The sequence below is a fragment of the Odocoileus virginianus genome, chromosome 10, assembly GCF_023699985.2.
Source record: "Odocoileus virginianus isolate 20LAN1187 ecotype Illinois chromosome 10, Ovbor_1.2, whole genome shotgun sequence".
Lineage (NCBI taxonomy): Eukaryota > Metazoa > Chordata > Mammalia > Artiodactyla > Cervidae > Odocoileus > Odocoileus virginianus.
In genome coordinates this window covers 38712589-38784677 of record NC_069683.1, presented here as the reverse complement: position 1 = coordinate 38784677, position 72089 = coordinate 38712589, and the positions used below count along the sequence as shown (strand labels likewise).

Here is a 72089-nt window from a genome sequence, read left to right as displayed (position 1 = left end):
ATCCTTTAAATGCACTCTTAAGGATGGTTTGTTAGTATTTTGCATTGAGGATTTTTGCATCTATGTTTATCAGGGATAAGTTCAGTTCAGTTCAGTTGCTCAGTCATGTCCGACTCTGCGACCCCATGAACAGCAGTACACCAGGCCTCCCTGTCCATCACCAACTCCCGGAGTCCACCCAAACCCATGTCCATCGAGTCAGTGATGCCATCCAACCATCTCATCCTCTGTCATTCCCTTCTCCTCCTGCCCCCAATCCCTCCCAGCATCAGGGTCTTTTCAAATGAGTCAGCTCTTTGCATCAGGTGACCAAAGTATTGGAGTTTCAGCTTCAACATCAGTCCTTCCAGTGAACACCCAGGACTGATCTCCTTTAGGATGGACTGGTTGGATCTCCTTCCAGTCCAAGGGACTCTCAAGAGTCTTCTCCAACACCACAGTTCAAAAGCATCAATTCTTCGGCGCTCAGCCTTCTTTATAGTCCAACTCTCACATCCATACCATGACCACTGGAAAAACCATAGCCTTGACTAGACGGACCTTTGTGGGCAAAGTGATGTCTCTGCTATATAATATGCTGTCTAGGTTGGTCAAAACTTTCCTTCCAAGGAGTAAGTGTCTTTTAATTTCATGGCTGCAATCACCATCTGCAGTGATTTTGGAGCCCAGAAAAATAAAGTCAGTCATTGTTTCCACTGTTTCCCCATGAAGTGGGGGCCATGAAGTGATGGGACCAGATGCCAAGATGTTAGTTTTCTGAATGTTGAGCTTTAAGACAACTTTTTCACTCTCCTCTTCCACTTTCATCAAGATACTGACCTGCAATTTTCTTTTTCTTGAAGTGTACTTACATGGCTGTGATTTTAGGGTAATGCTAGCCTCATAAAATAAGTTTGAAAGTGTTCCCTCTTTAATGTTTTTTGGAAGAATTTGAGAAAGGTTGATTCTAATTCTTCTTTAAGTGTTTGGTAGAAATACCCCTATCTGGTCTTGGACTTCTCTTTATTAGGAGGTTTTTGATTAGTGATTCACTTTCTTTATTCATTATCCAGTTTGTTCAAATTTTTAATTTCTTCATGATTTAAGCTTGGCAAGTTGTATGTTTCTAGGAATTTACCCACTTCTCCCAGGTGATCCAATTTGCTGGCATATTACTGTTCACAGGAGTACTGTGTAGTCTCATTAGCTTTTTACCTAAAAACTTTCAGAATTTAGTAGATTTATATTTAATGTACTGGCTTTTTCATTAACTCTTTGTTCTTTTTTTCCTCTCTTGCTGTCTTCCTCTGTGATATGATAATTTTCTGCTTTGATTCCTTTCTCTTATCTTTTGTGTACCTACTACAATCTTTTGAACTATAGTTTCCAAGACACTTGCATAGAACATCCTACAACAATGTATTCTGAGTTGATAACAACTTAATTTGATGTCATATAAAAGCTATACACTTTTTTTGTCATAAACTGATTTTTATTTTTCCATTTATTTTTATTAGTTGGAGGCTAATTACTTTACAATATTGTAGTGGTTTTTGCCATACATTGACATGAATCAGCCATGGATTTACATGTGTTCCCCTTCCCAATCCCCCCTCCCGCACCCCTCCCCATCCCATCCCTCTGGGTCCTCCCACTGCACCAGCCCTGAGCACCTGTCTCATGCATCCAACCTGGGCTGGTGATCCATTTCATCCTTGATAGTATACTTGTTTCAATGTTATTCTCTCAGAATATCCCACCCTCGCCTTCTCCCACAGAGTCCAAAAGTCTGTTCTGTCCATCTGTGTCTCTTTTTCTGTTTTGCATATAGGGTTATCATTACCATCTTTCTAAATTCCATATATATGCATTAGTATACTGTATTGGTCTTTATCTTTCTGGCTTACTTCACTCTGTATAATGGGCTCCAGTTTCATCCATCTCATTAGAACTGATTCAAATGAATTCTTTTTAATGGCTGAGTAATAGTCCATGGTGTATATGTACCACAGCTTCCTTATTCATTCATCTGCCGATGGGCATCTAGGTTGCTTCCATGTCCTGGCTATTATAAACAGTGCTGCGATGAACATTGGGGTGCACGTGTCTCTTTCAGATCTGGTTTCCTCGTGTGTATGCCCAGGAGTGGGATTGCTTGGTCATATGGCAGTTCTATTTCCAGTTTTTTAAGGAATCTCCACACTATTCTCCATAGCGGCTGTACTAGTTTGCATTCCCACCAACAGTGTAAGAGGGTTCCCTTTTCTCCACACCCTCTCCAGCATTTATTGCTTGTAGACTTTTGGATAGCAGCCATCCTGACTGGCATGTAATGGTACCTCATTGAGGTTTTAATTTGCATTTCTCTGATAATGAGTGATGTTGAGCATCTTTTTATGTGTCTGTTAGCCATCTGTATGTCTTCTTTGGAGAAATGGCTGTTTAGATCTTTGACCCATTCTTTGATTGGGTCATTTATTTTTCTGGAATTGAGTTGCAGGAGTTGCTTGTATATTTTTGAGATTAATCCTTTGTCTTTTTCTTCATTTGCTATTATTTTCTCCCATTCTGAAGGCTTTCTTTTACCTTGCTAATAGTTTCCTTTGTTGTGCAAAAGCTTTTAAGTTTAATTAGGTCCCATTTGTTTATTTTTGCTTTTATTTCCAATATTCTGGGAGGTGGGTCATAGAGGATCTTGCTGTGATTTATGTTGGAGAGTATTTTTGCCTATGTTCTCCTCTAGGAGTTTTATAGTTTCTGGTCTTACACTTAGATCTTTAATCCATTTTGAGTTTATTTTTGTGTATGGTGTTAGAAAGTGTTCTAGTTTCATTCTTTTACAAGTGGTTGACCAGTTTTCCCAGCACCACTTGTTAAAGAGGTTGTCTTTTTTCCATTGCATATCTTTGCCTCCTTTGTCGAAGATAAGGTGTCCACAGGTACTTGGATTTATCTCTGGGCTTTCTATTCTGTTCCATTGATCTATATTTCTGTCTTTGTGTCAGTACCATACTGTCTTGATGACTGTGGCTTTGTAGTAAAGCCTGAAGTCAGGCAGGTTCATTCCTCCAGTTCCATTCTTCTTTCTCAAGATTGCTTTGGCTATTTGAGTTTTTTTTTTTTTTTTTGTATTTCCATACAAACTGTGAAATTGTTTGTTCTAGTTCTGTGAAGAATACCGTTGGTAACTTGATAGGGCTTGCATTGAACCTATAGATTGCTTTGGATAGTATACTCATTTTCACAATACTGATTCTTCCAATCCATGAACACCGTATATTTCTCCATCTATTTGTGTCCTCTTTGATTTCTTTCATCAGTGTTTTATAGTTTTCTATGTATAGGTCTTTTGTTTCTTTAGGTAGATATACTCCTAAGTATTTTATCCTTTTTGTTGCAATGGTGAATGGTATTGTTTCCTTAATTTCTCTGTTTTCTCATTGTTAGTGTATAGGAATGCAAGGGATTTCTGTGTGTTAACTTTATATCCTGCAACTTTACTATATTCATTGATTAGCTCTAGTAATTTTCTGGTAGTCTTTAGGGTTTTCTATGTAGAGGATCATGTCATTTGCAAACAGTGAGAGTTTCACTTCTACTTTTCCTATCTGAATTCCTTTTATTTCTTTTTCTGCTCTGATTGCTGTGGCCAAAACTTCCAAAACTATGTTGAATAGTAGTGGTGAGAGAGGGCACCCTTGTCTTGTTCCTGATTTTAGGGGAAATGCAAAAGCTATACACTTTTAATCTCCCTCCATATTTTATGTTTTTGATGTTACAATGTTCATCTTTTCCTATTGCATATCAATTAATAAATTATTGTGTGCTGTGTGTTTAGTTACTGAGTTGTGTCCTACTCTTTGTGACCCCAAGGACTGTAGCCCACCAGGCTTCTCTGTCCATGGGATTCTCCAAGCAAGAATACTGGAGTGGTTTGCCATGCCCTTGTCCAGGTGATCTTCCCAACCCAGGAATTGAATCCAAGTCTCCCGCATTGCAGGTGGATTCTTTACCATTTGAGCCACCAGGGAAGGCCAACAAATTATTGTAGCTATATTTATTTTTAATAATTTTGTCTTTTAATCTTTATCCTAGAGTTAATAAGTAATTTATACACCATCATTACAGTATGAAAGTATTCTGAATGTAACCACATATTTACCTATACCAGTGAATTTTATACTTCATATGTCTTCATGTTACTAATGAGTGTCCTTTCATTTCAGCTGAAAGAACTCCCTTTAGCATTTCTTACAAAGCCAATCTAGTGGTGGGGAATTTCTTCAGCTTTGTTGGTCTGGGAATATCTTTATCTCCTCTTCAATTCTGAAGGACGACTTTGCCAGGAAAACTATTCTTCATTGGCAGGCTTTTTTCTCTCAGCACTTTAAATATCATCCCACTCCTTTCTGGTCTGTAATGTTTTGGCTGAAAAATCTACCTATAGTCTTTTGGGTGTTCCCTTATATGTAACATATCACTCTTTGCTTGCTGCTTTCAAGATTCTCCCTTTCAGCTTTTTACAGTTTGAATATAATTTGTCTCAGTGTGGCTGGGGAAGTGCCCACAAGCTTTTTTAGGCTTCAGCAAGGATCCCAGTCGGCTCCCACATGCAGGCAATTTAGAAGCCCAACTCTCAGGCAGTAGGTAGGATAGTATGTAGTCTAATTTCTTCTGGGGAGAAACAGAGTTCTTGAGTTTTTCCCTGTTCCCTCTGTGAGGAACCTCATGGGAAAGTCTTTGAAAGTGCTCACACACTCATTTAAAAACTACCTGTTTGTTGAATGTGGTCCCGAGGGAGTGGCAAATGCTGAGTCTCATTGGCTATCAGATGTAAAAATCAGGGCAGTAGATACATGATCCAAAATCTTCACTCCTTAGAGAGAAGCTGGAATTTATTTGGTGGTTCCTTCCCAATCGTAAAGTGCTGTGCCAGGGTACTTGATGAACTTGTAGTTTCCTGGAACTTATCCATCAAATATTCTCCCTTTGCTTGGCCTAGAAATCTGCATTGTTTTTCAGATGCACCTGCAGATTATTCTCAACCAGGACAATGCTTAGAAAAACTATTGCTTTCTCCTTTCTAATCCCATTGCCACTACTTTAAATGGAGTCCTTATCATTTTTTGCCTGACTTATATACAAGTCTCTAAATTAAATGTTCCAGCCCTTTCTATTTCCAAGCCCTGATCACACATAGTCAGAGGTGGTCACTATGTAGCCTAAAACACTCCATTGCTCCCCTGTTGCACTGGATAAGGTCCAAACTCTTCACATGGCACTAAGGCTCTCAAACACCTAATCTCTGTTTTCTTCCACCTGAAAACCTTTCTTCCCCTCACCCCTTCTTCCCCACTTCTCACTACTACCTTAGTCTGTAGTGTGCTTCTCATCCTTCAAGGGTAGCATTGCTGGATTGTGTTGAGACTTTCTCTTCTGTCATCTCACTCTTCCTATAGTTAGCCTTGTCAGAGAATCTACTACAGTGTACTGTGATACTTTCCTAGTTCATCAAGTCTCCATAAGAATGGCACTTTGGATCAAAGACCCTGACTTAAGGGAAAGGTTTCCTCTCATAGCATGCTGCTCACAGAGCCCAGGATGGATCTCCTAGGGTATAAGGAAACTGGCCAGTAGCTATGTGAGCCTGACCCAAGATAGTGACTGCCGTTCCTGCCTGGAAATGACAAGAGGTGAAGGTGGGGGCTCAGTAGCCATTCTCTGAGCCTGGGGTCCAATTCTAGAATCCAGCTCTGAGTCAGACCTAAAGTTCGATCTGAAACATGGGTCTTGGGGAGTCATGCTGTGCCCTGGCACAGGGCTTTTAAGGCCTCTGTCCCAAAAGGACCATTTCTAGAATCTAGACACCAATCTCATGGTCTTCTCTGGGTGTGACCTTCTGAGGAAGGAGTTTGTAGAATACAAACTAAGAACACTCTTTTCAATGCAAGCAAGATTATGTTTGGGGACAAACTTATCTGAGGTGGGATTTGATTCCTATCTCAGAAATATACTAACTGCCTCATCTCAGACAAATTAACATCAGATAGACTTTGCTTCCTTATCTGATAAATGGAGATAAATTTTTAAAAATAAAGTCCACATAGACTTTCATAGGATTAAATTAAATAATGATTGAAACGGGTTTAACACACAGTACCGGACATATAGCAAGTGCTCCATACACAGAAGAGGGGGAAAGTTGCTTGATCTCCTGTTCTGTTCCTGACACTAACTTTGGTACCTAAATAAGTCCCTTTGTCTAAGATTTTACCTGGACCCTCTTTCCCTTACCCAGGGATGTCAATACAAGGTGCTACCTCCACATCTCTCTCACTGGAACTGGAGCTAGCTTCACACCATTTTTCTTGGGCAAGTTTCATTTTCGTTTCTTCACTTGAAAAATGAGAAGACCAGAATTAACATTCATTGAGAGCTTATTTCATGCTAAAACCTTGGCATTTATTATTTTATTTAACAGAAGTACCCTGTCAATTTGGTATAATTATGCCTACTTTTTCAGATTAGAAAATTTAAACTAAGTGACATTATTACCAGTCCACATAGCTTGGTACAGTAATTTTAAATGATTTGCTCACTATCCTCTTTTAGATGATATCTAAAATGTTTCTCTTAAGTTTGAAGAGTAGTAAAATAACGTACTTTCCAGGACATTGCAAATATCGACATTTTAAACTATTATATTGTTCTTTTAAATATATTCATTGGAATCTAAATGCTATAGCAATGTATAACAACCTCATCAATCCAAAAAATAAAGAACAGGCTCTTCTTTAACTGTCAGAAATTTTACATTGTTCTTCTCCCCTTGAATTTTATCATAATGCATTACATTTTATGTCTGAGAGTCTTTTATTTGTCCCATTGCATTCTGCTCTGAAAAAAGAGATGGATATATTTTTTATTTCTAGTTATCTATAATACTCCAAGTATAAAATTATGGTTATAAGTATTATTGATAATATAATCAATTATACATTATAAATTCATTATCTATTTTGTTAAATAATTGTTAAATATATAAAGTAAAATTTTACTGGAAATGCATCTCTTAACAAGATGGATATGATATTTTTTAATCAATTCCAGTATCTGTGGACAATCCTACTTATTTGAAAAAAATGCTCAGGTACAATTCTGTTCCTATTTTTATACTTCCTATTTACTAGATGTAAGAACTATGATACCTCATTCATGTAAATAGAATGGGCGTAGAAGAAACTTTTTCATAACAATATCATAATTCGTTGAACTACTTCTGAGTTAAAAGCCAGAAAGCACCTAGTGCTCTAAGTTTCAAAAATAATTTTTAATAACCTGTAAGCAAGTATCTTGATGAGGTCCTTTGTTAGATTTGTTGAAAACAAAAATTGGAAACCATTTGACTTGCCAAGATTTTAATCTAATCCTCAGAGATTTACTTTCTCAATCCCAGTATCAAAAATTTCAGATGTTTTTGTCATACCGGAAGTTTTTACACTCTAAGAAAAATGAACCACAGCAAATAAAAGATATTCTTTGTTTCCAAAATGACTCTGTTTTTCCTCTGATATGCTGGGATCTCTTATATGGGTTAATTTGGGTAGATGGTATTTTGAAACTCTTTATCCCGATTTGGAGTCAACTAATCACTTTTCTGTCTGATTGAATCTTGCATTTATTTTTCAAATTCTTTTCAGTTGACTCTATATATATCTCTAAATACATTTTAATGTCTTTTCCTCAAGTATGTAAATCCCTCTCATTCTTTATCTGGCCATACTTTTAAGTTGTGGTAATGACAATAAGCACAAAATAAGTAGTTGTATAGCCACATATAGATGTTTGTGTGTTTGTGTGTGTGTGTGTATGTGTAAGCATGAAAAAGACAAATAGTAATTTGCAGAATTTCGTGAGTTTACATTTACATTCTTTATTTAAGTGGTATTGAGGTGATCATTTAGCACTTGATAGGAGCTTTAGTAAAAAGGGTCAAAGTACTCATGAAATCAATATCTTTCTAATGACCTTTAAGACATTTAGTGATGCCCTAAGCAATCTATCTCATCTGTGTGGTTTGTAAAGCAGGTATTTTTTCTTTAAGATTATTTGAAAGTTTTACTGTAATTATTTTTTATTCCCCAGGTAATAAAATATTTACAAGGTTGAAACTCCTAATGCTTTAAAAAAAACAGACCAAAAAAAGAGCTTGATGGTACTAATAGACTTTATAGTGAAGGGGAGAAATTACTTCAAAACTGTAGGAAGCTTATTTTTTTCAAATTGTGGTCAAAATCACACATTTCAATAAATGCTATAAGGGGAAAGACCAGAGTTCTGGGAGAAAAATAACAGTGGAGTCCTAGTTCAGACTGGGGAATAAGAGAAGACCTCCCTAAGTAATAACACTAAGTCAAGAACAGAGGGATAAATAGGCTTCAGAAAAGTGATGGAAGGAAATATCTAAATCTCAAACAGTGGCAGGGGAAAAAAGCCAATTCCCAAATAAAGTAAGAAAAACACCAAGGAGAATTTACTCAAAACAAACAAACAAACAAAAAAACAATCCAGAAAGCAAGCAAGAACTGTCAAAGAATGCAGTCTGAAAAATAACATAGCATGAGATGCAGAAACAAATTACCTACAAGTGCTGAGCTTTATAGAACTACTTGGTAAACATGAATTCAGTAAAATGAGAGCTTAAAGACTAAATGGAAAATGAAGTATCAGAAAGGAAAGAAAAACAGAAATTTTAAAGCTAAGGAAATAAAACAAGATCTAAACAACATTATCTATAAACTAGAAATTGCATGGATAGGACAAATATAGCTAAAACTCAAATGAAGGCAGAAGAAAAAATATAACAATGCTGAATGAATAGTGAAAAAAAAAAGAGACTAAAACAAATGATGTAAAAAAATAGACAGGAATCAGAGAAAGACAATCTCATATTGGAATATTAAGTTATTCAGATGTCTCTAAAAGACTGAACCCAACAAAAATTTAAAAATAAGCCTGCAATTAAAAAATATATGTGCAAATCAAAAATCTGTGGATTAAAACTGTATATACCACATACCATCCCCCTCAGAATTATATAGGGCATTAATGACAGATCTTGATTATTGAACTCTAAGGATGAAAACAGAAGTCTTCAGACATATGAGCAAAAAATGAAAATACAATGATTTAAAAGTGAGCTGGATATCGTACTGGCTTCTCACAGTAACATTCAGTGGCAGAAGACATTGGAAAAATGTCTATAAATTATAAGGGAAAATAGGTGTGACTCACAAATATTAAACCCACACAAGTTGTTTTTCAAGTAAAAAATGTTAAGTGATGTTTTCTGAAACTCTCTAGACACATAGAACCCATAAGCCTCTCAACAAAAAGCACTTCAGACTGATAAAATGAGCTAAGCAAAAGCTGATTTAAAGTTAAGAACCCAAAGAGGTAAAATGACAAGTAATGACCACCATATGAACAAAGAACTGAAACAAAGCTACTTGGAAAAAAATATTTCAACAAAAATATTATGGTTTGTGCTTATAACTGTGAGGGAGTAAATGGGTTGGGACTCACACTTCAATCATAAACAATTAGAAAACTGGCCAAATATACATACATACACACACACACACACATATGTGTGTGTATATATATATATATATAAAATAAATGATTCTGGACATTGGACAACAACCACTGAAGGGTTATGATCCCTGAAAGAAAGGAAATAAATGATATAGGTCATACAATAGCTCCAGCTTTTAGAAACAAGACAATTTGAGGCCCAGGTAGGAGATCTCAAAGTCTTAATAGTCTTCTCTGAGTTGAGGAGTCAGATATTAAGAGTTTAGGGCAGCTCAGATCATTAGAATTTTCAGAGTAGAATATTGGTTATACAGAAGAAGTCTAAGATATCTGAATGTGGATCTCTGTCAGCCTTTGACTGAATACTAATCTGTCCATGCACAACATAAAATTCAACAAGACTGCATGAAGGACAACGTGTGGAGAAAAAAACAATTAGCACAGCGTGGAAACCAAACATCCACGGTATATACAGGGCCAGGACTTTCAAATTCCTTCCCATCAGAGCAGAAAGACTTTGTTAAATATACATGACATTTACTAGTGACTCTAGAAGAGTCACATCTCAGGCTAAACTGGTATTAGAGGAAAACATCTGGTCACATCCTTAGAAAGCTTTAAAATAAGTCTAGAAAATATCAAAATGAATCATGAGTAATTTAACTGCTTACCAGAACCAAATCCACACCCTTTAAAGAAATGCAATAAATCCAGCACTTAACAATGAAGTATTTCTAATGTCCAGTATCTAACTAAAAATGGCTAGATGTGCAAAGATAGGGGAAAATGTGACCAAAAGAAAAAAAGACTTTATAGAAACAGATGCATAAAATATAAAACTGATGGAGTTAGCAATATGAATGATAAAATAACTTTTATAAATATATTCACTATGCTTAAGAACTTAAATTAAAGCATGAACATAATGAGGCAGGAATAGAAGAATTAAAAAATAAAACCAAACTGAACTGCTAGGGAAGAAAAATAAAATACATGAAGTAAAAATTATTCTGAATGAAATTAACCACAAATTAGATACAGGGGATGACAGAGGGTGAGATGGTTGGATGGCATCACTGACTTGATGGACATGGGTTTGGGTTGACTCTGGGAGTTGGTGATGGACAGGGAGGCCTGGCGTGCTGCGGTTCATGGGGTTGCAAAGAGTCGGACATGACTGAGTGACTGAACTGAACTGAGATATAAAAGATAAAGAAAGTTAGTGAACTAGGGGACAAAGCAATAGAAAATATCCAAAATGAAGCACTTAGGGGAAAAAAATAAAAATAAATAGGAGGGCCTAACTAATCTGTGAAGCAGTATCAAGCAGCCTAGCATAAATGCAATTTGGGTCTCAGAAAGAGAGAAGAAAAGAAGAGAAAAAATTCTCAAAGGGATAACAGTAGAGGTTTACATACACAAAACTAAAACTTGATTATATTTAAACAAAAAAAATGAATAAGTATAAAATTATAGTTGTATGTCCCAAAACTCTTCTCTCAGTACTTAATATAAAAAGTGCAGAAATAAGTAGGAATATAGACCTGAATGACACTATCAAAGAACTTGAACTAATGGACATTTCTAGAAAACTACCCTTCAGCCACAGACTATATATCCTTTCAAGTACACATGGGCCATTTATCAAGATAGAACAGATGCTAGGTCATTAACTAAGTCACAGTACATTAAAAGACTGAAATCAAAAGGGAATTAAATTAGAAATTACTAACTAAAACAAAATCTTAAAATACTCAAATATTAAGAGATTAAATTTCATAATTCATGTGAACTCATAGCTCAAAAAAAATCATAGGGAAAATAAAATATTCTGAAGTAAATCATAATTAAAATGTAGCCCATAAAAGTTAAAGGATTCATGTAAAGCATTCAGAGAGATAAACAATTTGTTTCTATATTCAAATAATTAACAACTAGGAATAATATCAACAAATGTAAAACACTTCCAGAAAAGCTTACAGTGAAAACTATAAAACACTCCTGACAGGACTAAAGAAACCCCAAGTAAATAGATATATTCAAGTTCATGGATTGGAATAGTCAGTATTGCTAAGATTCAATTCTCTGCAAGTTGACTTATAAATGCAATGCTATGCCAATCAAACTACCCATAGAATTTTTTTTTCAAAATTGACAATTTAAATGTATAGGAGCTAGAATAGCCAAAGACATTTTGAAGAAGACTTAGTTGGGAAGACTCACATTACCTGATTTCAAGACTTAATATGAAGCTATAGGAATCGTAACTGTGATAATTGAATGAAGATAAACATGTAAATCAAAACAATAAAATAGATAATCCAGAAATAGATATACATATGTGGTCAACTGATTTTTAATACAAGTTCCAGGCAATTCAATGGGAAAGTGGTAATATTTTCAACAAATGGTGCTGGAACAACTGGCCAACCATATAGTAAAAAAGAAATTTTGATCTCATCGATACCCAAATATTAACTTGAAATGGATCATAGACCTAAATATAAAAATTAAAACTACAAAGTTTAAAGAAAACATAGGAAAATATCTTGCAAGTTTGGAGTAATTGATAATTTATTGAGGTAAGTTATAAAAAGCATGAAACATTGGACTTTATAAAAACTAAAATTTCCTGCTTCTTTAAAGGCAGCATTTTAAAAAAGCCATAGGCTGGAAGAAAATATTCATGATACATATATTTAACACAGGACTAGTATCCAACATATCAGTTCAGTTAGTCACTCAGTTGTGTCTGACTCTTTGAGACCCCATGAACCACAACAGGCCAGGCCTCCCTGTCCATCACCAACTCCCAGAGTCCACCCAAACTGATGTCCATTGAGTCGGTGATGCCATCCAACCATCTCATCCTCTGCCATCCCCTTCTCCTCCTGCTCTCAATCTTTCCCAGCATCAGGGTCTTTTCAAATGAGTCAGCTCTTCGCATCAGGTGGCCAAAGTATTGGAGTTTTAGCTTCAACATCAGTCCTTCCAATGAACACCAGGACTGATCTCCTTTAGGATGGACTGGTTGGATCTCCTTGTAGTCCAAGGGACTCTCAAGAGTCTTCTCCAACACCATAGTTCAAAAGCATCGATTCTTTGGTGCTCAGCTTTCTTTATAGTCCAACTCTCACATCCATACATGACTACTGGAAAAACCATAACCTTGACTAGACAGGAATGTTTACAGGATTTCTTTTTTAATAATAGACCAAAAATGCAAACAGCTCATTATCAATAAGTAAATTCCAGTTGAGCTATTTCAAATCCTCAAAGATGATGCTGTGAAAGTTATGTATTCAATATGCCAGCAATTTTGGAAAATTCAGTAGTGGCCACAGGACTGGAAAAGGTCAGTTTTCATTCCAATCCCAAAGAAAGGCAATGCTAAAGAATGCTCAAACTACCACACAATTGCACTCATCTCACATGCTAGTAAAGTAATGCTCAAAATTCTCCAAGCCAGACTTCAGCAATACGTGAACTGTGAGCTTCCAGATGTTCAAGCTGGTTTTAGAAAAGGCAGAGGAATCAGAGATCAAGTTGCCAACATCTGCTGGATCATCGAAAAAGCAAGAGAGTTCCAGAAAAACATCTATTTCTGCTTTTTTGACTATGCCAAAGCCGTTGACTGTATGGATCACAATAAACTGTGGAAAATTCTGAAAGAGATGAGAATACCAGGCCACCTGACCTGCCTCTTGAGAAATCTGTATGCAGGTCAGGAAGCAACAGTTAGAACTGGACATGGAACAGCAGACTGGTTCCAAATAGGAAAAGGAGTACATCAAGGCTGTATATTGTCACCCTGCTTATTTCACTTATATGCAGAGTACATCATGAGAAATGCCAGACTAGAAGGACAAGCTGGAATCAAGATTGCCAGGAGAAATATCAATAACCTCAGATATGCAGATGACACCACCCTTATGGCAGAAAGTGAAGAAGAACTAAAGAGCTTCTTGATGAAAGTGAAAGAGGAGAGTGAAAAAGTGGGCTTAAAGCTCAACATTCAGAAAACTAAGATCATGGCATCTGGTCCCATCACTTCATGGCACATGGATGGGGAAACAGTGTAAGTAGTCACTGACTATTTTTTTCGGGCTCCAAAATAACTGCAGATGGTGACTGTAGCCATGAAATTAAAAGACGCTTACTCCTTGAAAGGAAAGTTATGACCAACCTAGACAACATATTAAAAGCAGAGACATTACTTTGCCAACAAAGATCCGTCTAGTCAAGGCTAGGCTTCCAGTAGTCATGTATGGATGTGAGAGTTGGACTGTTAAGAAAGCTGAGCGCCAAAGAATTGATGCTTTCGAACTGTGGTGTTGGAGAAGACTCTTGAGAGTCCCTTGGACTGCAGGGAGATCCAACCAGTCCATCCTAAAGGAGATCAGTGTTGAATATTCATTGGAAGGACTAATGTTGAAGCAGAAACTCCAATATTTTGGCCACCTGATGTGAACAGCTGACTCATTTGAAAAGACCCTGATGCTGGGAAAGATTGAAGGCGGGAGGAGAAGGAGACAACAGTGGATGAGATGGTTGGATGGCATCACCGACTCAATGGACATGATTTTGTGTAAAGTCTGGGAGTTGGTGATGGACAGGGAAGCCTGGCATGCTGCAGTCCATGGGGTCACAAAGAGTTGGACACAACTGAGCGACTGAACTGAAATGGATATAGGCGATGTGGTATATTTACACAATGAACTACACTCAGCAACAAAAAGAAATAAACTAATGATACAGAGAAACATGGATAAGTACCCAAAAGAAGCCAGATAAAAGAGTATATACTGTATGGTTACATTTATTTGAGACTCTAGAAAACTCACCCAATCTATGATAGGTAGCAGATCACTGGTTTAGGGGGTAGGAAAGAGGGATTGGCTGCGAAAGGAGAATAAGAGGACTTTGGGGGTGATGGAAATGTTTTATAGCTTTAATATGGTGGTGATGACATGGATGTATACATCTGTCCAAACTCATCAAATTATAACTTATTTTTTAAATGAGTGCATTTAATTGTATGCAAATTAGACCTTAATAAAATTGCCGGGAAAATGGCAAAGGGATATATAACATCTTATTATCAATATAATTTCTCCTAAAATAATGTGGCATATTTTATCCAAGGCTTTGCTTTAAATACATGTATTTCAAACTTTGTGTTAATTAAATCCTGCTTTCCTACTAGAAAGGAACATGAACCAAAACAACAAAAAAAAGGAAAGGTTTTGTTTCAAACTTTTAGGATGGTGAAAATATTCTGTATAATATAGCGGCAGACATGTGTCATTGTATTTTTACACAAACCCATAGAATATATAACACCAAGAGTGAACCCCAAGGTAAACTATTAATATGAACTTAGGGTAATTATGATATATCAATGTTGGTTCATTCTTGATATAAAAAAAAGTATCTTTCTGGTGAGTGATGTTCATAACGGGGAAGGGTAGAATTTGTGAGGGCAGAAGGCATAGAAGAAATCATGTACCTTCCTCTCAACTTTATCTGCAGTTCAGCAATTTCTTCAACTTACTTTTCTATTAAATTCGAATATGATAAATATAGGGATCCCTTGGTAGCTCAGCTGTTAAAGAATCCACCTGCAATGCAGGAGACCCTGATTTGACTCCTGGGTCAGGAAGATCCCCTGGAGAAGAGATAGGCTACCAACTCCAGTATTCATGGGCTTCCCTGGTGGCTCAGCTGGTAAAGAATCTGCCTGCAATTGGGAGACCTGGTTTCAGTCCCTGAGTTGGGAAGACACCGTGGAGGAGGGAATGGCAATCCACTCCAGTATTCTTGATGGAGAATCCCCATGGACAGAGAAACCTAATGGGCTGGTCCATGAGATCACAAAGAGTCAGACACAACTGAATGACTAAGTACAGAACAGCAACTGAGAAATATAATACATTTAAAAGACATTTACAGCCTATTTTGTAAAATTGTTTTTATGTATCTACTTGCTTACCACCTACACATCCACAGTTTCATCTGATTATGTGTATAAAGCTGTTTGGAAATATTCTTACCAAATGGCCATTTTCAGTAAATTGTTACTTGCTTTGTATTCAATGTTACCTACACTTTTTTCTTAATATACAAACAACTCATACAGCTCAACACCAAAAAAAAAAAAAAAACACAAAAAACTGGGCAGAAGACTTAAATAGACGTTTCTCCAAAGAAGACATACACATGGCCAATGGGCACATTAAAAGATATTTAACATGGCTAATTATTATAGAAATGCAAATCAAAACCACAATGAGGTATCACCTCACTTCAGCCAGAATGACTATCATCAAAAAAATCTGAATAATAAATGATGAGGAGGGTATGGCAAAAAGGGAACCCTCCTATGCAGCTGGGAATGCAAATTGGCGCAGCCACTATGGAGTACAGTATGGAGGTTCCTTAAATTAAAAATACAGTTACCATATGAGCCAGCAATCCCACACCTGGGCATATATCTGGAAAAGACAAAAACTGCAACTTGGAAAGATATATGCATGTTAGTGTTCATAGCAGCTCTATTTACAATAGCTAAGACATAGAAGCAACCTAGGCTTCCTAAGCAACCTAAGCTTCATTCAGCAAATGAAGGGGAAAAGAAAACACGGCATATATATATACAATATACACACACACACAATGAAATATTACTCAGCCATAAAAAACAGTGAAATAATGCCATTTGCAGGAACATGGATGGACCTAGAGATTATTATACAAAGTGAAGTCAGGCAGAGAAAGACAAATATCATAAGATATCACTTATATGTAGACTCTTTAAAAATGACATAAAAGCACTAATTCCAGAAACAGAAAGAGACTCACAGACATAGAAAACAAATTTATGGTTACCAAAGGGGAGACGTGGAGGGGAGGAATAAATTCGGAATTTGGGATTAACATATACAGACTACTACATATAAAATAAACAAGAACCTACTATACAGCACAGGAAACTATATTCAATATCTTCTAGTAGCCTTTAATGGAAAAGAATCGGAAAAGGAACACACACACACATATGAATCACTTGGCTGTATACCTGAAACTAACACAACATCATAAATCAAATATATGCCAATTTAAGGAAAAAAAATAACCCAAAAAAATAAAAATTAAAGAAAACAATGCAGAGGTCAGCTGCCTCAGGTGCTGACTCCTAAAATGCATGGGGATGATCTTGTCTACCCCTCCTCCCCTCAAATCCAGGGGATTACTGGCTTAGTATAGAAAAACTACAGGTGGGTCTTTAGACTTTCTTTCAACAAAGATTACCCAGGGGCCTGGATCTTAAAGAACTACCCAGGCTTCAGGAAAACAGATTATCAGTATTGGATTTGCTCTGTTCTCAGTTAAGAGACAATCCTGAATTCTAGCCAGCTGCCCTAGAAAGACAGTATCTTCTGGGGAAGATGAAAATTAAGGCTTAATGTAATGATGGGCTCAGTTGCTCAGAGTTCCTTAAAAAACTTCCAAACACCCCACCCTCCCTTTTACAATTCTTTTAAGGAACAGATTAAAAAGAAGAAAGAAAGAAAAGAAAAAGAAATAAAGGTATGTTAAAACTAGAACTTGCTGTTACATAGAATGGGAGCTTAAGTCATTTTTATTTCTTAATGTTAAATAAAAGAATGACCCCAAGAGGCCTGAGGACCTTCAGACACTTGGGTTACATTAAAAAAAAAAATCTTTATTTAACAAAGCATAACAGATGGAGAAGGAAATGGTAACCCACACCAAATATTCTTGTCTGGGAAATCACATGGACAGAGGAGCCTGGCAGTGAGTCCATAGGGTGTCAAGAGCTGGACACAACTGAGCAACTAAACCACCACCAACATGGACATTGGGCCAGTGTCTAGTGCCACGGTTTCATCTGTGGTGGTTCCCACTTTGAAGATGTTTCCAACAGCTCCTTGTTTTATGCACTTCCATCCTCTAAAAATAAGTAGAATTTAACTAATATTGGAGGTGTAAACATTGTAAATCTTCAATAAACCACTCTATTTTTTTAATACAAAACCCCCATCTTTTAATAGTTGATACCTCAAAGAGAGTTTTGAAAACAAAACTGTTATATTTGTTTTCATTATATTTAAAATATTCAGAAGTAAACTAAATTATCTGAAAAAAATAACAGAAATTGTGATTGACCAGAAAGGTAAAGATATATGACCATATTTAAATAATCCTACCTAATAGCATTTACAATGTTTGATGGTTCCGGAGGGCAAATTGCCGTGCCAGGAATATCATTATATCTCCCTCCAAAGTACAGATATTAGAAAACAGATGAAGTCTCTATCATTTTCTTGAGGTTTTTTTTCTTATTTTTATAAATGATACCTCACCAGTAAGTTAATCTTCATAAGAAATGTCTCTAAATCTTTCCTGCCTGGGCTTCTCAATATTTTTCTTTAATGGACAGGAAATTAAATACCTTAGTCTCAGTCACATCAGGACATGGAAGTCCCCTTTCACAGCACAGAGATATTGCCTGACCTCTGCTTACTTTAAGGCTTAAATAGTCAGAAACTTCTGATACACCTGATTTGGTATCAGGGAAAGGAAAGAAGAGTAGGAAAAATATTCCAATATAGGCACTAATGATATCTATTACCAGAACAGATGAATTATTTATCCTGAGTTCCTATGATCCCCGGGACAAATCTATGTACACATTATATCCCATCACTGTGCCCAGCACACAGTTATACTCACTAAATCTCACTTCACTAAGTGAATTAATACATTTCTCCCATTAAAGACAGAAATTCTTGAGTTGTCATTCCTGTAATTTACCCACTTTCATTTAGGACATATGTAATATCCCCACAGGCTTCCCAGGTGGCTCAGTGGTAAAGAACCTGCTAGTCAATTCAGGAGACTCGGCTTTGATCCCTAGGTCAGGAAGATCCCCTAGAGAAGAAATGGCAACCCACTCCAGTATTCTTGCCTGGCAAATCCCACAGACAGAGGAAGCTGGCAAGCTACATTCCATGGGATCATAAAAGAGTTGGACACAACTTAGCAACTAAACAACTTATATCCCCACAGTGCTAAAACATCCAGGTGAAAAAAAAAAACAAAAATCAGCAAAAACTTTGACTATTTAAATTGAGCAACAAAAAGCTCTAGAATCTGTACTATCTAAAACAGTATCCACTAGCTATGTAGCAATCTACACTTAAATTCAATAACATTTAAAAATCAGGTGCTCAGTTGCCCTAGTCAATGTCAACTGTTTAATAACTACATGTGTCTAGTGGCTATGGCATCAGATAGCACAAGCATAGAATATCTGTATCATTACAGGAAATTCAAAGTTTTGTTGAGTGGAAAGTTCTAGGTGATTGCCTAAACTTTTTCCATTTCAGCTTGATGCTCTATGTTTTCACAAATATATCAGGAGCTCAAAATCTTTTCTAAGTATATGTTAGAGTCCCTTAAGAGAAGTGATTTAGGGAGTAAGGATATCCTGTAACTTGGGCTTGTGAAAATTACTCCAAGACTGAAGAGAACTTGTTAATACACACTGAGGTAGATTTCAGTTCAGTTCAGTTCAGTCATTCAGTCGTGCCTGACTCTTTGTGACCCCATGGACTTTAGCACGCCAGGCTTCCCTGTCCATCACCAACTCCTGGAGCTTGCTCAAACTCATGTCCATCAAGTAGGTGATACCATCTAATCATCTCATCCTCTGTCATCCCCTTCTTCTCCTGCCTTCAATCTTTCATAGCATCAGTGTCTTTTTCAATGAGTCAGCTCTTTGCATCAGGTGGCCAAAGTATTGGAGTTTCAGCCTCAGCATCAGTCCTTCCAATGAACATTCATGACTGACCTCTCCTAGGATTGACTGGTCTGACCTCCCTGAAGTCCAAGGGACTCCCAAGAGTCTTCTCTAACACCACAGTTCAAAAGTATCAACTCTTCAGTGCTCAGCTTTTTTAGTGGTCCAACTCTCACATCCATACATTACTACTGGAGAAACCATAAATTTGACTAGATGGACCCTTGTTGGCAAAGTAATGTCTCTGCTTTTTAATATGCTGTCTAGGTTGGTCATAGTTTTTCTTCCAAGGAGCAGGTGTCTTTTAATTTCATGGGTATAGTCACCCTCTGCAGTGATTTTGGAGCCCAAAAGTATAAAGTCTCTCACTGTTTCCACTATTTCCCCACCTATTTGCCATGAAGTCATGGGATTGGATGCCATGACCTTAGTTTTCTGGATGTTGAGTTTTAAGCCAATCCTTTCACTTTCCTCTTTCACTTTTATCAAGATGTTCTTCAGTTCCTCCTCACTCTCTGCCATAAGGGTAGATCTAGTATTCCCTGAAAGCAGAATCCTTTTCTTGTTCATTTTTCTATTTCTAGTAGCTAAGAAACTGCAGTTAGTAAAGGCTGAATAATAATAAATATGCATGTGTTCTAATAAATTACACATTCTCATTCAAATGCTTCACATACCTCTCATATTTGACACATCTATTTCAGATATCAAAGGTGTAGTAGATTCTGTTGCCTAGAGAATAAAGAAAGGGTTTGCCTATCAGAAGATTTACCTTTTTATGGAATTTGTCTTCCTTCTTCTGCACCTCCAGTGCAGCCTATTTCTCCTGTCTTCTATAGTACTGCATGGGTGTTCAGTTGCTTAGTCGTGTCCAGCTCTCTGTAACCCATGGACTGTAGCCCACCAGGTTGCTCTGTCTATGGGATTTTCCAGGCAAGAACACTGGAGTGGGTTGCCATTTCCTCCTCCAGGGGATCTTCCCTAGCCGGGGCTTGAAGCTGCATCTCCGGCCTCTCCTTCATTGGCAGGCAGATTATTGACCACTAGCGCCACCTGGGAAGCCTCTATAGTACTGCTGCTGCTGCTAAGTCACTTCAGTCGTGTCCGAATCTGTGCGACCCCGTAGACAGCAGCCCATCGGGCTCCCCTGTCCCTGGGATTCTCCAGGCAAGAACACTGGAGTGGGTTGCCATTTCCTTCTCCAATGTGTGAAAGTGAAAAGTGAAAGTGAAGTCACTCAGTTGTGTCCGACTCTTAGCGACCCCGTGGACCGCAGCCTACTCCTCCATCCCATGGGATTTTCCAGGCAAGAGTGCTGGAGTGGGGTGCCATTGCTAGGCCTCATCTAATAATGATACTGACAGGAGTTTACACTGATCGGCCACATATCCTAGACTGATGACATATGTATGTAAGATTTTATTGTGCTTATAGTCTGAAATGTTTGTGTCCATATGATGAAATTTTAATACAAATGTGATGATATTATTGGGGGAGTGAGGCCTTTAGGAGATACTTAAGTCATAAGAGTGGAGCCTTGCTAAATGGAATTTGTGTCTTATAAAGAAGCTCTAAAGAGATCCCGAGCTTTCTACATACACCATGTGAGGATACAGCAACAAGATAACCATGTATTACCCAGGAAGTGAACCCCCACTTGATCAAGCTGGCACCTTGATCTTGGACTGCCAGAATCCAGGAATGTGGGAAATAAATTTATTTTGATTATAAGCTACCCAGTCTATGGTATTTTGCTATAGCTGCCCAAATGGACAAAAATGCTGTCTATTCTGGTATCCTTGTGAGTGAAAGGGGGTGGTATTAGGAGCTTGCTAGGACATTAGGCATGAGACAAGATCATCCAACTGGTTTTGTTCATATATTCCAGTAGTTCTATGCTACTGTAAACTGAATGTTTGTGTTTCCCCCAAATTCATATGTTGAGCACCAATCCCAATGTGTTAGTACTTGGAGGTGGAGCCTTTGGAAGGTGATTAGCTCATGAGGGTAGAGTTTTCATGAATGGGATTAGTGCCCTTACAAAAGACTTTAGAAAGCTCCTTTGCCCCTTCACCATGTGAAAAGACAGCTATCTATGTATGAACCAGCAAGTGGGCTCTCTCACCAGACACCAAATCTGCCAGTACCTTGATCTTGAATTTCCCAGCCTTCAGAATCATAAAAAAATAAAATTTTGTTGTTTAAAGGTCCCCACACCCCCACCCCAGTCCACCGTAGTCTGCCACAGCAACCTGAACAGTCAGACATATGTGTAACTTTGTCTTTAATTTTTTGACCACTAGGAGTCGTCAACTTTCCCTGGATTTCTAGACCGTGGTTTCAGTAAGATTCAGACAGCCTCAGAAACACATTCCTACACATACAGCCAGATTTATAAACATTCATCATGCTCATTGAACTCATTTTATTTATGGACTTTGATTAATATAATCTATGTTTCACAATTGTTTTGGTGACAATTAATTACAAAGGTTTAAATAATAAAAGTCTCTATAATAGTACCAAATGCAGATTTCTCCACTGCCCCTCAAGCTACCTGATATTCCAAGATAAGTTTTTTGGTCAGGATTTTGTCAAAATGACAAATAACAGCCTAGGGTCAGGCCATTAGAAAGTGCCTATGAGAACATCATTAAGATTGGAACTCAGGTGAAGAAGGAGGCAGCAGAAGAAGGGAGATGATCCAAAAAGGATAATCCTGAGGTCATCCTTGCTTGAAATCTATGTCAGTAAGCTCTAACCACAAAATAAAAAACCATAAAATAAACCATAACCATAAAATAAAAAAACAAAAACCAGTAAAAGTCTAACCATAAAATCCATCAGGAGAAGATCCTTGGTCAGATCATTTTTTTAACTTTAAAACAAGATTGATTTCCATTCTGTAACTACCTCCTGTTCATTTAAATTAAGCAGCATTCATCCTTGGCATTCTTCGCCTCGTTACATTAGGAAAGGAGAACTTGATCCATGACTCAACCAGTTTAACAGCCCTGTTGAGATGCCTCCTCCCCGAGAAAAAGGGGTAGTCAAGGGGGTGGCCTTAATAACCACTAAAAATCTCTCAGAACATAAAGCTTTCCTTGTAACCAGTTCTCTCAGTGCTCAGAAAAGAGAAGCAGCCCCTGCATTTTCTCTTAGTGTTATAGGAAATGATCGATAATGTTCATCTATGGATTTGATCACAACAAGGATGTTTGGTGAAACAGGAAGTGAGAGATTTCACGGTTTTGTGGCAGGGATCCTATCTTCAGTATGCAAGGTGGAATGAGTGCCTGGAGAAATGTGAATACTCTGCCCAGGGCTCTGACATTTGTGTGTGCAGAATGGTAACACTTTAGTAGAGAAGAGTGCAGCACTGCTCAAATGAGAGCCTCTTTCTTGCCCTTTGAAAACTGTCCCTCCAAGATTTTTCCTGAGGAGCAGCATCAGGTGAGAGTGTCTCCCAGGGCCTTGCCAGTTCCTGTATAGCTGCGGCTTGGCCTGGGACTAGGTGCTTGCCCCACAGATTTCCTGCAGTGCACGGCGATAGAACCAGCACAGGTGTGCCTCCACCACGCATACATTATGTGCACTCAGGGTTGTGTTTCACCAGGATGGAAGAAAGTTAGAGCCTGAGATGGGACAACCTAGTTGATAACCTCAATCACAAAATTACATGTGAGAATATAACACATTTCTGAGTAGTGATAAAAGGAAGAGTTGTTCCATTTATGTATTGTTCTCTATTGGGTATTCATAACCAAATGGTATCAGGTGACCAAAGGTAAAATTGGTAAATGATCACTTATGTCTTAAGATATGAAAAGGCTTCCCAGCACTAAGAGAAAAAATACTTTCTCTCACTGACAGATGAAGTTCCCCGATATTAAAGATCCATTCCTTTGGTTTAAGCCTTAACCATGACAGGCTGAGAATATTCACAGTATTTGGCTATTACAGTGAAAATAGTTTAATTGCACTAAGGATTCTCTCAACTCTCCCAGTCAACTGAAAAACAAAAATACCCCCCATAACTTCTTTTGCATTGCCCTTGTTCCTTTGTCAAAGATGAGTTGACTCTATTACGGGGGATCTATTTCCAGGCTCCCTCTTCTATTCCATTGATCTATTTGTCTATTCTTTCACCAATACCACAGTCTTGATTACTGTAGCTTTATAGTAAGTGTTGAAGTCAATTAGCACCAATCTTCAAAATTTTGTACTTCTCCTTCGAGATCATGACTATTCTAGGTCTTTTGCTTCTCCTTATAAACTATAGAAACAGGACTTCCCTGGCAGTCCAGTGGGTTAAGACTCCATGCTTCCACTGCAAGGGGCACAGGTTTGATCTCTGGTCAGGAAACTCAGATCCTGCGTGCTGCACAGCAGGACCAAATAAATAAAATAAGAAAATGAAATAACCTGTAGAATCAGTTTGTCAATTTTCATAAAATAACTTGCTGGAATTTGGGGGGACTGCATTGAATCTATAGATCAACTCAATTTGGAAGAGCTGACATCTTGACAATATTGAGTCTTTCCTCTCAATGAACATGGAATGTTTCTTGATATATGTAGCTATTCTTTGATTTCATTCATTAGTTTTTTAGTTCTCATACAGATCTTGTAAGCTTCATACCTATTTCATTCTGCATGGTGCTAATGTAACCAGCATTTTGCTTTTAATTTCAAATCCCACTTGTTCATTATTGGTATACAGGAAAATAATTGAGTTCTTTATGTTAACTTTGTATTTTGCAACCTGCTATAATCACTTATTAGCTTTGGTGGGGGGGTTGTTTCTCTGGGGTTTTTTCTTTTTTTGTCTTCTTTTTCCCCAAACTGTATACCTTTTACCTCCTTTTCTCACCTTACTGTACAAGCAAGGACTTCCAGTATGACATTGAAAAGGAATAGTGAAAGGAGACATTGTCGTACCTGATGTTAGCGGGAAGGTTTTAATTTCTCACCATTAAGTATAATGCTACTGCAGGATTTGTGTAGTATTTTTCAAGTTGAGGACGTTTCTCTGTATTGCTAGCTTTCTGAATTTTTCATAAATTTCATAAGTTATCATAAATCAGTGTCAGATTTTTGTCAAATGCCTTTTCACCATCTATTGATACTATCATGTGGTTTTTCTTTTTTAGTGTGTTAATGTGATGGATTACATTGATTTTTCCCACACTTTCTTAAAGGTAGTGTCTGAATGCAAATTTTTTCCAATTAGTGAGAATTGAATGGCAGAGCCAGACAGTTCTGTTTTCCTGCTCTTCTGTTTTCTGCTGGTGAGCAGCCAAGAAACCAGGGGTTTGACATCAGCATTCCAGGGCCCAACATTTCATGGCTGTTGAAAGGTAGTTGTGGCAGCACCAGGGCAGTGTCCCAACCCCTGGATCACAGGCTCCATGGGATTTTCTTCATGTCTGCAGTTCAAGTGTGTGGACTTCCGAATCCCCATCTCTTGGTTACAGTAACTCCAGCATCTTCCAGAACTACATATTATTTTTTAATATCTTGTTCCCTGTATGAAATGCCTTTCTGCTTAAAATACCTAGAGTTGATTCTGTTTCTAAAACTGACAAGGGACTATCACAGATGTGGATAAGCATGCTTATTGGAGAAAATGACTGAAGCAATGGGAGGGAATAAAATTTCTCATGAGGACATGAGCTCTAAAACAGAGAGAGAGAACAAGGAACCAGTCTCATTTCATATTTGACTTCCTTGAAGACAGCTTACTTCAGAAGTATTTACAAGATAACTCAGGCTGGCCTTGTTCACAAAATTAAAATACAAAAATCATTGGGACTTCCCTGGCAGTCCAGTGGTTAAGACTCCACACTTCCAATGCAGGGGGCACTGGTTTGATCCCTAATCAGGGAACTAAGATCCTGTATTCCACACAGTGCAACCCAAAAAAATAATAATAATTAAAAAAATTTTTAATATATATATTTTAAAAATACAATAATTATCAATGTCTCTCAACTAACCTCCAACTAAATCTCATTGCTATCACACAATGTCCTTCATTTGTTCCTTGTTCGTCTATAACTACCTCCTTCACTCCTTCCACCCCATTTAAATAAAATAAAAGAATAAGATTGGAAGGTGCCTCACAGTTATTTCAGTTAAATGGTACTACTTTATAGGCTTATAAAGAGGCCAAATCAGCAGAGTGACTTTCCTAACATTAGCTATACATGATCTAATGGCCACATGTAACCCAACATTACCCCACACATAGCTGGACTGCAGAGAAGTAAACAAATATCAGAGGGTCACTCTAGACATTTAATGCTCAATATATATGACAGAAGAAGGAATGAATTTTCTCAAAACTCCAAGTATCATGCCTCATCCCCTGCAGGACTTGACATCTTTATCTTCCTACAGACAGAACAGCAAGGATTTCATAGCAGTATTGCAGCCAGTGAAAATTTCTGAATCTCTAAGCCAAAAGGAACACTACATCCCTGACTGACCACAAGGCAAAGCAGGAAAAGGAGAAACCAATCTTTCTCTAACCCATGGTCTTTGCTCAGCCCTTGGGCTCTTTGGGGAGCCCATTCTTTACATTCTCACTTTAACTGGAAGTTTGCTGTTGTTACTGACCAGGGTTCTTGGCCTCCTTAATCAATAGAAATTGATCAGAGGCCAGACAAGAAATTCAGGCAAGGCTTTATTGGGCTGCCTGCTGCAGCAAGGAGGTGAGAGAATAAACAACAGATCCCTTTGCTTGTTCACTCCCTGAGGGCAAACTTGTTCTTTATATGGGATAGGGGTGGCGGTGTGTCCAGAGGTCAGGCCAGAGAGGTGGCTTAGGTGGTTTGCTCACCCCTTAGGTGGTGGTGTGTGCAGGGGGCATGAGCATACCCTACTTTTCCTTCCAGCCCCCTGGCTCTTCAAAAGTGGCAGTTGGGTTTTTTTGTTTCCTTGTATCTTTTGTCCAGAATTTGCCCCAACTGCACATGAATTCAGTTATTCTCAGTCCCATACAGTTTCTTTGTATTTTGTGTTCGAAAAGAGGTGAGTCCTGTTGTAAGCATCGCAGCACTGCAGGAAAGGGTCCCAGGTCCCAGCCTGTCTCATTGTGATGGCAATTATTAGTGCTAAAGAAAAGTCAGGCATTGATTGCTTAAGCCTGTTTGACTACTGGTTGAAGGTGTGCTGAGGACAACTGACCCTGGGCTTAAGGGTTCCTGCTGCTGCTGCTAAGTCACTTTAGTTGTGTCCGACTCTGTGATCTGATAGATGGCAGCCCACCAGGCTCCCCCGTCCCTGGGATTCTCCAGGCAAGACCACTGGAGTGGGTTGCCATTTCCTTCTCCAATGTGTGAAAGTGAAAAGTGAAAGTGAAGTTGCTCAGTCATGTCCCACTCTTAGTGACCCCAAGGACTGCAGCCTACCAGGCTCCTCCATCCATGGGATTTTCCAGGCAAAAGTATTGGACTGGGGTGCCACTGCCTTCTCCGTAGGGTTCCTAAAGGACCTTTAAGATCCTACAGATATTTTATGCCAGTGGGAGACTTTGATCTGGACATGTGAAAGCTGATTGATCTTGCATCAGCCCCAAGAACCAATTACATATTTGCCTGTAAATGAAATTTCTGCTCAAGTCTTAAGAGCCCCATTATCCAGGCACACACTCCTCATAAGATTGCAGCCTGGATCGCTGAGCCCTTCCCACATCACAGATTTTGCCTTGTCTTCACTATGATGGTGCCTCTTGAAAGAAACTACAAAACTCTCACTCATCATGTGTCTTGACTAATGATTTCCTTTAAAACAGACACAGCTGAGATGAAGAAACCAAGAAAATAGCCTCTAGATAACTGAAATAGGCCTCACAAAGGATCATTACTGCCGTCCTGACCATTATCAAGTTCTCACTCAATGTCTATAGCTCTTCATTCACACCCAGCTCTAATTGTTTGGCTGTTTTCTGTTTTTCCCCTGAGCATGTGTTAGTTGAAACTGTTGTTACAAAGACCATAAAATTCCTGATCATTATTCATAAATGCTTACTTGGTTTCTATTTATTCTGTGTTTACACAGAAACTGAACAAGCTTTCTTTCTGTTCACTTCAGTGCAGATTAGTTAAGTAAAGGTCGTAAAAGATGCTTTTATAGTTCGTGATGTACGTATAATATATAACAATAAATTTTATAAAATATACATTACATAAAGTAAATGTACATAATAAATATGCAAATATATAGCTACATTTACAAGTTTGCACTAACTGTCTATACTCAGGCTCTTCATTCCCATTCCATTCTATGAAGCTTGGTTTTTGTTGTTATTGTCTTGTTGTTAATGTCATTGCATACCCAATGAAAACAGGGATGAGTGTATTGTTGCAAAAGGCAGCTACAATGGCATCAGCAAGAAGTAATATTAATAGCTTCCAAATTGATGAGATGAAATAAACACATAATTATATGGCTATTTTACCTCAAAAAAGAAAGACAGTGTGATATCACATAATTCATGCCTATTGGCCTTACATGCCTTGAAAGTAGACAATTTAATCCCCAATACACTAAGTGATGTTCTTGTGATGGTACTGATAAACCTTCAAGAAAAGATTTAAACTACATTCAGTATATTCTTATTGGGACCCATGTCTTCCTGAGTTTGAATGATGGATCTGTCATTGGTGACCTTGAACAAGTTATCTTCCTCAGTTACCTCCTATGAACTAAGTCAAAATAGTTCCTATTTCCCTAGACAACTATAAGATTAAACGAGATTATGTACATAAACTGTTCAGTATAGTGTCTGGCACACAGTATTCAATAAATGTTGGATACTATAAATAAATAAATTCAATACTGTATACTCTTTTTAAGAAGCTTTAAGTGTATGCAATGCATTTTATCTAATTTTCCAAACAAGTTGATATAATTTGGCACTTACAGGGGTAAGCTCTTGTAATAATGACAATGATAGTTACCATCTTTGTGTGTCTCCAGGCCAAGCAATGCACCAGGTGTTTAATATGACGTTATAATCCTGCTGGGCAATGATGGTGCAACATAGCCAGGTGTGGATCTGAGAAGTTTGGAGAAGGCAAAATTTATTCTCTACTAGCCTTGGTGATTGATTTTAGTTTGAGAATTAAATACTTACAGATTGCCTTCTTCTTAAGAAAGCAGAAGAATATGCCGTGATTTTCTTTAGGTTACTATATTAAGCCAACATCATTTGGAACTAGAAAGAATAAACTTAAAAAAAAAAAACTTTCTATTTTGTATTGGAGTATAACCAATTAATGATATTGTGACAGTTTCAGGTAGACAGTCAAGGGACTCAGCCATACATACACACATGCAGCCATTCTCCCCCAAACTCCCCTCCCAGCTAGGCTGCCACACAACATTGAGCAGAGTTCCATGTGCTATGCCGTCCTTGTTGGTTATCCATTTTAAATATAGCAGTGTGTACATGTCAATCTAGAAAGGATAAGATTTGTTAGAAGAAGGAGGAGCAGGAAGAGGAGAAGGGGAGGAGGAGAGGGAGAAGAGGAGAGGAAAAGAAGGTAGCATTCTTAAGTATCCGACCCATGACAAGTAATGTATCTGGTCTTTAACATGAATTATCTTTATTCCTGCCAGGTAGTTATTATTATCTCCAATTTAGATGTGGATAAACTGTAGTTCAGGGAAATCATTATCTGCTCAGGGACAAAAAGTAAGTAATAAAGTCAAACCTCCAATCCAGTTGCGTAAGACCACATACTATTCCCAATCCTAGGTGACTCTAATTATAGAGAAAATCCCCTATATACACCTTATGGCTCCCTGACAGTATCCATAAAGGAATCATCCCTGTAAGGAACTTTCTAGTACAACAGGAACCCATCCAGAGTAACTCCTTGAAAAGACCAGTTGAATCTGTCCATCTCTCAGACTGACCAGCCTGGCCCTCCTCAACCACACACTCACTCAGTTCTTGCCCTGGAAGCAAAATCATGTCCTAAAAATAATCTTTTGACCTAGGAAGGAATCTCTCCTGGTGCCTATAGCAAGCAGGAGCCTTTGGGGTTTGGAAAAGCAGTCCTAAGGGCAAGACAACTCAGCTCTGCAGGGAAACCAGTTAAACCCTCTCCTTTTCCAAGAATGATAGGCCAGGAAGACCCCACAGACATGATACCCCATTTCTTCCTTCTGCCACAGACGCCCTTCTCATTCTTTGCCTAACCTAAAATCCACTACTGGTTCTAAGCTCTAACAGCAGCTGCTGTGTTTTGCTGAAGGGACAGAGAATCATACCTCAAAGCTCTGCAAGCCTGAAATGTTGTCTCTTGAGTACAGGGACATATTAGAAAGTATCCCCAAGCTTGGATAGTGGAAAGTCCCAGCAGTGGAGGGGGCTGGTGGTGTGACATCCACTTTCCATGTTTTAACAATTCCCTACTTAACAACTGTCTACCCAAACTGCATGCATCATTAAATATTTGATACAGGTTAAAAATATAAAGCAAGCTTTTTCAGGTGGGTTTTAATCTGGTGGTGGTTTAGTCACTAAGTTGTGTCTGACTCTTACGATCACATGGACTGTAGCCTGCCAGGTTCCTCTGTCTATGGGATTCTCCAGGCAAGAATACTGGGGTAGGTAGCCATTCCCTTCTTCAGGGGATCTTCCTGACCCAGGGATTGAACCTGAATCTCCTGCATTGCAGGTAGATTCCTTATTATCTGCACCACCAGAGAAGCCCTTCAGTTCAGTTCAGTTCAGTTCAGTCGCTCAGTCGTGTCCGACTCTTTGCGACCTCATGAATCGCAGCACGCCAGGCCTCCCTGTCCATCACCAACTCCCGGAGTTTACTTAAACTCATGCCTATCGAGTTGGTGATGCCATCCAGCCATCTCATCCTCTGTTGTCCCCTTCTCCTCCTGCCCCCAATCCCTCCCAGCATCAGGGTCTTTTCCAATGAGTCAACTCTTCACATGAGGTGGCCAAAGTACTGGAGTTTCAGCTTCAGCATCAATCCGAGAAGCCCTTGCTGCTGCTAAGTCACTTCAGTCGTGTCCGACTCTGCACGACCCCATAGACAGTAGCCCACCAGGCTCCACCGTCCCTGGGATTCTCCAGGAAAGAATACTGGAGTGGGTTGCCATTTCCTTCTCCAATGCATGAAAGTGAAAAGTGAAAGTGAAGTCGCTCAGTTGTGTCCAACTTGAAGCGACCCCATGGACAGCAGCCTACCAGGTTCTTCCGTCCATGGGATTTTCCAGGCAAGAGTACTGGAGTGGGGTGCCATTGCCTTCTCCCCGAGAAGCCCTTAGGGGGACACAATTAAAAACCTGTTTGGTCATGGTCAAAGGAGTCTAGCAGAGGTAGCTAAGAGATGGGACTCAATGTCTAAGCACCAAATTCAGGATTTCATTGCATCATAATATCTGTCAAGACCTGGAGTTATGTGATACAAAGATGTTCATTTCCTATCTCTACTAGAGTTTCAAACTAAAGTGGCACCAATTTGCTCAATAGTTCCCCATTATATGTAGCATATCTGAACAGGAATATTGATGGACACATGACAAATCAAAAGCTGGTAAGGGAAGAACATATTATGCTTGAGATTTCATGATTCCTAGACACGACTGTTGGGGGAGTGAATGCAGCCAGCCATACAGGCGGTAGATTTGGGCGGGAGTGGCGGGGGGGTGCCATTCCCAGCAGAGGAGGCACAAGGATGGCCTCTAATGTAAAGAGTGATCTCCTTGCCCCCACCCCACACCCCATCAGGTGCACTCTCTTTTTAGACACTCTGTTACTTCCCCTCTAGCCACTTTCTGGTTCTGGCTCACCTACCCTAGGAGATTTCCTCAGTGCTCCAGTCCACAGTAGCCTCCCTTCTTAAAGCCCCAGCCCTTACCGACCCTGTCAATCAGCCCAGCATTTACTTGTGGTAGGTAGAGTAAGAATTTCCTCACTCCCAGAAGTCCACATCCTTGGAAATGCAAATATGTTACTTTACATGGCAAAAGAGACTTTGAAGATGTGATTCAACTAAGGACCTGGAGATGAAGACATTGGCCTGGATAATAAGTGCTGTGCTGTGCTTAGTCGCTCAAGGGAATAATCGCTTTTCGATTCCATGCATTATAGCCCGCCAGGCTCCTCTGTCCATGGGAATTCTCTAGGTAAGAAGAAGACTGGAGTGGATTGCCATGCCCTCCTCCAGGGGATCTTCCCAACCCAGGGATTGAACCCAGGTCTCGCACACTGCAGGAAGATTCTTTACAGTCTGAGCCACCAGGAAGTCAAATGGTGAGTGACCTGGTATTAGGAACCATATTGTAATCTGGCAGAAAGTTTAAAGCACATTTGTGGAATATCAGAATTAGAAAGGAAGTTCAGAATCTCTCAGTCCAATAAATTGTTCACAAAAGTGGAAACAGAGGTCCAAATGTTTTACTTAAGTCACACCTTTTGAGTTAGGGGGTAGGAATTAGAATCCTAAATCAAGACCGGGAGCTGACTGTGGCTCAGATCATGAACTCCTTATTGCCAAATTCAGACTGAAATTAAAGAAAGTAGGGGAAACCACTAGACCATTCAGGTATGACCTAAATCAAATCCCTTACGATTATACAGTGGAAGTGGCAAATAGATTCAAGGGGTTAGATCTGATAGACAGAGTGCCTGAAGAACTATGGATGGAGGTTCCTGACATTGTACAGGAGGCAGCGATCAAAATCATCCTTAAGGGGGAAAAAATGCACAAAGGCAAAACAGTTGTCTGAGGAGGCCGTACAAATAGCTGAGAAAAGAAGAAAAGCTAAAGGCAAAGGAGAAAAGGAAACATATATCCATTTGAATGCAGAGTTCCAAAGAATAGTAAGGAGAGATAAGAAAGCCCTCCTCAGTGATCAATGCAAAGAAATAAAGAAAAACAATAGAATGGGAAAGACTAGAGATCTCTTCAAGAAAATGAGATGCCAAGGGAATATTTCATGCAAAGATGGGCACAATAAAGGACAGAAATGGTATGGACCTAACAGAAGCAGAAGATATAAAGAAGAGGTGGCAAGAATACACAGAAGAACTATACAAAAAAGATCTTCATGACCCAGATAACCATGATGGTTAGAGCCTGGCTAGAGCCAGACATCCTGGAATGTGAAGTCAAGTGGGCCTTAGGAAGCATCAATACAAACAAAGCTAGAGGAGGAGATGGAATTCCAGTTGAGCTATTTCAAATCGTAAAAGATGATGCTGTGAAAGTTCTGCATTCAATATGCCTGCAAATTTGGAAAACTCAGCATGGCCACAGGACTGGAAAAAGTCAGTTTTCATTCCGATCCCAAAGAAGGGCAAATGCCAGAGAACATTCAAACCACTGCACAACTGCACTCCTCTCACACGCTAGCAAAGCAGTGCTCAAAATTCTCCAAGCCAGGCTTCAACAGTATGTGAATCATGAACTTTCAGATGTTCAAGCTGGATTTAGAAGAGACAGAGGAACCAGAGATCAAATTGCCAACATGTTAGATCATCAAAAAAAGAAGAGAATTCCAGAAAAACATCTACTTCTGCTTTATTGACTATGCCAAAACCTTTGACTGTATGGATCACAACAAACTGTGGGAAATTCTATAAGAGATGGGAATACCAGACCACCTGACCTGCCTCCTGAGAAATCTGTTTGCAGGTAAAGAAAAAACAGTTAGAACTGAATATGGAACAACAGACTGGTTCCAAATTGGGAAAGGAGTACATCAGGGCTATATTTTGTCACCCTGCTTATTTAACTTATGTGCAAAGCACATCACGCATAATGCTAAGCTGGATGAAGCACAAGCTGAAATCAAGATTGCCAGGAGAAATATCAATAATCTCAGATATGCAGATGATACCACCCTTATGGCAGAAAGTGAAGAGGAACTAAAAAGCCTCTTGATGAAAGTGAAAGAGTACAGTGAAAAAGCTGGCTTAAAACTCAACATTGAAAAGCCTAAGATCATGGCATCCAGTCCCATCACTTCATGGCAAATAGATGGGGAAACAATGCAAACAGTGAACGACTTTATTTTCTTGGGCTCCAAAATCACTGAAGATGGTGATTGCAGCCATGAAATTAAAAGATGCTTGCTCCTTGGAAGAAAAGCTAGGACAAACCTAGACAGCATATTAAAAACCAGAGCCATGACTTTGCTGACAAAGGTCCATCTAGTCAAAGCTATGGTTTTTCCAGTAGTCATGTATGGATGTGAGACTTGGACTATAAAGAAAGCTGAGCACCGAAAAATTGATGCTTTTGGACTGTAGTGTTGGAGAAGACTCTTGAGAGTCCCTTGGACTTCAAGGAGATCCAACCAGTCCATCCTAAAGGAAATCAACCCTGAATATTCATTGGAAGGACTGATGCTGAGGCTGATACTCCAATACTTTGGCCACCTGATGTGAAGAACTGACTCATTAGAAAGGACCCTGATGCTGGGAAAGGTTGAAGGCAGGAGAAGGGGATGACAGAGGATGAGATGGTTGGATGGCATCACTGACTCAATGGACATGAGTTTAAGCAAGCTTCAAGAGTTGGTGATGGACAGGGAAGGCTGGCGTGCTGCAGTCCATGGGGTTGCAAAGAGTCGGACACAGCTGAGTGACTGAGCTGAACTGAATCTTAACTCCAAGCATACTTTTCACTACCCCCTCCCCTGACTGCATCCACTGGCAAAGTAAAACAATCTACAAAACCAACCCCAGTGTAAGAGAAGGTGAAACAATAAGTAATGCAAAAGTGAAGAAATTTACTCATCTGGATTGGTTTAGATTTGGGTTTTATTCTTTAGCAGTCTACCTATCTTAAATGACAGCACCAATGTGTAATTTCCTTCTGCAAAACTGTCAGTCTTCTAAATGTTGGGCCAGTAATTGGGGGGCAGGAGGACAAGGGGACGATAGACAATGAGATGGCTGGATGGCATCACAGACTCGATGGGCATCAGTTTGAGTGAACTCCGGGAGTTGGTGATGGACAGGGAGGCCTGGCGTGCTGTGATTCATGGGGTTGCAAAGAGTCGGACACGACTGAGCGACTGAACTGACTGACTAGCTGACTTGCCTGGTCATTGAGCCTCACTACAAATCACATTAGCCCTGAAGTAAGCAGACATGCCCATGTTGTCCTCCGAGTCCTCAGGGGACCAGACCTCTTATCAGATGTAGCAGAGACAAGCCATGTTCAGGTACCTCAAGCCTCAGTGGCACCTGGAAATATAATAAAGTCAAGCCAAATACTCTTACTATGTTCTTACCAATAAAACAAAGAAAATACAATCCATTTTTAAACTGTTGGGGCTATGAGAGATATTGTATACATAGTGGCTGGCACACAGCTGAAACTCAATTGATGACATTAAAATATTTATTTATTTTTCTTTTGTTTTATACATAACTTTTCATATCCACTGCACATGCAACATCTTTTAGATAATTTTATATCTAGGTTATTAATAAAACACTGATGTTCCCTTTCTCCAGTGTTTATATAGATCCACTTGTTTTGAAGGTCTCAGCAAGGGGCTTTCCTGGTGGCTTAGTGGTAAAGAATCTGCCTGCCAGTGTAGAGGACACAGGTTCGATCCCTGGTCTGGGACAATCCCACATGCTGTGGAGCAACTAAATCCATGAGCCACAACTACACAGCCAAACATAAACAAATACAATTAAAAAGAAAATAAAGATCTTAGCAAAATCCCCACCAGGATTTACATCCTTCCTGTCTTTGGCAACCACTTCTGTTCTTGCTCCCCCAGTAGTGGTTTTTTAAAACTCTAAACATACTTTAGGGAAATGATTCAGAAGCTTCATATCTCTTCCCATGTTGATTAATATAAAAAAGTTTTGGTTCATACCCTTCTTTATACAAAACAATCAACTTATTAAGACTATTTTTTTTTAGAGACATTTTCAGTTTACAAGAAAGTCCAGAGGAAGGTACAGAGACTTTCCCTATTCCTCCTGCACTCACACATGCATAGCCTCCCCCAGTATTAAGAACACCCACCAGAGTGGTACATATGTTACAACAACACTGACATCATAGTCACTCAGTCTATATTTAACCTTAGAGTTAACGCTTACTGTTGTATATGCTATGGGTTTGGACAAATATGTAAGGACATGTATCCATACCAAGTAAGATGGTAGGTGTTGTGAGAGGGCATCAGAGGGCAGACACACTAAAACCATAATCACAGAAAACTAGCCAATCTGATCACAGGACCACAGCCTTGTCTAACTCAATGAAACTAAGCCATGCCATGTGGAGCCACCCAAGAAGGAGGGGTCATGGTGGAGAGGTCTGACAGAATGTGGTCCACTGGAGAAGGGAATGGCAAACCACTTCAGTATTCTTGCCTTGAGAACCCCATGAACAGTATGAAAAGGCAAAATGATAGGATACTGAAAGAGGAACTCCCCAGGTTGGTAGGTGCCCAATATGCTACTGGAGATCAGTGAAGAAATGACTCCAGAAAGAATGAAGGAATGGAACCAAAGCAAAAACAATACCCAGTTGTGGATGTGACTAGTGATAGAAGCAAGGTCCGATGCTGTAAAGAGCAATAGTGCATAGGAACCTGGAATATTAGGTCCATGACTCAAGGCAAATTGGAAGTGGTCAAACAGGAGACGGCAAGAGTGAACGTCGACATTCTAGGAATCAGCGAACTAAAATGGACTGGAATGGGTGAATTTAACTCAGATGACTATTATATCTACTACTGTGGGTAGGAATCCCTTAGAAGAAATGGAGTAGCCATCACAGTAAACAAAAGAGTCCAAAATGCAGTACTTGGATGCAATCTCAAAAACGACAGAATAATCTGTTCATTTCCAAGGCAAACCATTCAAGACCACAGTAATCCAAGCCTATGCCCCAACCAGTAATGCTGAAGAAGCTGAAGTTGAATGGTTCTATGAAGACCTACAAGACCCTTTAGAACTAACACCCAAAAAGGATGTCCTTTTCATTATAGGGGACTGGAATGCAAAAGTAGGAAGTCAAGAAACACCTGGAGTAACAGGCAAATTTGGCCTTGGAGTACGGAATGAGGCAGGGCAAAGGCTAATAGAGTTTTGTCAAGAGAACGCACTGGTCATAGCAAACACCCTCTTCCAACACCACAAGAGAAGACTCTACACATGGACATCACCAGATGGTCAACACTGAAATCAGATTGATTATATTCTTTGCAGCCAAAGATGGAGAAGCTCTATACAGTCAGCAAAAACAAGACTGGGAGCTGACTGTGGCTCTGATCATGAACTCCTTATTGCTAAATTCAGACTTAAATTGAAGAAAGTAGGGAAAACCACTAGACCATTCAGGTATGACCTAAATCAAATCCCTTATGATTATACAGTGGAAGTGAGAAATAGATTTAAGGGACTAGATCTGATAGACAGACTGCCTGGTGAACTATAGACGGAGGTTTGTGACATTGTATAGGAGACAGGGATTAAGACCATCCCCATGGAAAAGAAATGCAAAAATGCAAAATGGCTGTCTGAGGAGGGCTTACAAATAGCTGTGAAAAGAAGAGAAGAGAAAAGCAAAGGAGAAAAGGAAAGAGATTCACATTTGAATGCAGAGTTCCAAAGAATAGCAAGGAGAGATAAGAAAGCCTTCCTCAGTGATCAATGCAAAGAAATAGAGGAAAACAATAGAATGGGAAAGACTAGAGATCTCTTCAAGAAAATTAGAGATACCAAGGGAACATTTCATGCAAAGATAGGTTTGATAAAGGACAGAAATGGTATGGACCTAACAGAAGCAGAAGATATTAAGAAGAGGTGGCAAGAACACACAGAAGAACTGTACAGAAAAGATCTTCACGACCCAGATAATCACAGTGGAAAGATCACTCACCTAGAGCCAGGCATCCTGGAATGTGAAGTCAAGTGGGCCTTAGGAAGCATCTCTACGAACAAAGCTAGTGGAGGTGATGGAATTCCAGTTGAGCTATTTCAAATCCTGAAAGATGATGCTGTGAAAGTGCTGCACTCAATATGCCAGCAAATTTGGAAAACTCAGCAGTGGCCACAGGACTTGAAAAGGTCAGTTTTCATTCCGATCCCAAAGAAAGGCAATGCCAAAGAATGCTCAAACTACCACACAATTGCACTCATCTCACACGCTAGTAAAATAATGCTCAAAATTCTCTAAGCCAGGCTTCAGCAATCCGTGAACTGTGAGCTTCCAGATGTTCAAGCTGGTTTTAGAAAAGGCAGAGGAACCAGAGATCAAATTGCCAACATCAGCTGGATCATCGAAAAAGCAAGAGAGTTCTAGAAAAACATCTACTTCTGCTTTATTGACTATGCCAAAGCCTTTGACTGTATGGATCACAATAAACTGTGGAAAATTCTGAAAGAGATGGGAATATACCAGACCACCTGACCTGCCTCTTGAGAAACCTATATTTAGGTCAGGAAGCAACAGTTAGAACTGGACATGGACCAGCAGACTGGTTCCAAATAGGAAAAGGAGTACATGAAGGCTGTATATTGTCACCCTGCTTATTTAACTTATATGCAGAGTACATAATAAAAAAGACTGGGCTGGATGAAGCACAAGCTGGAATCAAGATTGCCAGGAGAAATATCAATAACCTCAGATATGCAGATGACACCACCCTTATGGCAGAAAGTGAAGAGGAACTAAAAAGCCTCTTGATGAAAGTGAAAGAGGAGAGTGAAAAAGTTGTCTTAAAGCTTAACATCCAGAAAACAAAGATCATGGCATATGGTCCCATCACTTCATGGCAAATAGATGGGAAAACAGTGGAAACAGTGTCAGACTTTATTTTGGGGGGCTCCAAAATCACTGCAGATGGTGATTGTAGACATGAAATTAAAAGACTCTTACTCCTTGAAAGGAAAGTTATGACCAACCTAGACAGCATATTAAAAAGCAGAGACATTACTTTGCTAGCAAAGGTCTGTCTAGTCAAGGCTATGGTTTTTACAGTGGTCATGTATAGATGTGAGAGTTGGACTATAAAGGAAGCTGAGAGCCGAAGAATTGATGCTTTTGAACTGTAGTGTTGGATAAGACTCTTGAGAGTCCCTTGGACGCAAGGAGATCCAACCAGTCCACCTGAAAGGATATCAGTCCTGGGTGTTCATTGGAAGGACTGATGTTGAAGCTGAAACTCCAATACTTTGGCCACCTCATGTGAAGAGCTGACTCATTGGAAAAGACCCTGATGCTGGGAGAGACTGGAGGCAGGAGGAGAAGGGGACAACAGGGATGAGATGGCTGGATGGCATCACTGACTTGATGGACATGAGTTTGAGTAAACTCCAGGAGAAGGTGATGGACAGAGAGGCCTGGCATGCTGCGATTCATGGGGTCGCAAAGAGTCGGACACGACTGAGCGACAACTGAACTGGACTGATGTATCTATCACTAGAGTAACATAAAATGTATTTTCACTGTCTTAAGAAAAAATCCTCTATTCTCCACATATTCATCCCTCTTTATGGTTCTTTCCTTGGATTTCCATCTCTCTGCTTACATTTTTGTCCATCTGTTCTTACATGCTGTCTACTTGACAGTCCTTAGCATATTAATCATGGTTGTTTTAAATTCCCAGTCTAAGGCCAAAACCATGACATGTCTGCTTCTGATCTTTGTTCTGACTACTCATGTTGTGTTTTTTGCCTTAGTATCTCTTTAATTTTTTTCCCTGATAGCCGGACATTATGTATAGGATAAGAGAAACTGCTGTAAATAGGCTGTGAGTAAGGTGGCAGTGAAGTCTGTGCACAGGGGACGGTTTCCATAGTCCTATAATTAGGTCTTGGTCTTTTGGTGAGCCTATGCTTCCAGACTGTGAACTTCACAGGTGTTTCTCAGTCTTTTTTTCCTCCCCTTTTAGGTAAAGGACGTAACTAGAGTGTCCTGGAGTTGAATGTTTCCCTTCTCCTACTTGCAAGGCTACAACTGAAGTTAGCTGGAAATTTCCCATGCCCCCAGGTTACTTAGGCTCTGATAATATTCCAGCAAGTTAGGCTCTGGTTAACTAGTTTCTCCTGAAGGCAGACCTTGTTAAGAAAAACAGATGCTCTGGTGTATTTCAAAATGGTTCCTTTTCTTCTTCCCCTCCTAGAAGCATGAAGAAACTTTTCTCCCATATTTACTGTGAGAACATGGGCTCCTGGAGGTAAATCTCAGATAATTGCAGGGCGGGAAGGTGGGTTTTTAACTTTCAGAGTTTTTTACACTTAGCCTCCAGCAATTTGTCAGTTATAGTTCACGTTTTCCTACTCTGGCACTAGTTTCAAGTGAGTCTGCCCTTGTGTCTGTTAAATATTCATCTGTATATCATTCCAATCTTGGGGGCAGAAATTTGCCCTTTTGGTCTTTACTTCTTCTAGGGATCTTTGAAGAGTTGTTGATTTTTTAGTCTGTTCAGCTTTTTATTTGTACTTATGACTTCTAAACTTCTCTGTGGCATTTTCAGTTGAAATTCTTCAGTTAGCTTTATTTTTTTTTCCTGTGTGTATTGAGATGATCATATGATTTTTTTGGTTTTTGGTCATGTAATTTTTATTTTTCAGTCTGTTAATGGGGTATGTTACATTGAATGATTTGCAGATAGTGGACCATCCTTGCCTCCCAGAGATAAACTCCATATGATCATGGTGTATGATCTTTTTAATGTGTGTTGAATTCAGTTTGCTGTTTTGTTGAGGATTTTTACATGGTTTCATCAGTGATTTTGACCTGTAATTTTCGTTTTTGTGATATCTTTGTCTACTTTTGATATCAGGGTGATGCTGCTGGCTAGAATGATTCTAGAAGCATTCATTCCTCTGCAATTTTTTGGAACAGTTTGAGAAAGATGGGTGTTAACACTCTTCTAAATGTTTAGTAGAATTCACCTGTGAAGCCATTTGGTCCTGGACTTTTGTTTTTTGGGAGTTTTTATTACTGATTTAACTTAATTACTGGTAATTGGTCTATTCATACTTTTTTTCTTTTCTTTTCTTTTTTTTTTTTTTTAGCTCTACCAGTTTATTGCTACCAACCCATCTCCCTCCACCCTCGTGCACACATGCTCAGTCATGTGACCCCATGGACTGCAGCCCGCCAGGCTCCTCTGTCCATAGACTTTTCCAGGCAAGAATACTGGAGTGGGTTGCCATTTCCTTCTCCATTCAGTTAGCTTTAAAAAAAGAAAAAGATCTCAAAAAAAAAAAAAAATTTAACACTCAGGGTAGTTTGGCAAAACTTGTTTCACTTTTATGTATGTAGACATATTATATATGTGTGTGTGTTTGTTGGATTGTGATATAAAATGTATTTTTTTTTTTTTTAGATCAAAGAAGACTGCAGGCCATTGTGGTCAATTATACTGGCAAATAAAAGCACAAATTAACCTCAAAAAAAGAAATTCTTCAGTTAATTTGATAGCTACAAATTTCCCTCAGACTGAAGCAAAAAAATGTGTGCTGTTGCTACTGTTGCTAGGGGCTTCCCAGGTGGCGCCAGTCATAAAGAACCCACCTGCCAACACTGGAGATGCAAGACAGGAGGTTTGATCCCTGGGTGGGGAAGATCCCCTGCAGAAGGAAATGGCAATCCACTCCAACATTCTTGCCTGGGAAATCCCATGGAGGAGCCTGGCAGGCTACAGTCAATGGAGCAGTAAAGAGTCAGACACACACACACACACTGCTGCTAAGGTTGTTAACTGTTGTGATTTTGCTGTTGTTGTTGAATCTGTATTATACATGAATTGTAAAGAATTAAAGGAATAAGTTTTTAGGTGTAAACCTTTTGACTGCATGGAAACTCCAATAAGAATTTTTTTAACTATTAATACATTGAGTATTAACATCCTGATAAACCATCTTTTTTTAAAAATTTTAAGTCAAAAAGCACAGAAATCTAATAGGCATTAAAGTGAGAGGTTATTAGAGTGTTAAATCTTTTTTTTTTTTTTTTTACAAACCAGATTGTTTCTAACTGATCCTGATTTTCAAGTTGAAAAGTTATGAAATAAGGTTATAAAATCAGGAACCAAATAGTCAACAACTATTTTTAAATTAGCATTTTCCTTGGCACCTTTGCTAGATCATTTTCTCTTTACTGTTGTCCTGAGATGGTTCAGAGAGGGCGGGACACAATTACAAACAATTCGTGATCAATCGGGTAGGTAGGTATAAAATTCCCGAAGTTCACTTCATAAATCAGGAATGCACTCAGAGGAGAATGGTTTTGTATCCCACACTAGGAGATCCTAGATTTTAGAGGAAACCCTCGGGGAAATCATTATTTACCTGTCTCATTCCTAGAAACTTCTATCAGGAGACTGTATGTATCAAATAAAATAAGAGAAGTCTGACTGAAATGTTTGTGCTCACAATTTGGGAATCTCTAATGAGGTCCAGATTATCTGCAGACTGGGGTTAGAGATCTGTCATAGTGGTGAGACTGGCTGGTGAATTTCCCCCAATGGATTAGTTTCCATTCATTCACTCAATAAACATCTGCTGAGTGCTGACTAGTGAGCCAGATGTGTGAAGTGACAAAGAAAAGGACAATTTTTAATAAACCTTAACACTCAGCAAGGACTTCCCTGGCGGCTCAGACAGTAAAGCGTCTGCCTACAATGCAGGAGACCCGGGTTCAATCCCTGGGTGGGGAAGATCCCCTGGAGAAGGAAATGGCAACCCACTCCAGTACTCTTGCCTGGAAAATTTCATGAATGGAGGCGCCTCGTAGCTTACAGTCCATGGGGTTGCAAAGAGTCAGACACGACTGAGCGACTTCACTTTTTGCTTTCACTTAACACTCAGCTCAGCTTGAGGCACTCAGAAAGTGCTTGAGGGAAGAATTAATCTCAGTCCCTCCCTATCTAGAGAGACCGACATTAAAGTAAAGCCTGTAATAGCCAGAGGCTATGTTAGCACCCTCTATGGTGCAGACCCTGCTTCCTGCCCCGCCACCAACAGCCCATCCTCTGTAGCCTGCAAAGATTTCAGAGTGAGGAATGGATGTTTGCTTTGAAAACTGAAGACATGGCAGTCATGGGTGGAGCTCCAGCCCACAAAGTAACGTGGTTACAAAATCAGCTTCTAAAGTCGTCATTTGTTAACCACTTTGCAGTCACCATGGCGCTGGTGAAACCTGTGGTTCTCTCTCATCAGGAAAATGCAATCCAGGTAAACACATACTAACAAATGATTTCAGAAGGTTCATATATGAGAAACCTCTTTCTTTGGAAGTCATATCCAAGAGTATTCGGCACCTAAGAGTCAGACTCAACTAAACGGCAGAGCCCAATTTATACTGCCACAAGTACCTACTAAGCGCCCTTCACCAATTTAGACTTGCAAATCTGTATGCACGCCTAGGCAAGGCAACTGCTAAGCCCTCAAACTCCCATCTGGGTCTCAGCTCCAGGGCACACTGAGCCTGCAGTTCGCCATTCTGACCCCTCCCCGGTTCTGCCCACCTTTCCCAGCTCTGTGCTTAAGCCAGCAGCACGCAACCAATGAGTTCTTCCATTTCGCTGTCCCCCTTCCCCGCCCCTGCCCCCGCCCTGCCAATTGACCCTCAGGCGACTGAGTTTTAGATACTCAGTTCCCTAGCCCCGAGATTTTTATTTTTCTTGCATCAGTCCCACTCCTGGGTTAAGAAGCAGAAAACTGGAATAAGGCTTCTTGGAAGTTAGGTGTTCTGAACCCTGAGACCACCAACCTGAAAGGGGAAGAGGTGTGGCGCGAGGGCCGTGTGTATCGAAGAATATACTGTGGTTTCTGAACCCTGGACTGGGACGTGGACCTGTGGCCTGGGCCACTCATCACACACCCGCGCTGGTTTCGGCTCTGTCTGGAAGAATCACCTAGCTAGGGTCCTTGCAGCCCACCGTTGGCCCGCGATGTGGCCGATGGCGCTCGCAGTGCTGGGGCATTTGTATGGGAAACAGCAGATTGCGCATGTGCAGTAGACCTGGCGCCCCTGTAGCCCGGGAGCAGCCCTCTGTATTCTCTTAGGGCCGTCGAAGAGGGCTTGGAGTCGGAAAGTCAGGCAGAGGGTTCTGCAGCTTAGTTGTGGAGAGAGTACGAAGGTCAACATGCTGCTTAATTGGGTGTTACTGCGGTCGTGTGCATAGGAACCCAAGACACTTGGGACTGAACAAAGTAAACCCGTGTGGATGCCCCCGTGCCCCCGTGTTGTTTTATGAGTTCCGGTGGTGTGGAAGTGGGCACACATTTAGAGGCAGTAATGAGACTGTGTGTGTGTAAGAGTATGACTGGAAGTGTGAAGTGAGGAGGGTGAGAATGCAGAGCTGGAATCACTTGCCATCGGGATATTTTGGCATGAAGCACATGGAAACCGCGGGGACATCGGGAAATAGATTGGGCCGGTGAGAGATGATGGATGGCTGGTGAGGAAGCGGAAGGATCAGTATATGCCTCAAGGTTTAGGAAACATCTATGCCTTACATCTCCCCGCTGAGTGCCAGCGGGGCATCCAGGCCTTCTTACCTGTATGTTTGGACCACCCATTGCGAGTCCAGGCAGAAAACGAAGTGGAAATTTCCATAGTACGGGTTGCAGTCTTACGGAATCCCCTATGCGGACCAGGAAGCTCTTCTAGATCCCCACCTAGGAGGGAAACAGTTTCTAGCTTGACTCTCCCTCAGACACACGAACACAACCCAATCGCAAAAATGGAAGATAGGGTGTTCAGAGCGCTGTAAGGCTAGACTGGGATCTGTTGCCTTTCACTAGAAACGCCGGATACTAAAATAAAGATCATTTGAGTTTTTTTATTTTAAAAAAAAAAAGTTTTCAAGATGGGAATGTAGCTCCCATCTCAAAGATAAGCATGTTGAAACACTGAGAATTTATTTGCTATGATCTTACTAGGTCATATTGGCACAGTTGGTAGTGACTTCAGGTCTGACGAAGTCCTTGCCCCTTCATTTCTTGATTCCCAGAAGCCCCATCCCTCTGTGTATCGTTCTAGCCGCCTGAATCAGACACCCTAGCTTGGGGACAGAATCGTCCACTCTGCTGTACATTAACCCTCCAAGCATCACTTGGGATACTGTCAGACTACAGGGCAGCCAGGATTCCTTGTAATGTTGGACGCTGCCCTACAAGATCGTCGCACAGTTGGGGATGGAGTAGGACGTGTTCAAAACTCGGGGAACTGAACAGGTGAAATTTACCGTGACGTCAATTTGTCCTCAAATTCCTGGTCACTTTTAAGTGTATTCTTTTTTGGGTCCCTACCAACCCTCCCACCCCTGCCATCAGTGATCTCAATGCAAATACACTTGGGGTGGGCTTGCTGGATGCTCCAGGCTCTGGACGCAAGTGGTGACACCATCATTCTGGGGCTTCAGGATCCTTCCCGTCATTGGTTGCCTGGAGCTCTTGGACCACCCCAGACGCAGAGCTGCGGAAATAAGAGCAGCTGCTGGTGCTGGAGGCATCAGAGGCAGGCGTTACCAGATCGTGTGACTTCTGCAGTGCCATCGCCTACCGCCAAGGCTACAGTCACTGCTCCCTCCTCTGCTTCAAGCCGCCCAGCTCCTGTTGCCAGGTAAGTCTGGAGACTCCAGCTTAGCTGGATTCTATTCTCTCCCCTTCTCTTCCCTTTCTTCATTACTTTTTCTTACCTGATCCCCTTTCCGGTATCAAGAGTGCCGGTCCACGTTCTCATCACGCTCTGTGTCACTCCGCGGTTCTTCCCAAGGATTCCTCCACACAGGTAACACTGAACGGTCTTAGTTCCTGGACTTTGTGCTCCATTCTCCCCTTGCCACAGCGGGCTCCGGGCTCGCTTTCTCCCGCTGCACACGTGCTTAGGTCAATTTCTAGATTTTGGAGCTCTCCAGGTGCCACCCACAGAACAGGACGCAGGAATAACTTTGTGCGGACCGAGTGCTCTGGGATCATATCTCATGCCTAGTGGTCCGTCGGAAATGGGTTCAGAACTTGCGCGATGGGTTCAGAACTTGGTCCAGCCAAAGCGGGTGGCAAACAGGTATAACGACTGAGGGGCAGGTAACTGTTAAACGCAAGCCCCAGTTGCAGGTTCTGGGAGCTTTTTTCCCAGTTTAAGTTCTGGGTCTCAATTTGAGACTCTCCCAGCTTGCTTCTTACAGGGTCCTCTTAGCCCTAGTGTGGAGTGGCTGACCAGTAGAATTTGGTTTTTTAATTCTCAGGGATTCCAATTGCTGTGATAAGTCCTTTCTAACCCCCTTCCCCAATGAGATATGAGGAAAAGCCCAGCACCAGCAGGACAGCTCTGGGTGGCCCAAAGGGGAAAGCTGTGGTGACAGGTACTCCCAGTCTGTCCTCCAGGAGCCCTGGCCAACAGGAAACGATGGTGAAGGGGAGTGAGATGTCCAGCCTGAAACCAGGATGCAAGGGTGTTAGAAGCGGAGGTAGGGGGAGAGCCCAGGTCTCTGGGTTCACAAAACGAACTGCTGCAGGTGGTGATGTCACTTTCCCCCTTGCAGAGAGGCGTCATGGGGTTCTGGAAGTTTCTGCCCTTCCTGGTCCTCGGGCTCCTGGTCATGTACCAGGCAGGCATGCTCCAGGCAGCACCGTTCAGGTAAGACAGTCCTGCCAGGTGCCCTCTCGCCTCCCATAAATCCTGTGTTCTCAGTTGTGCTGTGCTGAATCTTTAACAACTGGCTCCTGGTGTGGGGGATGCATGGTGGTAATGTGTGAATGTACTCTTGTATAGAAAACTCATCATAAACTTTTTATAACACAAGGATGTGTAGCACATAGTTTACAAATAGGCATAAAACAGTACTCATTATTATAAGTTTCACATAACTCATTGAACTTCATAACATACTTTTGTTGCTTTTACCAAACATTTGCATCTTGAGCAAAGAGAGTTGCTAATTTAACCATAATCTGAAAAATAGATTTCATCCTAATCTGCTAACTGCTTGGCCAATACATTTGTCATTAATCTTATGTGTGATCTAGCCATCTAATTTCTCATCCTCATTCATATTATATTTATTAAACTGAAACCATTTTCAGATTCAAACTATCATTATCATTTAATTTTTAACAATAGCTGCATTTAACACTGAGCTCATAAAGTTCCAGAAAATCTATCAGTTTCCAGCAAACCATTTCTTGGAGGTCACACCAGAGCCTAACTCCTGGAGAAGCTACATTTTTGGATAGAAAATGGGCTCGTTTCCTCTACTGACATTTGAAGCAGCCACATCCTCAGGGGAAGCTGCAGAAACCAGGAAACTTGGCTGCTTATCCTGAGGGTGGGGGTAGGCAGGGACTCAGAGCCAGTATTGGACTTGCTTCTTTCCCCTAGGTCAGCCTTGGAGAATGACTTTGATCCTGCTGTACTCACAGAGAAGGAAATGTGCCTCCTATTGGCTGCAATGATGAACGATTATGTGCAGATCAAGACCAGTGAACTAAAGCGGGAGGCAGAGAACTTCCGGTAAGGTTCTGCCCTCCCCTCAGCTCTTACCCTCTCCCCTGGCTTACGAGGAAGGGGTGTCCTGACAGGTAGGAGAGAACATAGGCAGGCAGGCAGCCAGCAAGCTGTCACTGCTCATGCCTGGGGTCCAACTCTTCTACAGGCTCCACTGAAGACAAAGATCATATGAAGGGACTATGGTTGCCCACATGTAAAAAGATGCCTTTCTGAAAGCAGTGGGGGAAGCTGTGGAATCGTTCACTCTGGAAATTGTCTGGCAGTCCAGTGCTTCCCTAGTGCCTCATCGGTAAAGAGTCTGCCTGCAATGCAGGAGGTCCAGGTTCAATCCCTGGTTGGGGAAGATCCTCTGGAGAAGGAAATGGAAACCCATTCCAGTATTCTAGCCTGGAGAATCCCATGGACAGAGGAGCCTGGTGGGCTACAGTCCATGGGGTTGCAAGAGTTGGACATGACTTAGTCAGTAAACCTACCTACCTACCTACCTACTGAGGAAACCTTCCAGTATTGAAGGAGTTTACCCTCATAAAGTAAACCCAGGGAATAAATCCCAAGTATCTCAGGGGATTTAGAAATGTGGCCCCTCCTCGTGAACCTGGGCATGATACTCTTTCACACCTGCAAGGCATTGTCATTGCATATTTGCAAGGTGAAGCCAGAGCCCTTACAAAGGATAGTGTCAGGTTGTGCAGGGTCTGAGGCAGGTCTGGGGCCTTCAGATGTGTAGAATCTGTGGCCATGTGCATGCTCTCACTGGACCAGACACCCTTCCCCGTCCCCGCCTCCCTGTGCACCCTGAGCTTTGAGTTCAAACCAGCAGAGCCATGTATTGCACTTGCATCCACCCTGAGAACCTCTCTGCAGGGCAGGAAGGGCTGAGCAGCATGTGGAATGCCAGAAAAGGTCACCCCTTCCCCACCGCAGCCCTGCCCCACTCTGCCCTGGCTTAGCGAACCTCTGAGTTCTCCTAGTGGAGGGTGTGTGAGCTGTGCCCCCTGCCTGCCCCTTCCACCTCTGCTCCAAGTGCCCCCTCCCTGGTCTAACCTTCTGCATGACTGCCTCTGGGGCAGCCCTGGTGCATGGTATTGTCTGGCTTGTCTTTTCCCTGCAGCCTGGATGGCTCCAGAGCTAAGTGGTGTAGTAATCTGAGTATCTATGTGCTGGGCATATACACACAGGACCTCAACAAGGTTTACATATTCTACTTAACTAAAACTGTAGTCAGAATGCCTGGAAAGAAATCAGTCATGGTCAGAGTTTTAGAGAAAAATCACCACACCTCACATTGCAAGTAAAAGTGCTAGTTGATCAGCCATGTCCAACTCTTTGTGATCCCATGGACTGTAGCCCACCAGGTTCCTCTGTCCATGAGATTTTCCAGGCAAGAATGCTGGGGTGGGTTACCATTTCCTCCTCCAGGGAATTTTTCTGACCCAGGAGTTGAATCCACATTTCCTGCGTCTCCTGCGTTGGATTATTATTTTTTTTTTTTTTTACCAAGGAGCCACATGGGAATCCCAAGTTTTTTACTTGCACAGAAAAGACTGGCTGCTATAGTTCTGTGTTCCATGGCTTGTTGTCCAGAGTGGGTTTGGTTTTTCTGACACTCCTGGAAGTGCAGAATGATTGTGGCATTTTCTCTAGTGCTCTATGATTTTCTGCTGTGATTTTGTGCTTAGGAGAAATATTTAAGGTTCACTGGTGCCTCTCAGAGCAGTAATTGTACTATGGGGTAGCCCTTGCCCTCAGCCTCTCACTGACAGACTTTCTCTTTTTCTCCATTCTGCAAATCAGCATCACTGCCCAGAAAAGATCCTGTAACAGAGCCACCTGTATGACCCGTAAGATGGCAGGCTCACTGAGCAGATCTGGGACTGAGATTAAGAGGAACTTCATGTCTACCAACGTGGGCTTCAAAGCCTTTGGCCAGCGCTGCAGGGACCTTCAGGACTGAACAGTGAAATGACTCCAGGAAGAAAGGTAAGCATGCTAATACCTCAGATAGCAGGGCAAATGGCTGGGTATTACAGGAGCACAGCCCACACTCTTAACACTTCCTGGGCCTATATCATAAAAAAATCCACAGCAGAATTGCTGGCCCCAGTGCCCAGATACAGAACAGAGAGTCTGAATATCTGAAACCCCTCTAAATTGGGTTCATTTCTATTTTCCAGTGTCTTATCTTGACACTGAGAGGAAATACAGATCCTATGCATTTAAAATACTGTTCTTTGCAGTTATAATTGTAATTGTTCTAGTTTTTTATTTGGAAAGGCAGAGAGCCTTCCCTTTGGAGTAGGCCCTACAATGTCATGTACATCTGAATTCAGAGTATAGACTTGGGTTCAAATATTTTGTCCTTACTAACTATGTAACCATGGAGCAGACCCAGTTACCACATGAGCCTCGGTTTCCCCATATAACTTGAAGGCAACAATAGTACCCACCTTTCATCATTAATATAAAAAGTAATTGAGATAGTACATGACAAGAGCCTCATTATTAATAAGTACTAATATACTAGCTCTTCTTTTTTTTCATCCTAGGTCACCAAGAAGCTGAACTCCATTTCCTTTCATTTGCATGAAAGCAACTTACTGAAAAAAAAAAAATTGAACGGAAGACACACATATATGCATGCCTCTTAATACTGAAAACACTTCTTTTTGCTTGAAATAAAGGCAAATGCAGAATAAAATCATTGCAATTACTCAGTGTGCATCTTTTTATATTTGATTCTGTATTCAGTAAATATGACACACATCTCATTGACTTAGCTGGTAGCAAACCTGGACCCTGTCAGCCAAACTGTCAGCTGTTCTGTGAAACCTCAGGAGCACATGAGGTCGCTGACTTGTGGGTGTCTGGAGGGTGCATAGTAATACCGAGCCTCAGTAGAACTCTTTGTTTAAAGAAATGTTTTTTATCTTGATGAAGTGCATTATGTACTTCATCAAGATAAAAACATATTTTCATTACAGTAAAAAGGACAGTTGCTGCTATTTATGCTGTTTTTTCCCATGAGAAACACAGGGAACTGTGAACACTTTGTTGACCAGGCTGGCTCAAATGAGGCAGTGATAGCATGCTTGGGCTGGGTCGTCAGCATCATGTACCCTCAGTGTCAAGTGAAAAACCCTTATTGGAATTAGAACCCTCAGCATCTCAGAGAGACATTCGCATTTATTTTCAGGGAGTGCTCTGGTCCCCAGCCACAGAGGTTATCTGTTCTCTTCTCCTTGACTCAGATTTCCCCTTACCCATCCCCCATCCCTGCTTTACCCCCCAACAGCCACTCTTCATGCCCCTGCAGCCTGCAAAGCCCTTTAGAAGTGATGGCTCACAATCTGAAAAGGGGATCACAGACCGGTAGACCTGGAAACGTCATCAGATAACATCCAAGCCAATGTTTTACTTTCTGAGTTGCAGCAAAGAAAAATGCATTGCTCAGAGGCCTGCAGTAAGTTTAACAGGGACATGCCCATGTTTAACAATCACTGAGTCTCTCCTGTAGGCTTAACACTATTTTAGCTCCAAGAAGAGCAATGAACAGCACAGACCAAAAACCCTTGCATTCGTGGGGCTTATATCCTAACCAGGGGAGATTGAGGTGATCCAGCTGTACAGTCAGAGGCATTCAGTATTAGAAGGAATCTGAGATGTCATAGGGTCTAAAGGCTTATTAAATGAAGAAATCTCCCAGCATCAACAGTCCTGGTATCTGTTGGAAATTCTAGATACCAGCTATTGACTGTAACTTCCAAGATGATTGAACAGCCCATTTCACTGGTGGACAGTCAGTTAAGTTTTGTTTTTTCTTTTTTTAATGGATTATACTTAAAAAAAAAAAAAAGATTATTTATTTATTTTTGGCTGTGCCGGGTCTTTGCTGCTGTGCGGGGTTTTCTCTAATTGCAGTGAAGGGGGGCTACTCTCTAGTTGTGGTGCACAGGCTTCCCATTGCAGTAGTTTCTCTTGTTGCAGAGCACAGGCTCTAGGTGTGCAGGCTTCCATAGTAACAGTGCATGGGCTCAGTAGTTACGGCTCCCAGGCTCTAGGGCACAGGCTGAATAGTTGTGGCCCATAGGCTTAGTTGCTCAGTGGCATGTGGACTCTTCCCAGACCAGGAATCGAACCTGTGTTCCCTGCACTGGCAGGTGGACTCTTTACCACTGACCCACCAGGGAAGCCCTAAGGGGGTTTTTAAAATTAGAACACCATCCCTACTACCTATTGATTCTAGTTATTTCCTCAGAAGCTCATAGAATTATGACCCTTGTTTCCATTCATTCTTTACTCATCATTCAGTTCAGTTCAGTTGCTCAGTCGTGTCCAACTCTTTGCAACCCCATGAACCACAGCATGCCAGGCCTCCCTGTCCATCACCTTCTCCTGGAGTTTACCCAAACCCATGTCCATCGAGTTGGTGATGCCATTCAACCATCTCATCCTCTGTCATCCCCTTCTCTGCCTGCCCTCAATCTTTCCCAGCATCAGGGTCTCTTCAAATGAGTCAGCTCTTTGCATCAGGTGACCAAAGTATTGGAGTTTCAGCTTCAACATCAGCCCTTTCAATGAACAACCAGGACTGATCTCCTTTCAGGTGGACTAGTTGGATCTCCTTGCAGTCCAAGGGACTCTCAAGAGTCTTCTCCAACACCACAGTTCAAAAGCATCAATTCTTCAGCACTCAGCCTTCTTTATAGTCCAACTCTCACATCCATACATGACCACTGGAAAAACCATAGTCTTGATTAGATGGACCTTTGTTGATAAAGTAATGTCTCTGCTTTTTAATATGCTGTCTAGGTTGGTCATAACTTTCCTTCCAAGGAGTAAGAGTCTTTTAATTTCATGGCTGCAATCACCATCTGCAGTGATTTTTGGAGCCCAGAAAAATAAAGTCAGCGATTGTTTCCACTGTTTCCCCATCTATTTCCCATGAAGTGATGGGACCAGATGTCATGATCTTAGTTTTCTGAATGTTGAGCTTTATTTTTTTCTTTTTTTTTCCCATTTATTTTTATTAGTTGGAGGCTAATTACTTTACAATATTGTAGTGCTTTTGCCATACATTGACAGGAATCAGCCGTGGATTTACATGTATTTCCCATCCCGACCCCCTCTCCCACCTCCCTCCCCACCCCATCCCTCTGGGTCTTCCCAGTGCACCAGCCCCGAACACTTGTTTCATGCATCCAACCTGGACTGGTGATCTGTTTCACCCTTGATAATATACATGTTTCGATGGTGTTCTCTCAAAACATCCCACCCTCGCCTTCTCCCACAGAGTCCAAAAGTCTGTTCTGTACATCTGTGTCTCTTTTTCTGTTTTGCATATAGGGTTATCATTGCCATTTTTTAAATTCCATATATATGCATTAGTATACTGTATTGCTCTTTATCTTTCTAGCTTACTTCACTCTGTATAATGGGCTCCAGTTTCATCCATCTCATTAGAACTGATTCAAATGAATTCTTTTTAATGGCTGAGTAATATTCCATGGTGTATATGTACCACAGCTTCCTTATCCATTCGTCTGCTGATGGGCATCTAGGTTGCTTCCATGTCCTGGCTATTATAAACAGTGCTGCGATGAACATTGGGGTGCACGTGTCTCTTTAAGATCTGGTTTCCTCGGTGTGTATGCCCAGAAGTGGGATTGCTGGGTCATATGGCAGTTCTATTTCCAGTTTTTAAAGAAATCTACACATTGTTCTCCATAGCGGCTGTACTAGTTTGCATTCCCACCAACAGTGTAAGAGGGTTCCCTTTTCTCCACACCCTCTCCAGCATTTATTGCTTGTAGACTTTTGGATAGCAGCCATCCTGACTGGCGTGCAATGGTATCTCATTGTGGTTTTGATTTGCATTTCTCTGATAATGAGTGATGTTGAGCATCTTGAATGTTGAACTTTAAGCCAAATTTTTCACTCTCCTCTTTCACTTTCATAAAGAGGCTCTTTAGTGCTTCTTCACTTTCTGCCATAAGGGTGGTGTCATCTGCTTATCTGAGGTTATTGACATTTCTCCCGGCAATCTTGATTCCAGCTTGTGCTTCATCCAACCTGGCGTTTCTCATGATGTACTCTGCATATAAGTGAAATAAGCAGGGTGACAATATACAGCCTTGATGTACTCCTTTTCCTATTTGGAACCAGTCTGCTGTTCCATGTCCAGTTCTAACTGTTGCTTCTTGACCTAAATATAGGTTTCTCAAGAGGCAGGTCAGGTGGTCCGGTATATTCCCATCTCTTTCAGAATTTTCCACAGTTTATTGTGATCCATACAGTCAAAGGCTTTGGCATAGTCAATAAAGCAGAAGTAGATGTTTTTCTGGAACTCTCTTGCTTTTTCGATGATCCAGCAGATGTTGGCAATTTGATCTCTGGTTCCTTTGCCTCTTCTAAAACCAGCTTGAACATCTGGAAGCTCACAGTTCATGGATTGCTGAAGTCTGGCTTGGAGAATTTTGAGCATTATTTGGCTAGCATGTGAGATGAGTGCAACTGTGTGGTAGTTTGAGCATTCTTTGGCATTGCCTTTCTTTGGGATTGGAATGAAAACTGACCTTTTCCAGTCCTGTGGCCACTGCTGAGTTTTCCAAATTTGCTGGCATATTGAGTGCAGCACTTTTACAGCATCATCTTTCAGGATTTGAAATAGCTCAACTGGAATTCCATCACCTCCACTAGCTTTGTTCGTAGAGATGCTTCCTAAGGCCCACTTGACTTCACATTCCAGGATGCCTGGCTCTAGGTGAGTGATCTTTCCATTGTGATTATCTGGGTCGTGAAGATCTTTTCTGTACAGTTCTTCTGTGTATTCTTGCCACCTCTTCTTAATATCTTCTGCTTCTGTTAGGTCCATACATTTTCTGCCCTTTATTGAACCCAGCTTTGCATGAACTATTCCCTTGGTATCTATAATTTTCTTGAAGAGATCTCTAATCTTTCCCATTCTATTGTTTTCCTCTATTTCTTTGCACTAATCACTGAGGAAGGCTTTCTTATCTCTCCTTGCTATTCTTTGGAACTCTGCATTCAAATGTGAATCTCTTTCCTTTTCTCCTTTGCTTTTTGCTTCCCATCTTTTCACAGCTATTTGTAAGCCCTCCTCAGACAGCCATTTTGTTTTTTTGCATTTCTTTTTCTTGGGGATGGTCTTGATTCCTGTCTCCTGTACAATATCACAAACCTCCATACATAGTTCATCAGGTTCTCTGTCTATCAGATCTAGTCCCTTAAATCTATTTCTCACTTCCACTGTATACTCATAAGGGATTTGATTTAGGTCATACCTGAATGGTCTAGTGGTTTTCTCCACTTTCTTCAATTTTAGTATGAATTTGGCAATAAGGAGTTCATGATCAGAGCCACAGTCAGCTCCCGGTCTTGTTTTTGCTGACTGTATAGAGCTTCTCCATCTTTGGCTGCAAAGAATATAATCAATCTGATTTCAGTGTTGACCATCTGGTGATGTCCATGTGTAGAGTCTTCTCTTGTGTTGTTGGAAGAGGGTGTTTGCTATGACCAGTGAGTTCTCTTGGCAGAACTCTATTAGTCTTTGCCCTGCCTCATTCTGTACTCCAAGGCCAAATTTGCCTGTTACTCCAGGTGTTTCATGACTTCCTACTTTTGCATTCCAGTCCCCTACAATGAAAAGGACATCTTTTTTGGTGTTAGTTCTAGCAGGTCTTGTAGGTCTTCATAGAACTGTTCAACTTAAGCTTCTTCAGCATTACTGGTTGGGGCATAGACTTGGATTACTGTGATATTGAATAGTTTGCCTTGGAAACGAACAGAGATCATTCTGTCGTTTTTGAGATTGCATCCAAGTATTGCATTTCGGACTCTTTTGTTGACCATGATGGCTACTCCATTTCTTCTAAGGGATTCTTGCCCACAGTAGTAGATAAAATGGTCATCTGAGTTAAATTCACCCATTCCAGTCTGTCTTAGTTCACTGATTCCTAGAATATCGATGTTCATTTGTGTCACCTCCTGTTGACCACTTCCAATTTGCCTTGATTCATGGAACTAACATTCCAGGTTCCTATGCAATATTGCTCTTTTCAGCATCCAACCCTGCTTCTATCACTAATCCCATTCACAACTGGGTGTTGTTTTTGCTTTGGCTCCATCGCTTCATTCTTCTGGAGTTATTTCTCCACTGATCTCCAGTAGTATATTGCACACCTACAGACCTGAGGAGTTCATCTTTCAGTGTCCTATCTTTTTGCTTTTTCATACTGTTCATGGGGTTCTCAAGGCAAGAATACTGAAGTGGTTTGCCATTCCCTTCTCTAGTGGACCACATTCTGTCAGATTACTCATCATAATATTACTCATCATAACATTACTCATCATAACATTACTCATCATAATGTTACATAAAGATAGATCAGACCATGCCTCCCTTAGGTACAGAATTCTCCACTGATTCCACATCTCAGAGTAAACACTTGGGGCAATGCAGTGGTTTCTTAATAAACTCTACTTTGTCAGAGGATATGTATTAAAATTTATTTCCAAATTCACTTTGATTGTGATTTATTTAGAATTTTGTATTACCTTTGTTAAGTCTATAATTGGGGCTACAGCAATTGTATCACATGAATTGATAAACTTTTGAACTTTTTCTGTTTTAAATCAGTGTATATACTATGAAAATTATCTCTGTCCTAAGCTTGATGTAATTCGACTGTGAAATTTTCTCACAGAGTTCCTTTATAACATAGCACCTAGCAAAGCTTTCAATTTCTGCCAAGGTTACTCAATCCTATTATTATTTTGCTTTAATATTTAGAATAATATATATTCTTGTTTTATATGTATTTCTGTGAAACTTTTAAATTTTTACATGCATTAGCAAATTGGACTTTTTCATTATAATTTAAAATCATCATATTTGAGGCTACATCTTCTTTTTCATTCTGGATGTAGTGTATCTGTATTTTCCTTAGTCTAAGATGTACATGACCTGACTCTATATCATTTCTCTGATCTCCTCCTAACCCACTGCTTGCTCTACTCCCAGCTTCCTCTAGGTCTTTGCATTTACTATTTTCTCTGCCTGGCATGCTATTCCCTCAATGTCTTGCATGACTGACACACTCCCTTCCTTTCAGAAGTCTGCTGAAACATCACCTTCTCAGAAAAGTCCTTCTTGTATGCTTATATATGAAATGGCTTTGATCACTCTCTACCAACATTATTCAGCTTATTTTACCAATATAGAGCTTACCATTATTTTATCCACATAGAACCTATCACTGTCTAAAATGTTATATATTTAGTTAATCTATGTACTTCCACTAGCATGTAACTCTATGAGAGCAGTTGCATGGATATTTACCTATATCTCTGAAGTGCAGAAAAAATTCTGAACACAGTAGCGCTTCAACAAATACCTGTTGACTTAATAAACTATGAAACTCTATGAACTTCTGACTTTTTCCCCCTCTGAATTCATCTTTAACCATGCATCATATCATGGTTTTGAGAGGTAAGGCTGTCATTTAAAAAATCATCTTTAATTTTTCTTTTGCTATCTACTTTAACTGAAAAGTTATTTAGTAGAGAAATTTCAAATTTAAAATAGCTTTTAAAATTACACTTCAGTTATTTAGTTCTAGACTTTTTGTATTGAGTTTTGACAAAGTGATCTCTATAATTTTTTGCTTGGAAATGTATTTAGATTTTATTTGAGGCATATCATTGTAGCCCTTTCTCACAAGTGTTATAAAAGTAACAGAAAATAAAGTACTTTCCCTGAACTTAAAACTTTCATATAGGTATCTATCTATGTGTATGTCTATAGATATGTAATTAAAGGGATTAATTATATTATTCTTATCTATTATTTTTGCCTGGGTAGTTGATCAAAGACTAAGAGGGCAGTAAAGTTTCCAAGTATTATTTTGTCTCTGTGAATTATACCCTCATATTTCTAAAAACATTTACATATTATAAAGGTTTTCTTGTTTTAAAAATCTACTTCTATAAGGTATAACTTATATAATATAAAATGATATAGATGAATTATATTTCCATGATTTTTACCAAAAGTATACCACACAACCTATGTAACCATCATAATAGAAAGTATGGAATATTTCCATCATTTCAGAATGTTCTTTCGCTACTTTGAAGTCAATATCATCTGAATCCCTACCTCTTATAATCACTGATTATATAATTATATAATTTCTGTCACTGTGGATTCATTTTTCAATAGATACATGCTATGTACTCTTTATTATCTAGCTTTTTTTCACTCAGCATTTTGAGATATTTATTTATATAGTTGCATGTATCCAGATGTTCAAGCTGGATTTAGAAAAGGCAGAGGAACCAGAGATCAAATTGCCAACATCTGCTGGATAACTGAAAAAGTGAGAGAGTTCCAGAAAAACATCTACTTCTGCTTTGTTGACTACACCAAAGCCTTTGACTGTGTGGATCACAATAAACTGTGGAAAATTCTTAAAGAGATGGAAATATCATGTCACCTGACCTGCCTCATGAGAAATATGTATACAGGTCAAGAAGCAACAGACCTGGACATGGAACAGCAGACTGGTTCCAAATCCAAATATATGTCAAGGCTGTATATTGTCGCCCTGTTTATTTAACTAATATGCAGAGTACATCATGAGAAATGCTGGACTGGATGAAGCACAAGCTGGAATCAAGTCTGCCAGGAGAAATATCAATAACCTCAGATATGCAGATGACACCAGCCTTATGGTAGAAAGTGATGAAGAACTAAAGAGTCTCTTGATGAAAGTGAAAGAGGAGAGTGAAAAAGTTGGCTTAAAACTCAACATTCAGAAAACTAAGATAATGGCATCTGGTCCCATCGCTTCATGGCAAATACGTGGGGAAACAATGGAAACAGTGACAGACTTTATTTTCTTGGGCTGCAGATGGTGACTGCAGCCATGAAATTAAAAGACGCTTGCTCCTTGGAAGAAAAGTTATGACCAACCTATACAGCATATTAAAAAACAGAGACACTATTTTGCTTTGTCCATTTAGTCAAAGCTATGGTTTTTCCAGTGGTCATGTATGGATGTGCGAGTTGGACTATAAAGAAAGCTGAGCGCCAAAGGATTGATGTTTTTGAACTGTGGTGTTGGAGAAGACTCTTGAGAGTCCCTTGGACTTCAAGGAGACCCAACCAGTCCATCCTAAAGGAAATCAGTCCTGAGTGTTCATTGGAAGGACTGATGTTGAAGCTGAAACCCCAATACTTTGGCTACCTGATGTGAAGAACTGACTCATTAGAAAAGACCCTGCTGCTGGGAAAGATTGAAGGCGGGAGGAGAAGGGGATGACAGAGGATGAGATGGTTGGATGGCATCACCGGCTCAATGGACATGAGTTTGAGTAAGCTCTGGGAGCTGGTGATGGACAGGGAAGCCTGGCATGCTGCAGTCCATGGGGTCACAAAGAGTTGGATATGACTGAGCTACTGAACCAAACTGAACTGAATGTATTTGTATGGGCTCCCCTGATAGTTCAGTTGGTATAGAATCCGCCTGCAATGCAGAAGACCCTGGTTCAATTCCTTGATCGGGGAGATTTGCTGGAGAAGGCACAGGCTACCCACTCAAGTATTCTTGGGCTTCCCTTGTGGCTCAGCTGGTAAAGAATCCGCCTACAATGAGGGAGACCTTGGTTCAATCCCTGCGTTTGGAAGATCCCATGGAGAAGGGAAAGACTACCCAATCCAGTACCCTGACCTGGAGAATTCCATGGAATGTATAGTCCATGGGGTCACAAAGAGTTAGACATGACTGAGCAAATTTCACTTTCACTTTCACGTGTCAGTATATAATTATTTGGGAAACTTAATGGGACGTTAGTTGAGTACTAATTTTCAAGAGTTGGAATGAAGAAATTTAGTAGTATTCCACTGCATATCAAAATTTGTTGAACAAACATGTATTATTTTCAGTTTTGGTTATTACACATCACACTCTTATGAACATTCATGTATAAATATTTCTAGGAACAGCTTAAGTCATTTCTCTTGGATAAATAGCTAAAAGTTGTATGGTAAATGTTTGTTATAACTAAACTGACTAAGCCAGTTTACAAATGGCTCTGTCATTTTACACTCCCAGCATAAATTTTAAATCATTTAACCTGCTGCATACAACCTTGACAATGATTGGTATTTTCGGCCTTTATAATTTTAGCCATGCTCATGATACTGTAGCAGATTCTCATTGTGAGTTTTAATTTTTATCTCCCTAATAACTCCTGATAATTGAATAGCCTTTCATGAGCCTATTGGCCATTTGTTTATATTCTTTTCTGAAGTTTTTTCACTATTTTCCCCATTTTTTAGTTGGGACACCTTATTTTCTTACTAATATAGTTGTAAAAGATCTTAATATTATTCTAGATATGAATCCTGCTTCTTTTAGGGAATTATTTCACTTACCTGCTCACATTTCTCTTCCTCTTAAATAACTTCTTCTGTGGAGGCCAGATGCCATGAAATGAGGCTGTTCAAGCAGGCTGTGGAGAAGTCTGCTTAACATACCTGTGTGTTAAGAAATGCATGTCTCTATGTATACCCAATTGTTCATCATAGCACTGTTTACAATAGCTAGGACATGGAAGCAACCTAGATGTTCACTGGCAGACGAATGGGTAAGAAAGCTGTGGTACATATACACAATGGAATATCACTCAGCTATTAAAAAGAATGCATTTGAATCAGTTCTAATTAGGTGGATGAAACTGGAGCCTATTGTATAATAGAGTGAAGTCAGAAAGAAAACACCAATACACTATATTAACACATATATGAGAGACAGTAAAAGAGACAAAGATAAAGAACAGACTTTTGGATTCTGTGAGAGAAGGCAAGGGTGGGATGATTTGAGAGAATAGCATTGAAACATGTATATTACCGTATGTGAAATAGATCGCCAGTCCAAGTTCAATGCATGAAACAGAGTGCTCAAAGCCAGTGTACTGGGACAACCCTGAGGGATGGGGTGGGGAGGGAGGTGGGAGGGGGGTTCAGGATGGGGGACACATGTACAGTCATGGCTGATTCATGTCAATGTATGTCAAAACCCACTACATTATTGTAAAGTAATTAGCCTCCAATTAAGATAAATAAATAAATTTAAAAAAAAAAGAAATGCATGTCTCCGACCAATAGCCAGCCAAGAATGGAGGCCTGTCAACAACCAAATGAATGAGTTTGTAAGTGGATTCTCCAGCTCCCTTTGAGCCTCGATTTGACTATAGACATAGCTGAGAGACAGACAACAACCTCAAGAGAGACCCTGAGCCAGAACCACCCAGCTGAGCCTCTCCCAGATAACCTACCCTCATAAACTGTGAAGAAAACAGATTATTTGTTCTTCTGAACAACTTGACTGAACACACACACACACACACACACACACACACACACACGTTTTGAGAAAATTTGCTACACAGCAATAGATAACTAATATCCATTCAAACTATGATAACGTTAGTGCTTCCCTGGAAAACGCATTCAAGGGAAGCTGGCTAGGTGAACAGACCTGAGTTTAAGTTGGAAGTCACAGTTCCTGAAAAGGATGCATTGTCAGATTTCTTTCCCCTGGTCCCCAAACCCAGATCATATCAGGTGCAATTTCCTAAGTGGCTTGTACTCTAAACAAAATTAAGTCTTTCTGTTCCTCCTTATTGGGCGTTCCTTGTGGCTCAGCTGGTAAAGAACCCACTTGCAATGCAGGAGATTTGGGTATTGAGTGCTTTTTACCAGCAGCCTCTTTCTCTCTCTGAGTTCTCAATGTTCTCCATCCTGTAGCTACTCTTCCACATTATACTTTGTGCCCCTAAGATTCTCCTGGTGAGAAGAAACCATTAAGATCATATAGCCCAACCTTCATGCTTGAATTACTCTATAACACCCCCAACTGGTCTTCTAGCTTATTTTAAAAATTTGATTCACAATCTACCAATGTGACATTTTATCTTTGGATCATTCTGACTCTTAGAAAATTTCTCCAACAGTGAGCACAGTGAGAATTCACTCTCTCTCCTCTCTTGCTTCATTGGGTTCTCAAGAAATTCATTATTTGGCAAAATATCCAGGGAGAATTAGCTGTGACTTAAGACCACACATCTGAAGGTACTAATCAAACAGGGATTTAAAGTAAATCATATTTTCTTTACTATGAAGTCTTTGGCTGGACTTGGTTTTCTATTAGCCATCTCATTAGCTATATTCATTTTAGATAATCACCTATTTATTTTCAAGAATGTATCTAGGGTAGGGGAGAAGTTTCTCCCATTATTTGGATCCTCAGAAATTTCTACTCCTGGTGAAATATTTCAGGGTATTCCTGTAGCAACAGCTTTACATAAATGATTGGTAAAACTAAAAAATGTCTTGCCCTTTTCCCTTGGAGTGCCTGAGCCAAGCACTATAAATCTGGGTCTCATCTCTCCCTCTCAGGCTTGCCAGGACAAAGATAAGACTGTTCCATAAAGATATGTATTCTAGAGACTTCCTGAAAAATTTGGCTAAACTGTGGATCTAGGAAGGTTGTAGGAGTGGTTTCTTGTCTTCATGAAGATAGTCAACAATCTGCCAGGTTCTGTATAAACTGTTAGGATAGTCCACAAAGCTACATACGCTGGGAAATCTGACTATTGTTCCAGCCTCATTTCTCATGATGCTCCTCATCCCACTCTGAGTTCTAATTACACTGGTATTCTTTCAATTTGTAAAAATCTGCATATTCTTCCTACATGGAGCCTTTCCACATGCTGTTTCCTTGTTCCAGAGTTCTTTTATTGTCTCTGTTCCCAGTTAACTCTACCTTTCGGATCTCAGCTAAACGTTGTTTCCTCCTGAAAGCCTTCCCAGTGACCACTCCCTGAGTCTAGGTTACATTCCTTTCTTATCTGACTTCAAAGATTGGATATACCTTTCTTTCAACTCACTGTTCCAGTTTTAGTTTATACATTCAGACTCATTATCTCATTAGTATCTGTTTCCTCTTAGACTGAGAGTCCCATTCACACAGGAACCACATCCATTTTGCTCTCTGTTGCAGGACTTAATATAATGTCAGATAAGGTAAGTCTTTGCAGCATTTAGGAAAGAAGCAATTAGAACCCATTGTGATAAACCCTATCCTTGAAGTAGACACAGGAGGATTATAATCTAATCTGATCTAGATTTTTAAAAACTTCCTGGAGGATGTGACATCATATCACATCTCTAAAAATGAACAAAATTTTCTCAAGTGAACAAAGCAATGAGGGAAGTAAGAGGTAAACAGAGCCTGAATAAGTTGATCACTCATTGGATCCAAGTTAACAAGTGTTTTCCTCTGTACAGATGAGAGCTACGTCTTTGTTGCCACATGGGCTCTTCTTCAGCGGTGGCAAGCAGGGGCTACACTCTAGCTGCGGAGCGCAGCCTCGTCATGGCCGTGGCTTCTCTTGCTGTGGAGCACGGGCTCTAGGCGCGCAGGCGTCAGTGGCTGCAGCACACGTGCTCAGTAGTTGCGGCTCCCAGGCTCAATACTTGTGTGCAAGAGCTCAGTCGCTCCGCTGCAAGTGGGATTTTCCCAAATCAGTGACCCAACGCCCGCATTGGCAGGTGGATTCTTTTACCACTGAGCCACCGGGGAAGCCTAAGAACTATGTTTCATTTTATGGACTTGCTGGGGACTTAAATCTAGAAGACATGCTTTCAGATAATTCTGACGTACTACTCCAAAGAGGTAAGGGAGGGGCTGGCATATAACAGGAGTTTTTTCTTAGAGGAAAACATAGGCAGAACACTCTCAGACAAAAATCTCAGGGAGATCTTTTTTGATTCACCTCCTAGAATAATGAAAATAAAAACAAAAATAAATGGGACCTAGTGAAAGTTAAAAGTCTTTACACAGCAAAGGAAACTGTAAATAAGACAAAAATAACCCTCAGAATGGGAGAAAATATTTGTAAATAAAGCAATTGACAAGGGTTTAATCTCTTAAATATACAAACAGCTCGTGCAGCTCAATATAGAAACAAACAACACAATCAAAAAATGGGCAAAAGATCTAAATAGACATTTCTCCAAAGAAGACATACAGATGGCCAAGAGGCACATGAAAAGATGTTCAACATCACTAATTAGAGAAATGCAAATCAAAACTATAATGAGGTATCACTTCACACCAGTCAGTATGGCCATCATCAAAGAAACCTACAAACAAAAATTGCAGGAGAGGATGTAGAGAAAAGGGAACCCTCCTGCACGCTAGTGGCAATGTAAATCCATACAGCCATTATGGAGAACAGTATGGAGGTTCCTTAAAAACTAAAAATAGGCCTACCATATGATCCAGCAATTCCAATCCTGGGCATATATCAGGAGAAAACCATAATTCAAAAAGATATATGTACCTCAACATTCATTGCAGCACTATTTACAATAGCTAGGACATGGAAGCAACCCAAATGTCCATCAACAGAGAAATGGATAAAGATGTGGTACCTATATATAACAGACATATATATAAAAGAATGAAATAATGCCATTTGCAGCAACATGAATGAACCTATAGATTGTCATACTGAGTGAAGTTAGAGAAAGATAATATCATATGATATCACTTATATGTAGAATCTAAAAAAATGGTACAACTGAACCTATTCACAAAACTATAGAAATGGACTTACAGATGTAGAAAACAAGCTTGTGGTTACTAAGGGGGAAAGGCAGGGAGGGATAAACTGGGAGACTGGGATCAAAACTACTATATATAAAATAGGTGACTAAAGAGAATCTTCTGTATAGTACAGGGAAATCTACTCAATACTCTGTAAATGACCTATATGGGAACAGAATCTAAAAGAGTGGATATATGTGTATGTATAACTGATTCACTTTGCTGTACATCTGAAACTAACACAGCATTGCAAATCAACTATACTCCAATAAAAATCAATGTTAAAAAATAGGAGTTTTTGCAACAAAAACCAGGTAGTCAGAACGTCAGAAGAATACTGTTAATTAAAGAAAAACAGACATCTCAAGTTAATGAATTCAGTGCTTTTCTGTGTATAGAAAGATGCAAGAATCTGGGCTCATTAAAACTATTCCTTTGATATGCACCTTAGCTATCTAGGGCCAGCATTCTGCTTTTCTCCATCCTAAATCCGCTCAGGGCACACAGGGGCAACTGCAATGGCTCCTGACTTGATGGCCCCAACATTCTCTGCTGATTGATATGGCAGGTGACAGAGGAACCTGGAGGGATACAGTCCATGGGGTCACAAAGATTCAGACATGACCAAGCGACTAGCACACACACAGAGTGCAGGTGACATTCTTTGACCACAACTGAAAGGATCTGTGAGACGCACTCTGAATCTCTTGAAAGAATCCTTAGTGTGGCTAAATACTCTAACTTTTGATCTTCAAGACATTTTTGCAAAATGTATATTAACGGCCTCAGCCTTTTCTCTAGAGCATGATTTCCCAACAATGAATTCCTTTTTATTTATATCTTTTGCCATCTGGAAAGGCTGATTTTTCAAAATCATTAGGTCCTGTTTTGTTCTTCCCTCATGTTATTGCTCTCCTCTCCCATGTTTTATAAATGACAGGAATAAATCAGGTGGCACCTTCTACACTTTTTATGGAAATCTCCTTAGCTATAAAAGCTAAAGTTCATCACTTTTATATTTTTTTTCTTTTCACATAGCTGATGGAGATAACTAAGTTTCTGTCATTATGTAACAAGGACTTTTCTTCCCCAGACTCTAATACATGTTCCTCACTTTCTTTGGAGACCCCACCATAGGCATCCAGAAAGTCCAGATTTCTACTAAAGTCTGTTCAAGGAAATTTGCACTTTCTCACGTAGGCTTTTCAAAACACTTCCAGTCACTCCCTATTCTCTAGTTTCATTACTGCTCTCACATTCTTAAATATTTCTGGATCCCAGTTCCAGGTAATAAAATGTGAGCTAGTTATCTATTGTTGCATACCAAATTCATACAAACCTGAGTTCAAAGTATCTACAATTCTCACAACCATTGCTTTAGTTCCAGCTCTTATTTCACGCCTGGATTATTGCAATAACTTCCTCCTGGCATCTTGCTGTGGTCTGGCTTTCTCCCATTCAATCTACCTTCTTCACTCCAATGAGACAGATATGATCTTACTGCTCTTCCACTCAAAAAACCTCTGAAACCCCTGTTTTCTACTGTCTTTTTTATAGCATAAAAGATTTCTCAGATTTCCCTGGCAGTCCGGTGGTTAAGACTTACAATGCAGGGAGCACTAGTTCAATCCTTCGCTGAAGAACTAAAATCCAACGTGCCATGTGGCATGGCCAAAAATTAAAATAAGGAGATTTCTCAAAATATGGTCCCAGCCTGTATTTTCAACTTCATCCACTTTTCTAATACAATTACTACTTTCCATTCTCCAACATACTGTTCATGCCCCTATGTCTTTATTTGTGTTATCTCCTCTGCCTGACTGTTCGTCCATCTGTCCTCTCCCCAGATCTGCTAAGCAAAGTTTTCTCTGTCCTTCTGTGGTGCTTTCAGCGACATCTTCACTGCTTCACTCAGCTACGCAGAATTATCCTTTTCTTTGTACAATCTCATGTCTCAAGGTATGATTTATGCACCAGCAGCACTGGTGTCCCAGGTGTCTCGTGTGTACATTTTATTAAAATATAGGTTCTAATTCAGTAGGTTGGGGCTAGGGCAAGAGATTCTGCAATTCTTACAAATTCTGCAATGACACTAATTCTATTCAATTGAAGGCCACACTTCAATCAGCAAAGTTTACAACACTTTGACTATAGCTCTGAATACATAATATAGTTGGTTAACATTTCTGTCACCTCTCTTAAACTCTAGAGATCTTAAAAATAGGAATTATTTATCTATTTTTCTCCTTTGCAGTCTCCAGAGTACCTCATATAGATAGCACTCAGTACTTGGAGGATGCTAGTAACTTAATACCTATGTTTTACATAAAAGAATGACGAGCAGATCCCTTACACAAGCTGTTGAAATTAAGTGTACCTGTTTGAGACTGCACAGTGAGGAGAACTTAAGGGGATCGTGCTTTGAACTTGGAAGGAGAGAAGGTAAGGGATTAAAAAGGATCAGGGACAAGAAAAGCGGTCTAAGGCCAATACCTCGCACTAAGTTTCAGTTAAGAGCCAAGATCATGAAGCATTGTAGAGGGTGAAACAAGGAGGTAGGTATATGTTCCCAGAGAAGGAACATGAGATTCCGTAATCCCCCAAGTCACCTCCGGAGCCAGAATGAGAAGCCTCTTTTTGGGGAGATGCTGCATGCTTGCCAGAGCAAACTCCTGAGGATCTCTTCAGTTCGAATCTGGACATTGCATCCCTCTACCTGAGTCAGCTGGCACCTTCATCTTGAACTCCCCAGAAACGAGAATTTTGAGAAAATAAACTCCTGTCATATAAGCCACCCACCCTGAGTACTTTGTTATGGTATCCCAAGCTGACTGATAAAGCTTCTAACATCATTTGTTAATTTATTTTGTTTTGAAACAAAAAATTCCTCTATATGCATTATTTGTGGGTCTGATTTTTCAGTTTCTTACTTCTGATGACTCTTACCTATGATGACTTCTTCCATGGGTATTTTTGTGATTTTTCAACTTTTAGTTTGTGTTCATTGGTACTTAATCAATGGATTTTTATTGGTCTGGGTTTAAATCTCCAAGACATAATTTATATTCATTTCTATTTGATGTCTGGGACCATGACCAGTTCATGATAATTTTATATTGAATTTCCTTTTTTAATTAAGGAAATTTTTCTCTTTTTATTCAGCTTGGCAACTCTTTTCTAACTTGCTGAGGTCCTTCATATCTTGGATGGTTGTTTTGTTGATGATATATATACAGTAAAAAACTAACATTAAATAGTGTTAGAAACTAAAGTTTTATCCCCAAGTAAGTATATAGATCAGGGCTTCCCTGGTGGCTCAGCAGTAAAGAATCTGCCTGCTAAGCAGGAAACATGGGTTCAATCCCTGGGTGAGGAAGAATACCTGGAGAAGGAAATGCTGCTCCAGTATTCTTGTCTGGGAAATCCCATGGACAGAGGAGCTTGGAGGGTTACTGTCCATGGGGTCACAAAAGAGTCAGACATGGCTTAGTGCCTAAACAACAAGTATATAGGTCACTATTTGACTTACTTGTAAGGGGAAGGCATCTCTAAGTGCCACATTGACTATACACTATCAAGTTTAAAGAGGGGGCAGGCATGGACCCACAGGTAGATTTTAGATTTTCCAACAAGGTGCTCCAATGGGCCTCATGACATTAAAACTGAAATTGAAATTGTGAAAGTCTGAAGTTTCAGATCATTTGTCTTTCATCTTTTTTTTTTTTTTTTTTTTTGGAGCCACAGAAATCTTCCTAGTCTAGATCCTTTTCATGATTCATAAAGGGGAATAGATTCTCAAGTATATTCTCTGTATGTGATTTACAAAACATGATACACATCCAAATTCTCTCTAGATTAAACTTACTCAGCTTACTCTAATGGCCCTTATGTTGAAGTTATATCTATTTATAGCAGATACTACCTGTGAGCTCGATGTACAGTTCTCGTTAATTTTCATCACTAAAGACTTGGAATTGGTGAGGAAGGCCTCAGAATTTTGCTCTATCCTAAAATGACTGTCCCTTGTATTAGAAAAGTAAAAGGATACATAAACTATTTCTCTTAGAAGAAAACTGCAAAGGAGTGAGCTGATCATGAATGATGATACAAAATGGCGCCATACTGGTTAGTCCCCACTCTGTGATCTCTTTTCTCTATTCTATCACGGTTTATTGTGTCAAGGATACCTGCATGAAAAACAAACTCTCTTGCTTAAACTCACTCATAAGTAATATGATACTCGGGGCTACTAAGCTATAGCCATTCTAGAACACCAAATTAGAAGGATTAGAAGAAGGTGGGTTTGACTGAAACATGTTTACAGTTTCTGCCCAAAGGCACTCCCTTTCCCTAAAGTGAAGAATAAACTAGTAGGTATCCTACAGTGTTGGATTATGACCCACTTTGGGGACTGTGCTGAGTCAGGCAGCTTGTATTCTAGCTTCACTAAGCACTCCTAGTTGCCAGATCACCCTACCAGAGTACCAAGTCTTTCTGTACCCTGTTTCCTGCCTCTGTCTCCATTCCTCTTAAACTCTCTCTGCAGCATGGTCAAGGTATCCTGGTGCTGGAATGGAACATAAAACGGGTGTCATGTTTCTTTGAAGTAACTTACCAACACCATGCAACTTCAACAGGGATTTTTACTATAATAAACAGAGAGGTGCTAAGGTTCTTGACCGCTTTTAAAATAAGTGGCCAAGAGGTTTAAAAAGAATTCTGGGGTATAGATCACCTCTAACAATGTTAGAAGATATTTTTAAAACAAGAGCTGTTCTGCTGCATAGCACAGGGAACTATTTTTAATATCCTGTGATAAACTATGAAGAAAAATAATATGAAAGAGAATATGCATGTATGTATATATATCTGAATCACTATTCTGTACAGTAGAAATTAACACAACATTGTAACCAACTATATGTCAATAAAATACATTTTTAAAAATTTAAAAATAATGATTGTTGAAATACTGTGATTCTGATATGGATAGAAATGTGTGTCTCAGAAACTGAATTAAAAGGCAAGAAGTAAAAAAAGAAAAAAGAAAAGGCAAGAAGTAGACCCAATTATTTAGGCAGATGGTTAGATACATATGATAGATAAATAGATAGAAGATTGATAGAGTTAATCAGTTAGTAAGGGGTGGCTTTGGGACATGGCTGACTCATTTATTAGATACAATAGGCATAGTTTAGCAGCCCACAAAAACAAGTTTAACATTGAAACTAGGAAAAAATGAAAATTAGTAATAATGATATATAAAAACGAATCCAGCCTAAGTTATATTTATCTTTACAACAAAGCAGTTACACAATATACTTTTTAATATTTTTTCTCTGAAAGAAAGACACCACAAAGGCAAAGATGCTCAGAGCCCCCCAAAATAAAAAGGCAGTCTTAACCTGGAGAGCTTTAGCCTCTGTCTGTTTATTATCTCTTTTGTAGTCAGCATCAGTGAAAACAATGTGCTGCTATAGAAATGCAAATCCAAGACAAGGAAGCCACCCTTCCTTTAATGAGTGCGCCGTGTGTGTGTGTGTGTGTGTGTGTGTGTGTGTGTGTGTGTGTGTGTGTGTGTGTGCTTAGTCACTCAGTCACGTTCGACTCTGTGATCCTACGGACTGCAGCCCACCAGGCTCCTCTGGCCATGGGACTCTCCAGGCAAGAATATTAGAGTGGCTTACCATTTCCTCCTCTAGGGGATCTTCCCCAACCAGGGATCAAACCCATGTCTCCTGCATCTCCTGCGTTGGCAGGCAGATTCTTTACTACTGAGCCACCTGGGAAGACCCGGGGTATAATGAGATTTCTCCTTAAATCTCTCTCTCTTTTTTTTTTTGTTGTGGATTGCTTTATTTTTTTTTTTCATTTATTTTTATTAGTTGGAGGCTAATTACTTTACAAAATCTCTCTCTTATAGAGTCTAAGCTGCCACTGTGTTACCAGTTCAGGGAAACATCAAGTTATAACTAAATTTTATATTTAAATATTGCAAATTTATTAAATAACTTAATTTCATAAATTGCACAAAATAGAATTGAGAACCTTTATGTTCATTTAGATAATAGCAACTGATCTTTGAAAGAATTCGTAAAGGAAAAGAGCAACATATAACTTCAATACAAGAACCAACAAATCAGTGAAAATGAAAACAAAAGGAAACATATTTGTCTCAAATGTTAGAAAAATGAATTATTATGTATAATATATAAAAGTTTATTCTAATATATATTATAAGTGCCCCCTTAATAGAAAATGACATAAACAACAAAACGTAGATAGTAGACAAACAGGGGGAAATATTCAGGCTAGAGCAAGCTTCAAATTAAACAATGTAGTATGTTTTTATATCAATTAAGTTAGCAAAGAAGATACAATAATAGCACCATTGTTTACAGTGAAACAGATGAGTACCTTTGTCCAGTGAATATAAAGCAGGAACACAGCCGTATGTACTGAGAATCATAAAAGTGTTCATACCTTTGACCTAGTGATATGATTCACTGTAATTTAAACTGAGAAGATAATTCAAAAGGAGGGCAAATCCCTATGTATGAGGCTCTTTATTGTAGCCTTCTCCAAAACAGCAGAAAATGAAAATACCTAAATGTTCAACAATAGGAACAGTGAAAACAGTGAAGCAAATTGTAGTACATTAACTAGACAGAATATTTTGCAGCTCTCAAAATAATAATTATGGTGACTATGAGATACAGCAAAAACGCTGTTGTTTGAAATGCTGTTTCATAAAACAAAATATTCAATTATATGGATGTTTTGCTGCTTTGCAAAAAATATCAGAATATAGATCGTGACCATAAGGGAGGAGAGATAAATAGATCCTCTGCTCCTGCTCCTTCTCTTCAAAACACAAAAGTTGGTAAAGCTTCTTTTTAAAAAAGGGCAGGAGGAGAAGGGGGCGACAGAGGATGAGATGGTCACATGGCATCACCAACTCATGGTGATGGACATGGGTGTGGGTGGACTCCAGGAGTTGGTGATGGACAGGGAGGCCTGGTGTGCTGCGGTTCAGGGGGTCGCAAAGAGTCGGACACGACTGAGCGACTGAACTGAACTTACCAAGTGTACGTCAAGGGCATCAACATACCCCTTTACCTGCCTGGTTCCCTCTCTCTTTCATAGCTCTTTCTTACTCATTTGCTGAGTGGATTCGTGCTGCTTCAAGGTACCATTACCATATGTCATTTAGAAAGAAAGGCAACAGGTAAATTTATTCATTAATTATATAGCCTTTATTTTATGTTGAGCACTTGGATACAATAGTAAGACCTCTCCTCTCTGTTTACTGAACTCACAGTTTGCATATAGATGGACAATGAGATATTTATAATATAGTATAGAAGTTCCCAAAGGGATAGGGAAAAGTGAAGCACAATGAGAACCAGAATCCTTAGGAGTCACATACTTGATCTCTTCAAAAAGGATTTTACTTTAAAGGGGGCTCAGGGAATTTGTTTCTTATTCCACTTCCTTCCACGTTACACATTTCCCTCTTTATGGCTCCTGTCTCCTCCACGGCAGAAATTAAGTTTTGACTCCATAATCCCCTCTTATCATATGTTGTGTAACTCTCCTTCCTTTTTACTCATAATTCCATAATTCCTGTTTCTAATTCTGTACTGACTAGTCACTGCTTAGCTCACTGTTCAAGTTGCTTGTGACGATTAAACCACAAGAAAAGAAAGACTGCACAGGAAGATGTAGGGCTTGTTCAAGCCACTTGGGGAGGATAGAAATTGCAAAGGGAACATACACCATGGACAGAGGAGCCTGGTGGGGCTCTAGTCCAGAGAGTGGCAGAGCTGGCCACAACTGAGCGACTGAGCACAACACACACGGCACACTCATTAAGGGGAGGGTGGATTCCGGGTCTCAGAGTTGCATTTCTGCAGCGAGCACATTGTTTTCACTGATGCTGCAGGCTGTGAGGTAACTTTATGATGGTGGTGACCATGAAAGAGATTATAAACAGAGGAGTGCTAAAGCTCTTAAAGTCAAGACTGCTTTTTTATTTTGGGGGGCTCTGAGCATTTTTGCCTTTGTGGTCTCCTTCTTTCATAGAAAAAAATACTAAAAACTATATTGTGTAACTGCTTTGTTTTTTTTTTTTTTAAAAAGACAGCAGATAAATTTGTTCATTAATTATGGAGGCTTTATTTTGTATTGAGCACTGAGATACAATCATAATTAAGATCTCTCCCCTCTGCCGGTGAGCTCACAGTTGACACATAGGTGGAAAGGAGATATTTGTAGTACACCACAGAAGGCACAAAGTGGTCAGGAAATCAGAATCCTAAGAAGTTGATATTTTATCTCTTTAAGGGATTTTTACATTTAAGAGGGGCTTAGGGAATTTACTTTAGTTATCCCACTTTCCTCCACAGCTTAGATTTCCATTTTTGTCTCCTCCCTGAGAAATACACATGTGTTTAACCTCTCCTCCATGGCAAAATTTTGTTTTGACCACACACCCCCTTCTTA

At 40.0% G+C, this 72089-nt stretch overlaps 1 protein-coding gene across 1 annotated transcript; it reads left to right on the top strand.

Moving 5' to 3' along the window:
• Positions 1 to 44884: 44884 nt before the first annotated feature.
• Positions 44885 to 49597, top strand: LOC110124729 (calcitonin receptor-stimulating peptide 2-like). Its single transcript, XM_070472867.1, is given in 6 exon segments — positions 44885 to 45000; positions 45923 to 46017; positions 46759 to 46890; positions 48682 to 48833; positions 48836 to 48867; positions 49434 to 49597. Coding segments are annotated over 5 exon segments (504 nt in total). The 5' UTR covers positions 44885 to 45000; positions 45923 to 45931; the 3' UTR covers positions 49536 to 49597.
• Positions 49598 to 72089: the final 22492 nt, after the last annotated feature.